The sequence below is a fragment of the Ranitomeya imitator genome, chromosome 5, assembly GCF_032444005.1.
Source record: "Ranitomeya imitator isolate aRanImi1 chromosome 5, aRanImi1.pri, whole genome shotgun sequence".
Lineage (NCBI taxonomy): Eukaryota > Metazoa > Chordata > Amphibia > Anura > Dendrobatidae > Ranitomeya > Ranitomeya imitator.
Window position 1 is genome coordinate 698,776,261 of NC_091286.1, and position 72,089 is coordinate 698,848,349.

Here is a 72,089-nt window from a genome sequence, read left to right on the forward strand (position 1 = left end):
AGAGGCCTAGACAGAAAGACACAGAGCTGTGCCTGCCCCACTGCCCTACGGGGGCGATCCAATTTTTGGCGTCACGAACAGGATCCACTTTAGCCTGAAAAATCGGGTCATGTGCGCCTAAGAACTGTGCCAGAATTGTGCTTGAACTGTGATTTATTAAAGGACTGTGCATTGCAAAAATTCCCACCAAAAACGCCGCCATTACAGCATCACGAGGAGCGCAGGAGAAGAAGAAAGGCGTATCGTTGTGGGCATGAACGAACTGAGAAAATAATAACTGCCCAGTCTAAATATCTCTGTACTTTGAGGACGTGTCCATCAGCAGCCGAGATCTGCCTCCTGATCCTAAATGGTGGGCGGAGACAAAGAAACAGAAACAGCCCCCGGAGAAGAGAGCGGGAAAAGGAAGAAGCAGACATGGCGACACCCGGGCACCTTAGAGGAAATGATCCAACCCAGCACAGACTTCCGTCACCAGAGGAGTACCCAGGCCTGTCGCCGTTGGAGAGTGTGGTTTTCTCGGAGCTGTCGATGGAGGAGTCGCAGTCTATGCCGCCGCTTATTCTAGCGCCCTCCTTGGAGGAGTGGAACGACATCGGTGGAGTCGCCTCCCGCGGAGGTACCAGAGACGACCACATCCCAGGGATCTGCTTGCCCCCAGTGACCGGTCCTTCCCCCGCTACTGCCGCTGGAACCTCAATGGTCCCTCTTCCAGGCTCAGGATCAAAGGGGCACGATGTCAGAGTCCTCCCCGGGGGGAATATCAATGGTACCTGATAGCACAGGGGAGGGAGGAGGAGGAACAGGAGGCCCGGGGTGACTTGCAGAACAGCCTTTCACTAAAATGGGGTGTCGTGGTGTTTTTCCATCTCCAGAAGGGGAAGAGTTTCATCCAGGAGATTGGATTGCCAGTGAGGGTCTATGTCACCAGGGATGAGGTGGAACCCTGCATTAGGGGGGCGTACCCCGAACCGGACCTTTACCCCGGGGATGCTGTTATCTATACCCGGCACCAGAAAGGAAACAGTTGGTGGGCTCGGGATGTCCAGAGATGCGCAACCCTTATAGCGTCACCTAGGGCCCAGGAAAATGAACTCATCACTGAGGCAGCAGCCACTACCTCTAGTGCAGTAAATGTCCATACCCAGGCTACACAGACCTCCATCGCTGCGCATGATATGACAATCCACGAGAGACAGACCAATGGAGTTTATCTGGCACTGGGTGTAACCTTGGATCCAACCCTTCCCAGGCCATGAAGGATTCTGTGCCAAGTGAAGCCCTGGAAGCCGTCCAATTAAACGTTGAACACTCATTGTGAATAGTTACTAAAACATTATTTTTGCTGCTGCTTTACAAGTTCTCAACCCGTCTAGGGTTAATTCTTAAAGGGGTCCCATGTTTAAAGGGATCCTCAGTTTGCACAAGTTTCATCATTGCCTTAAGAACATTTGAATCATGGATGGTGAATGATTCACAAACTGTCCTTGTAAATAGTTGGCACCTTCTTAAGGGTGCTTCCTTCTGGTTTTACAACGGAGACTTTTACAGAGACTGCCTATTAATCTTGTTTTAAGAACTGCTTTGCATTTCAGGCCTGAAGAAAAACCCGTTGGTGTGGCAGAATTCCGGGTCAGGATACACGTCTTGTAGCACACCCAAGCCCAATGTTGGGGGTTCGTCACGGGTCCCTCGCATCACGTCACCTTTGTTGCTAAACTGACTTGATTGATGATGTGATTGATGCTTTGCATTACCCCAGAAAAGACTTGACTCTGCCCTTAAAGGGAATGTCTATTTGTTGGACTTTGCCTAAAAGTGATAATGTTTGAAAGTATTGACTAGTTAGATAGAATTGTGGTTACATAGTCGATAGAATGTAGTTAACAGTATAGAGTTAAAAGTTAGATAGCCTAAAATGATGTACTTTGAGCCTGTGTGCCCGTGGGGGTTGATAGACTGTTCTGCATTTAAATAAAGAGAACCCATGGGGGTTAGTTAGTTGGTTAAAAACTTTGCACTTAGAAAGGAATAATTGTTTTGCACTTGAATAAAGATAAAATATTTGTATTTGCACTTGATAGATAGTATACCTGGAAAGGTAATTACATTTCATAGTTAGTTAATATATTGTTGCTAAAATGTTCCATCTATAGAAGTAGGTCGGCACTGTAAATATATTTTTGCTTGTAGCGTTCAAGTGTCCTCACCTCCCATAAAAGGAAGCTTAGTATATATTAATTTGTTTTATAGCATTTTAAAAATTGCATGTCTTTTTGCTAATGTATTGTTGTTTTCTTTTCCCAGTCCCGGAGTACTGGATTTAACGGGGGGAAAGGGCAGATTGAGTGCAGCGCCCTAGGGTCCTGTGTTGTGAATTCCGCTCTTGGGCTCCCTCCGGTGGTTGTAGGTGGCACTTTTGTGAGTTCTGCTCTTGGTCTCCCTCCGGTGGTTTTAAGTGGAATGGCTGCTCCTTGGATTTAGCAGTCAGCAGCTGCTTCCACTAATTGTCTTTCTGCTCGGCTATTTAGCCTGGCTCTTCCTTTCAGCTTGTGCCACTTGTCAATGGTTCCTGGTTGGATTCACATCTCTGCTTGGATTTCCCTGATATCCTGACCAGTTCAGCAAAGATAAGTCCTTGCTTTGCTCTTCTCTGTCCACATGTTGTGGACTTCATTGTTCGGTACATTCTATGTTTTTGTCCAGCTTGTCAGTATGGATTAATCCAGTTAAGCTGGAAGCTCTGGGAAGCAGATTTACCCTCCACACCTTTAGTCAGGTGTGGAGATTTTTGTAAACTCTGTGGTGGATTTTTCTAGTTTTTAATACTGACCGCACAGTATTCTGTCCTGTTCTATCTATCTAGCTAGACTGGCCTCCTTTGCTACATCCTGGTTTCATTCTACGTATGTCTTTTCCCTCTCCACTCACAGTCATTATTTGTGGGGGGCTATCTATTCTTTGGGGATTTTCTCTGAGGCAAGATAGCTTTGCTGTTTCAATCTTTAGGGGTAGTTAATTCTCAGGCTGTGACGAGGTGTCTAGGGAGTGACAGGAACATCCCACGGCTGCTTCTAGTGTGGTGTTGAGCTTAGGAACTGCGGTCAGTACAGGTACCACCTCCTTTAGAGCTTGTCCCATGTTGCTCCTAAACCACCAGTTCATAACAGCCCTGGTCATTGCAGTATTATCATTCTTCTCTAGGGGGGAGTGATGTTACTTTGGAGGCAAAGAATGGCAACAGAATCCAGGCAACACAAACACACAACACATTTCACACTTTTTACTTTCACTTTTTCCACCAGGGGGAGCTATGCTCCTATTTATTAGGACACTCTTCACAATTAGGTAAAACTGGTGGTCTGGATAGGAAGTGAGTCAGAAGCTGGCTGGGCTTCACCCAGTTAGCTGCTATCTGAGCTCTGCTCAGGTAGTTGGTCCCTGACAGGGGTGGGATCCTGTCAGAGGCCTAGACAGAAGGACACAGAGCTGCACCTGCCCCACGTGCGGCAGTTCCCAAGAAAGAGACATGAACAGAGAACTGTATTGTAAGGCGTGAGGAGAAGTCATAGCTAAAGGAGATGAAACCAGAAGGAGTTCTTCCCTGCACAGGCTGCCTCCTTCTGAGGCGCAGGATCCGGTAGCTGGAACATCGAGGGAGCAACAGTTCTCTAAGCCTTGCTCCAGAGACCAGCAGGACAGCTAATTTCAAGTTACTGATCCGCCCTACATCCAGGAGGCACGGTGGCAACTTGTGGGGGCTGGGGCATGCTAGAGTCCCTGTAAATAGCCTCAGGCCACCAGTCATATGGGTTTGTCCTATCCATCTGGGGGACAGAGAGGGACACAACATCTACAACATCTACAATAGTTGTGAGGACCTCATGAGAGGCTCAGCAAAAAGGTACTACAACACCCAGGTGCTAGAGGAAGGCTACTGATTTGGTGCGTTCCGCCAGTCCTAACATTACACTAGCGCCAGGGTCTGGCGTGTAATGGCGGACGAACAGCATCTACACCAGTACATCCAGCAGCTGGAGGGTAGGTTGGCGGCTCTTGAGCGTAGAACCTCAGCTGTGGATATTACCGCAGTTGCTGTTCAGGCTGCTAGCGTAGCTGCAGCCAGTTTGTCCACTGCCACCTCTTCTCCGACCTTATCCCGTGTCCCGCTACCTGATATGTTTACTGGTGACAGTAAGCTGTGTCAGGGATTTGTGAGTCAGTGTGCCATACTCCGTGAGCTCCTGGCTGCACGTTTTCCCACGGAGAGGGCAAAGTGGCAGTTATTGTAACCCTGTTGTCAGGCAGGGCGTTGGAGTGGGCAACGCCGCTGTGGGGGTGTGACAATCATGTGGTGCAGAGTGCTCCAAGGTTTCTGGACTCTTCGAGACAAGTCTTTTTGGGACCTCATGTCACCCATAATTCGGTGCTCCAACTGCTGGCTTTGACACAGGGCTCATCCATGGTCAGTAATTTTTCCATTCACTTCCGGACTTTGGCATCTGAGCTGGAGTAGCCGGATAAAGTCCTTATCCCTGTGTTCTGGAGAGGACTGGCTGACCATGTGAAGGACGCCTTGGCCACTAGGGAGATTCCCACCGAACTGGAAGAGCTGATAGCCATATCCACTTGCATTGACCTCCGTTTTCACGAGCGGGAGTTGGAGCGAGCCCAGTGTAGGCAGAGGTTTCGTCTGGCACCTACCATCACCAAGCCTCTGGAGTCCCCTGTTCAGGCGTCTAAGCCTTATGAGGCCATGGAGGTTTCTCGAGCGGGTGCTAAGTTTCGGGCAGCTTGAATACTCATGGTCTGTAATGCCTGCCAGCAGTCAGGACATTATACCAAGAAATGTCCACAGCAGCAGGAAAAACGACCGTGTCTAGTAACTGTAGGAGGTTCACTAGATACAGCGGTGTTTTCCTCCAAATTGTCCTTCAAGGGGACAATTACCTTTGGCCCTTCCACTTTTACGGTTGAGCTTTGTGTGGATTCAGGGGTGGAGGGAAATTTCATGTCCTCAGCCTTTGCCCAATGCCACGCAATACCCCTGGTTATGCTAGCCAAACCAGTGACCGTAAGAGTGGTGACTGGTTCAACACTGCCCTCACAAATTACACACCCGTTTACATTATCCATGTCTCCAACCCATCAGGAGATCATTTCCCTTCTTGTCATTCCTGAGGGAATTGTCTTCTGCCTCACCGCCCCTATGACTGTCCTATTGATCTCTTGCCTGGGTCAGAGCCTCCCTGGGGACGAGCCTATCCCGTCTCTCCCGGAGAATGAGACAATGTCACTATACTTCAAGGAAAATCTGGCAAGAAGATTCATTAGGAAGTGGGTGTCACCTGCGGGGCGGGGTTCTTCTTTGTGCAAAAGAAGAACGGAGAATTGCGTCCATGTGTTGACTACCGGGGTCTTAACGCCATCACCGTTAAGAATAAGTACCCTCTGCCTTTGATATCTGAGCTCTTTGACAGACTACGAGCAGCGAGGGTATTTACTAAGTTATATCTGCGGGGTGCTTACAATCTGATTCGCATCCGTGAGGGGGACGAATGGAAGATGGCTTTTAATACAAGGGATGGGCATTATGAGTGTCTGGTGATGCCCTTTGGGCTCTGGAATGCCCCAGCCATCTTCCAATATTTTGTGAATGACATCTTCTGGGATATGCTCTCCACCTCGGTGGTAGTCTATCTGGATGATATTCTCATCTTCTCTCCAGATATAGATTCCCACCGGAGGGATGTTTGCAGAGTCTTCAACCTCCTACGGGCAAACTCCCTCTATGCCAAGTTGGAGAAGTGTCTGTTTGAGCAGGAGTCCTTGCCTTTCCTGGGCTATATCATCTCAGCCCGGGGATTAGCTATGGATCCTGCCAAGCTACAGGCTGTGATGGACTGGCAGGAACCTCATTCTCTCAAAGCGGTGCAGCTCTTTATGGGGTTCATTAATTATTATCGCCAGTTCATTCCCCACTTCTCCACTTTGGTAGCTCCCTTGGTAGCCCTCACCAAGAAGGGTGCAAATCCCAAATTGTGGTCGGAGGAGGTCTCCAAGGCCTTCTTATCTATTAAGTCCCATTTTGCTAGCGCTCCCATTCTGCATTGTCCCAATGTAGATAAGCCCTTCATTATTGACGTGGATGCCTCATCGGCGTACCATCCCGAGGTGAATGGGTTTGTAGAGAGGGCCAACCAGACCCTGGTTACATACCTACGACATTTTGTCTCAGCCAGGCAGGATGACTGGGCATCCCGCTACCGTGGGCAGAGTTTGCCTTGAACAACGCCGTAGCCGACTCCACTGGGCAAACCCCACTTCTCCTTAATTACAGCCAGCATCCGCGGGTTCCTGTGCCCATGCCTGTGTCTTCCGCTGACTCTAGGGTGGCAGACTGGGCAGTGGAAGCACGTGACATTTGGGACCGCACACAGGATGCCATCCGGGTCTCCAAGGAGAGAATGAGGGTCTCTGTCGATGTCGATGCACTTTTTACCGGTAGTAAAAAGGTTACCACTGGTCACAGGGTTTTTCCAATGAGAGTGCTACTATCATCATCACACGTCAGGTCTCGCTGATAGCGACTAGAGCAGGTGTACGATGATAAGCTATTCATCATTTGCTGCCTGTGCAATAAATAAAATTAAAAAATGCCATGAGGTCCCCTCTATTTTTGCTAACCAGTGCAGACAAAACTGACAGCTGTGGGCTGCAGCCCTCAGCTGTCAGCATTATCTTGACTAGTTATCAAAAATAGAAGGGTCCTGAAGCTGTTTTTTTAAAATGATTTAAAGAAATAATTTTATAAAACGGCGTGGGGTCCCCCACTTTTTTGAAAAACAGCCAAGCTAAGGTGTATGGCTCTGGGCTGGTGTTCTCAGACTGGGAAGGGTCCATTGATATTAGCCCTCTCTAGCCTAAAAATAGCAGACTGCAGCCATCCCAGAAAAGTCACATCTATCCAATTCTGGCATTTTGCCCGGCTCTTCCCACTTGCCCTGGTGCGGTGGCAAGTGGGGTAATATTTATGGGGTTGATGTCAGCTTTGTAATTTCAGCTCACATCAAGCCCACAGGTTAGTAATATAGAGGCATTTATAAGGCACCCCCATTACTAACCCTGTAGTCAAATGTAATAAAAAACACAGACACTTAGGGTATGTTCACACGTTCAGGATTTCCATCCTTTTTTTTTCAGGACAGTTTTTTTAAAAAACTGCAGCTCTTGGCAGAAAACGCAGGTCCTTTTTTTGTCCTTTTTTGATGCGTTTTTGATGCGTTTTTTGATGCGTTTTTTGATGCGTTTTTTTATCCTTTTTTTACTGTGTGTTTCCTAGGAAGCTTTTTAGGGCTAAAATGGCTGAAAATACCCTAACCCTACCCCTAACCCTAACCCTACCCCTACCCCTACCCCTAACCCTACCCCTAACCCTACCCCTAACCCTACCCCTACCCCTAACCCTACCCCTAACCCTACCCCTAACCCTAACCCTAACCCTACCCCTACCCCTAACCCTACCCCTAACCCTAACCCTAACCCTACCCCTAACCCTACCCCTAACCCTAACCCTAACCCTACCCCTAACCCTACCCCTAACCCTACCCCTAACCCTACCCCTAACCCTAACCCTATTCTAACCTTAGTGAAAAAAAAAAAAAAAATTCTTAATTTTTTTATTGTCCCTACCAATGGGGGTGACAAAGTGGGGGGGTGTCATTTACTATTTTTTTATTTTGATCACTGAGATAGGTTATATCTCAGTGATCAAAATGCACTTTGGAGCGAATCTGCCGGCCGGCAGATTCGGCGGGCGCACTGCGCATGCGCCCGCCATTTTGCAAGATGGCGGCGCCCAGGGAGAAGACGGCCGGACGGACACCGGGACGCCGGGTAAGTATAAGGGAGGGAGATTAGGGCACGGGGGGGCATCGGAGCACTGGGGGGGGGCATCGGAGCACGGGGGGGGGCATCGGAGCACGGGGGGGCGGGATCGGAGCACGGGGGGGCAGCCACACTCCGCCCACGCACTTCCGCCCGCTCCCCCGCACTTCCTGCTGCAGCGGTTCTGCACATCAAATCGCAGTAAAACCCGCAGATATATTTTTGATCTGCGGGTTTTACTGCGATTTTGACCTCACAATGGAGGTCTATGGGTGCAGAACCGCTGCGGTTCAGGAAGAAGAATTGACATGCTCCTTCTTTTTTCCGGGAGCTATTCAGCGCGGCTTTTTTTTTACAATTTCCGGACCATGTGCACAGTGTGTCCTGTTTTCCATAGGGTACAGTGTACTGTACCCTGCATGGAAAACAGCTGCGGAACCGCAGCGGCAAAACCGCCGCGGTTCCGCGGTAAAAAACGCACTGTGTGAACATGGCCATAGAAAAGTATTTTATTTGAAATAAAAACAAAGACTCCTTTATTTGAACTAAACACTCCCCACTAGGGTTGAGCGACTTTTACTTTTTTAGGATCAAGTCGGGTTTCGCGAAACCCGACTTTGTCAAAAGTCAGATCGGGCGAAATTGTCCGATTGCAAAAAAGTCGTAGATCCACCAAAACACGAAACCCAATGTAAGTCAATGGGGAATCAAAGTCGGCAGTGAGTGGAGGACAGGAAAACACCTACAGTGCCCATTGTAATGTCAAAAGCATCAATTCTTGTCATTTAAGCTTGTGAATCTTAATTTACCTTATAATAATAGTTAACCATTGAAAATTGGGGGTCATTTGGCTAAAGTTGTGGGGGGTAGGGCTGGTTCAAGTTTTTCGTGGGCCTAGGAAACACAGATCACCTCCTCCTCCTGTACAATGGCTGATAACACCTCTATATACAGTAGATAACACAGGATCCACCGTTCACAATAGGGGATATCACAGCTCACCTCCTCCTCCTGTACAATGAGTGATAACTAGTGTTGAGCGCAGAGGCGTAGCTAGAGCTTTTGCCGCCCGGGGCTGTTCCCGAATTTGGCGCCCCCCCCCCCGGCTCAATACACACAAAGGTTACCAAAAATGGTTTTCCTGTTTTGTAGAACTTAAACTGGGCCTAATGGTGTCACCCCCACATGCCACACCTGTGACTTAATACCACCACACCATGACCAGGCCACATAGTGACCGAATAATACTACATACAAGGGACAAATACCACCGCACCATTTCCAGACCACATATTACCACCACATAGTGACTGAATACTACAATACTGATCAGTAATAAAAAAAAACCACCATACTATCACCATAAGTGCCAGTATTCACAGGAGATCTGTACTTAGTATGCAGTGTCTGTGTAGAGGTAATACAGAGATCACTGGTGACATTATACACAGGACCTCTATATAGTATACAGTGTATAGTGTCAGTGTATAGGTAACACTGACTCACCAGTGACGTCTCTAGGTGAAGTCCTTCATCTTTCATCCAGCACAGACCGCCATCATTCCTTCCAGCCAGGACTCGTTTCTGCAGGAAATAACACAGTTATCTCGAGCTCCGCTTGCAGAACACATTACTTAATTTTTCACAACTTCTACATTACATCACATGAAGAAAAAAAGGTGATATAGTGTCACTCTGCACAGTAACAGGACCGCCCCCCATTTAGAACAGTATACTCAAAAAATAAAATAAATACATCACTGCAGTAATAATATCCCTTAATTATCCCCTATGGTAACACTATTCCCCACCCTGGCCCCGTTTATCTCATTCCTGGCTCCAGCCATATGTTCTCGCATCCTGCACTCATGAGTATCCATTCTACACCATATGATCTCCCCATCCTACCCCATCTGTCTCCATCGTATCCATCCTGCCCCATGATACAATCCTGCCCCGTGTCTCCAATCATGCCTAGTATCTACATTCTGCCCATGCCTCCAGTCCTGCCCCCAGTGTGTCCAGCATATTACCCCCATGTTGTCCAGCAATCTGCCCCAGTGTGTCCAGCATATTACCCCCAGTGTGTCCAGCAATCTGCCCCAGTGTGTCCAGCATATTACCCCCATGTTGTCCAGCAATCTGCCCCAGTATGTCCAGCACTGCCCCCAGTGTGTCCAGCAATCTGCCCCAGTGTCCAGCATTGCCCCAGTGTGTCCAGAAGTCTGCCCCAGGGTCTCCAGCATTGCCTCAATGTGTCCAGAAATCTGCCCCAGGGTCTCCAGTATTGCCCCAGTGTGTCCAGCAATCTGCCCCATGGTCTCCTGTATTGCCCCAGTGTGTCCAGCATTCTGCCCCATGGTCTCCAGTGTTGCCCCGGTGTGTCCAGCAATCTGCCCCATGGTCTCCTGTATTGCCCCAGTGTGTCCAGCATTCTGCCCCATGGTCTCCAGTATTGCCCCAGTGTGTCCAGCAATCTGCCCCATGGTCTCCTGTATTGCCCCAGTATGTCCAGAAGTCTACCCCAGGGTCTCCAGCATTGCCTCAATGTGTCCTGAAATCTGCCCCATGGTCTCCAGTATTCAGTGTGTCCAGCAATCTGCCCCATAGTCTCCTGTATTGCCCCAGTGTGTCCAGCATTCTGCCCCATGGTCTCCAGTATTGCCCCAGTGTGTCCAGAAGTCTGCCCCAGGGTCTCCAGCATTGCCTCAATGTGTCCAGAAATCTGCCCCAGGGTCTCCAGTATTGCCCCAGTGTGTCCAGCAATCTGCCCCATGGTCTCCTGTATTGCCCCAGTGTGTCCAGCATTCTGCCCCATGGTCTCCAGTATTGCCCCGGTGTGTCCAGCAATCTGCCCCATGGTCTCCTGTATTGCCCCAGTGTGTCCAGCATTCTGCCCCATGGTCTCCAGTATTGCCCCAGTGTGTCCAGCAATCTGCCCCATGGTCTCCTGTATTGCCCCAGTATGTCCAGAAGTCTGCCCCAGGGTCTCCAGCATTGCCTCAATGTGTCCTGAAATCTGCCCCATGGTCTCCAGTATTCAGTGTGTCCAGCAATCTGCCCCATAGTCTCCTGTATTGCCCCAGTGTGTCCAGCATTCTGCCCCATGGTCTCCAGTATTGCCCCAGTGTGTCCAGCATTCTGCCCCATGGTCTCCAGTATTGCCCCAGTGTGTCCAGCATTCTGCCCCATGGTCTCCAGTATTGCCCCAGTGTGTCCAGCAATCTGCCCCATAGTCTCCTGTATTGCCCCAGTGTGTCCAGCATTCTGCCCCATGGTCTCCAGTATTGCCCCAGTGTGTCCAGCATTCTGCCCCATGGTCTCCAGTATTGCCCCAGTGTGTCCAGCAATCTGCCCCATAGTCTCCTGTATTGCCCCAGTGTGTCCAGCAATCTGCCCCATGGTCTCCTGTATTGCCCCAGTGTGTCCAGCAATCTGCCCCATGGTCTCATGTATTGCCCCAGTGTGTCCAGCAATCTGCCCCATGGTCTCCAGTATTGCCCCAGTGTGTCCAGCATTGCCCCAGCCCCAGTCAGACATAAAGAAAAAAAAAAAAAGTAAAATCCTCACCTCTCCCGTTCCTAGCGTAGGTCCGGTGCAGTAGTCAGCGTCTCTCCGGCTCTGCGATGCTCAGGACAGAGAGGCTGAGCGGCGCGCACAGTAGTGACGTCATCGCGCCCTCTGCTCTGAGACGTCGCAGAGTCAGAGGACGCTGAAGCCGCAGGAACCAGGAGAGGTGAGTATTAGAGCGGGGGGCGGGGTCCGGCGGTGGGGGGAGCTGGCCCTGGTCGTGGCGGCGGACGGCGCCGCCCGAAGATTTAAAGGGGCGTCTTTTTTTTTTTTTCTTCTTCTTCTCCTGCAGCGCCGGCCGCCCCCCGCATTGTGCCGCCCGGGGCGGACCGCCCCCCCCGCACCCCCCTTCCTACGCCACTGGTTGAGCGATACCTTCCGATACCCAGAAGTATCGGTATCGGATTGGAGCGGCCGATATCCAAAAAATATTGGATATCGCCGATACTGATACCGGATACCAATGCAAGTCAATGGGACACAAATATCGGAATGTAAATAAGCCCTTTCTGTCCTTAAACATCCTGTTCCGGAGGGGGGAAGAGTGTGGGCGGTGCATGGGTGTTGCGTGGGCGGACACTGTGAGTGTCTGTGCGGGCGGGGTCTGTGCGGGCCTGCCAGGGTTGTGTACCTGCCTACCGGGGCTCTCTGGGCTCTTTGTGGTGGGCGGGGTGTATCTGCGGCGGGCGGGGTCTCTGTACGGCGGACGGGGTCTCTGCGGGGCGTGCGGGTCTCTGCGGGGCATGCGAAGTCTCTGCGGTGGGCGGGGTCTCTGTGCGGCGGGCTTGGTTTCTGTGTGGTGGGTGGGGTCTCTGCGGGATGTGCGGGGGTTTCTGCGGGGCGTGCAGGGGTCTCTGCGGGGCATGTGGGGTGTCTGTGCGGGGTCTCTGCGGCGTGCGGCATGTCTCTGCGGGGTGTCTCAGTGTGGGCATCGTCCGATGGGACTACAAGTACCATTGGACGATGCCTACTACACTGACAGTGATTGACACATTAGCCAATGATGGGACAGTAGTAGTCCCATCATCCGGCTAATGTGTTGAATGGAAAAAAAAATACTCCATACATACATGCTACATACATACTCCATACAGTACATTCATACATTACATACATGGCATACAGTACATTAAACATAGAGTTCATACTCACCATTACTTGTCATTTTGATCCCCCAAAGCCAGTGTCATCTGTAAAAAAGGTGAAAAAAACAAACAACCAATATACTCCCTGTCCGCAGAATTCCACGAGTGTCCCACGACGATCTCCCGTGGAGAACGGCAGCAACAGCTGATGCGACCGCTCTCCAGGGGCCCCAGAAACACAATGACGGGAGGAAGGGATTCCTCCGCCGCTGTAAAAAAAATAGTCCCTAGCCTCACTTATGGCATTGCTGCATGAGAAATTTTCCCACGCAGCAATTGCCATAAAGTAAGACTTTGAACTTTAGTAACCTCAGTGATGCACTGCAGGAGCCATTGTCTCCTGCCAGTGTGTCACTGAGGGTCCTATAGAGCAGTGACATCACCCGATGTCACTGTTCTATAGGGGAGATCATCGTGGGACACTCATTATTAATTGGACTACGGCGGACAGGTAGTATACGGTTTATTATTTTACTTTTTTGCAGGTGCTGAAGTATGGTAAGTATGGTGAAATGAAGAATATTAAAATACTTTTTTCCGAATGTGTGCGTGTTTTATCAACCCTTTCTTACTATTGGATTAATGGATAGGCGTCTTATTGACCCGGCTTAATGTAAACTTACAATGGCAAGGTGACATTAACCCCTTATTGCCCCATATCCCACCGCTACACGGGAGTGCGAAGAGAGGGGCTAAGTGCCGGAATTTCTGAGGCGGCTGCGGACTGGTATTTGTAGCCGGAGGGGGGGGGGGGGGGCAATATCCATGGCCCCTCTCTAAGCTATGAATTTCAGCCTGCAGCTGTCTAGGTAGCCTTTCTGGCTATAAAATATAGGGGGACCCCACATCATTTTTTTTGGGGGTCCCCCTATTTTAATAGCCAGTAAAGGCTACGCAGACAGCTGCGGGCTGATATTCATAACAGGCTACAAATATTGGCCCCCGGTCATCGGCTTTCCCCCTCTGGCGCAGAAAATTGCGCAGGAGCCTATGCCGTTTTTTCCGCTTTTTTTTAATTCAATGCTCATTAAGGCCTCTTTCACTCTTGCGTCGGTATGGGTCCGTTGCTATGTTTTGGGCCGACGTACCGACACACGTTGTGAAATTTGTGCATGATGTGGGCAGCGGATGCAGTTTTTTAACACATCTGCTGCCCATTCTGAAGTGCGGGGAGGAGGAGGCGGAGTTTCTGCCACGCATGCGCGGTAGAAAATGGTGGGCGCGACGGACAAAAAAACCTTCACTTGAACGTTTTTTCATGCCGACGGTCCGCGAAAACACGACGGATCCGTTGCACGACGGACGCAACGTGTGGCCATCCGTTGCGATCTATCGCTAATACAAGTCTATGGGTAGAACGCATCCTTCGAGCACATTTGCAGGATCCATTTTTTTCCACCAGATCGTTTTTTTCCACCGGATCCGTTTTTTTCTGCAGGATCCGTTTTTTTCCACCAGATCGTTTTTTTCCGCCAGATCCGTTTTTTCTCATAGAGTTGTATTAGCGCCGGATTGCGCCTGATGGCCAAATGTTTCATCCATTTTTTACAGGATCCGTCAAAAAAGCTGTTTCCCCCGGACAGAAAACACATACAGAGGAACGGTTTTTCTGTCCGTCGAAAAAACGCACAGTGACGGATCTAGCAAAAAAATGGTTGAAACGTGTGGCCATAAGGTGCACTCCGGCGCTAATACAAGTCTATGAGAAAAAAAACGGATCCTGCAAATGTCCTCGCAGGATGCGTTTTGCACCCATAGACTTGTATTAGCGACGGATCGCGATGGATTGCCACACGTCACACGTCGTGCAATGGATCTGTCGTGTTTTGGCGGACCGTCGGCACGAATAAACGTTCAAGTGAATGTTTTTTTGTCCGTCGCGCCCGCCATTTTCTACCACGCATGCACGGCAGAAACTCTGCCCCCTTCTCTCCACACAGAATTGGCAGCGGATGCGTTGAAAAACTGCATCCGCTGCCCACTCGTGCACAAATTTCACAACGTGCGTTGGTACGTCGGCCCGACGCATAGCGACAGACCCGTACCGACGCAAGAGTGAAAGAGGCCTTAATGAGCGTTGAATTAAAAAAAACGTAGAAAAAAAGGCGTGAAGTGCTATGAATATCAGCCCGCAGCTGTCTGCGTAGCCTTTACTGGCTATTAAAATAGGGGGACCCCCCAAAAAAATGACGTGGGGTCCCCCTATATTTTATAGGCAGAAAGGCTACGCAGACAGCTGCGGGGTGATATTCATAGCCTAGAGAGGGGCATGGATATTGGCCCCCCGGCTTCAAATACCAGTCGGCAGCCGCCCCAGAAATGGCGCATCTGTAATATGCGCCAATTCTGACACTTAGCCCCTCTCTTCCCACTCCCGTGTAGCGGTGGGATATGGGGTAATAAGGGGTTAATGTCACCTTGCTATTGTCAATAAGATGCCTATCCATTATTAATCCAATAGTAAGAAAGGGTTAATAAAACACGAACACATTTGGAAAAAAGTATTTTAACATTCTTCATTTCACCATACTTACCATACTTCAGCACCTGCAAAAAACGTAAAATAATAAACCGTATACTACCTGTCCGCCGTAGTCCAATTAATAACGAGTGTCCCACGACGATCTCCCCTATAGAACAGTGACAGCGGGTGATGTCACTGCTCTATAGGACCCTCAGTGACACACTGACAGGAGACAATGGCTCCTGCAGTGCATCACTGAGGTTACTAAAGTTCAAAGTCTTACTTTATGGCAATTGCTGCGTGGGAAAATTTCTCATGCAGCAATGCCATAAGTGAGGCTAGGGACAATTTTTTTTACAGCGGCGGAGGAATCCCTTCCTCCCGTCATTGTGTTTCTGGGGCCCCTGGAGAGCGGATGCAACAGCTGTTGCTGCCTTTCTCCACGGGAGATCGTCATGGGACACTCGTGGATTTCTGTGGACAGGGAGTATATTGGTTGTTTGCTTTTTTCACCTTTTTTACAGATAACACTGGCTTTGGGGATCAAAATGACAAGTAATGGTGAGTATGAACTCTATGTTTAATGTACTGTATGTCATGTATGTAATGTATGAATGTACTGTATGGAGTATGTATGGAGTATTTTTATTTTTTTTCTCATTCAACACATTAGCCGGATGATGGGACTACTACATCGTCCAATGGGACTTGTAGGCATCGTCCAATGGGACTTGTAGTCCCATCGGACGTTGCCCGCACTGAGACACCCCGCACAGAGACACGCCACGCGCCGCAGAGACCCCGCACAGACACCCCGCAGAGACCCCCGCACGACCCGCAGAGACCGCCGCACGCCCCACAGAGACACCGGCCACCGCACAAAGACCCCGCCCACCGCAGAGACCCCCGCATGCCCCACAGAGACCCCCGCATGCCCCGCAGAGACCCCGCCCACCGCACAGAGACCACGCCCGCCACACAGAGACCCCGCCACAGAGACACCCCACCCCGCAGAGACCCCCGCACGCCCCGAAGAGACCCCACCCACCACACAGAGACCCCGCCCACCGCAGAGACCCCGCCCATCGCACAGAGACCCCACATGCTGCAGAGACCCCGAATGCCGCATAGAGCCCCAGCACACACGCAGAGAGCCCCACGGTCACACACAGACACCGCCCGCACACACACACCCTGTCTCTGTCCACGCACCGCCCACGCACTGCCCAAACTTCCTTATACTGCATAATTGCACTATAGGAACTTCCGATTCCGATTTCCGATATCGCAAAAAAATCGGAACTCGGTATCGGAATTCCAATACAGCGAATATCGGCCGATACCCGATTTTTGCAGTATCGGAATGCTCAACACTAGTGATAACACCTCTATATACAGTAGATAACACAGGATCCACCATTTACAATAGGTGATGTCACAGCTCACCTCCTCCTCCTGTACAATGACTGATAACACCTCTATATACAGTAGATAACACAGGATCCACCATTTACAATAGGTGATGTCACAGCTCACCTCCTCCTCCTGTACAATGACTGATAACACCTCTATATACAGTAGATACCACAGGATCCACCATTTACAATAGGTGATGTCACAGCTCACCTCCTCGTGTACAATGACAGATAACACCTCTATATACAGTAGATAACACAGGATCCACCATTCACAATAGGTGATATCACAGCTCACCTCCTCCTCCTGTACAATGACTGATAGCACCTCTATATACAGTAGATAAAACAGGATCCACCATTCACAACAGGTTATGTCACAGCTCACCTCCTCCTCCTGTACAATGACTGATAACACCTCTATATACAGTAGATTACACAGGATCCACCATTCACAATAGGTGATGTCACAGCTCACCTCCTCCTCCTGTACAATGACTGATAACACCTCTATATACAGTAAATAACACAGGATCCACCATTCACAATATGTGATGTCACAGCTCACCTCCTCCTCCTGTACAATGACTGATAACACCTCTATATACAGTAGATAACACAGGATCCACCATTCACAATAGGTGATATCACAGCTCACCTCCTCCTCCTGTACAATGACTGATAACTAGTGTTGAGCATTCCGATACCGCAAGTATCGGGTATCGGCCGATATTTGCGGTATCGGAATTCCGATACCGAATTCCGATATTTCCCGCGTATCGGATACCGGAATCGGAAGTTCCCAGAGTTCAAAACTGCACGCAGCAGCCAATGAGGAATGAATGGAAGTGTGGGCACATCCTGTTTAGCATGGTGGGCATGTAACTACTGGCAAGGCTGTGATTGGCTGCTGAAATGATGTCACTATGCACTATAAAAAACGCTGCCGCCATTTTGCGCTCACTCTGCTGTGATTTCAGTTAGGGACAGGACGCTGTGTTCTAACTGAGGGCCAGTTGAGATAGCGAATTGCTTCATTGCGCTTTTCCCAGGCTAATTTAGCAAATGCTGTGTGTTCACCTTGCTCTTGCCTTGCAGCGCTGTTTTAACAGCGTTCTGCAAGGTCTCTGTGTGTGTGTGTGTGTGCAGCTCACTCTGTAGTCTGTGTGCAGCCATATACCCAGTTGTATTCAGCTCAGGGGGGTTCACACAGCCTCATACTGTTCTATCCATTGTCCTTTTTTGCTCATAGTGCAGCCTTCTGCACATTTTTTCTAAAATTTCCTATTAGTGTTTTTCCACCCGTCTCTAGCTAAATTGTGGAAAAACACTACATAGGATAACCTATAGGAGGGTTTTTGGGCCTTGCAGCGCCGTTTACGGCTGTCTGCACGGTCACCGTGTGAGCGCAGCTCGCCCTGTAGTCTGTGTGCAGCCACAGCCGGTTGTATTCAGCTCAGGGTGCGTCACTGCCTCATACCGTTAAATAACTTTTCCTTTTTTGCAAATAGTGCAGCCTGCTGCAAATTTTTTCTAAAATTTCCTATTAGTGTCTTTCCACCCGTCTCCAGCTAAATTGTGGAAAAACACTACATAGGATAACCTAGAGGAGGGTTTTTGGGCCTTGCAGCGCCGTTTACGGCTGTCTGCACGGTCTCCGTGTGAGCGCAGCTCGCCCTGTAGTCTGTGTGCAGGCACAGCCGGTTGTATTCAGCTCAGGGTGCGTCACTGCCTCATACCGTTAAATAACTTGTCCTTTTTTTGCAAATAGTGCAGCCTGCTGCAAATTTTTTCTAAAATTTCCTATTAGTGTCTTTCCACCCGTCTCCAGCTAAATTGTGGAAAAACACTACATAGGATAACCTAGAGGAGGGTTTTTGGGCCTTGCAGCGCCGTTTACGGCTGTCTGCACGGTCCCCGTGTGAGTTAAACTCGCTCTGTAGCCCGATCTGCAGAAAAAAAAGTAAAGTTCACCAAACACCACTTAACACTTGTGTAGGCCACATTTTATCAATAATAAAGTCTAGTCCACACTTTACAAAATTAGTGTTTCTTACACCTGTTAGGAGGAGCATTTCAGGAATAAGCACACTAAGGCCTTAGTACTTTTCTGCTTATCTTTATCTGTCAACCAAGATGAAGAGGGCAGGGAGTAAGGCACGTGGGTGTGGGCGCGGAGCAGGGAGAGGAGCAGGGAGAGGACGTGGTGATTCTGTGCCTGCTGCGGGCACCGGTGACTCATCATCACTCAGTTTCAGCAGGGAACAGTCCTTCATGCGCAGCTTTGTCGGAGAGCGCCGTGCACCGCTGCTGCGTGAAGATCAAATTGAAGCCGTTGTCGGATGGATGGCAGCTAACGCATCGGCATCGACTTCAATTAGTGCCACATCCTCTCAGGCACAGAGCACTGGAGAGCAGCCATCTGTCTCTTCACCACCTGCCAAATTGGCCAGGCAGTCAGAGAGCCCAGGACAGGAGCCGTCTCTACTTCTGTTCTCTGAATCTCTTGGCTTGGAAACAGGGGGCCAGCCAAGCAGCATTGGAGAAATGGAAGAAGAGGCAGTGTGCAGTGATGCCCAACAGCTTTGTCTCTCTGACTCTGAAGAGGCAGGTGGGCCAGTGCCTCCGGTGACCACAGCACAGTACGCATCTGATGATGAAACTCAGGTGCCGCTTTCTGGTGCGTACTGTGCTGCTGAGACTACCCAGGAGGAGCAGTTGGTGGCAGAGGGTAGTGGAGATGATGAGGTCCTTGACCCATCGTGGCATGAGGAACAGGAAGGTGGTGGGAGCAGCTCTGAGGAAGAGATTTCCCTAACGGGCCAAAGAGGGAGAGGGAGGGGGAAGACTGCGGAGCCTGTAGCCTCCACTTTGGCACCCGTTAGGAGCCTGTCTCTTCCAAAAGCCAAAAAGGGCACTCCCAAGACTTGCAGTGCCTGGTCCTTTTTTGACACAGTTGCAGATGACATTTGTTTTGTCAAATGCAAGCTGTGTCATCAGAAAGTCAAAAGAGGTAAAAGTGTCAGCAACCTCAATACCACAAATATGTGGAAACATGTGCGGACCAGGCACGCGGTGGAGTTACAAAAACACACTGAAGACCTAGGCCAACCAACAGCGGCAGCTACCACCTCTTCAGCTCATGTTGCCTCTTCCTCCAGCTCTTACACAGCTGGTTCGGCTTCCTCCCAGGATCGCCATGGAAGAACCTCTGCCACTGTTGTCCAGAGACCTAGTGTAATTCCACCCACAGCACCACGTTCCCAGTCATCCTCACACTCCCAGCCTAGTCTACAGCCATCGGTAGTACAGGCATGGGAGAAAAGGCGGGCATTCTCGGCCAACCACCCCCGAGCACCGGCTCTGAATGCAGGCATTGCCAAACTTCTGTCACTGGAAATGCTCTCGTTCAGGCTGGTGGAGACTGACAGCTTCCGTGACTTGATGGCATTGGCAGTCCCACAGTACAAGGTGCCCAGCCACTTTTACTTCAGCAGGCAAGCTGTCCCTGCCCTGCACAAGCATGTGGAGGGACACATAAAACACGCGCTACTGAACACCGTCAGTAGCAAGGTCCACCTCACCACCGATGCGTGGACCAGTCAACATGGACAGGGGCGATACCTTTCCCTCACTGCCCATTGGGTTAATGTTGTTGAGCCAGGTACAGATCGTGCGAGTGGCACAGGACGTGTCCTGCCCACTCCAAGGATTGCAGGAATCCAGTCTGTACGCTTTGACTCCTCCTCATACACAAGTTCCTCAGAATCATCGCTGCAGGACCCGTCACAGTCCACCTCCACATGGACCCGTGAACGTTTACCTGTTACGACCGACATGAGCTCAGCCGTGGCCAAACGTCAACAGGCTGTCTTGAAACTAGTTTCTTTGGGGAATCTGAGCCACACAGCGCAGGAGCTCTGGAATGCCATCAAGCAGGAGAGCGATGTGTGGTTTGTGCCAGCGAATCTCCAGCCAGGCATGGTAGTGTGTGACAATGGCCGAAATCTGGTGGCAGCTTTGGCCATTGGCAACCTCACTCACATCCCATGTCTGGCACATGTGCTCAATTTGGTTGTGCAGAGTTTTCTGAGGGACTATCCGGATCTTGATGCACTGCTGCACAAGGTCCGCCTAGAGTGTGCTCACTTGCGGCGTTCCAGCTTGGCAAGATCCCGCATTGCTGCTCTGCAGCGCCGATTCCGCCTTCCGGAACACCGCATCATATGTGACCTACCTACCAGGTGGAATTCCACGTTACATATGTTGGAGCGGTTGTGTGAGCAGCAGCAAGCAGTAATGGAGTACCAGCTGCATCAGGCGCTAAAAAGTCGCAGTCAGCGCTGATCAGACTTCACAACCACAGAGTGGACCACTATGAAGGACGTCTGCCAGGTTTTGCGTCCTTTTGACTATTCCACGCGGATGGCAAGTGCAGATGATGCACTAGTCAGCATGACTGTCCCCCTTATCTGCCTGCTTCAACAAACACTGCAAGCATTAAGGGATGATGTTGTGGAAGAGGTGGAGGATGAGGAGTGACCTTTTCCATTAGCTTCTGGAGAGTCAGCGCCACGTGGTTCCTCACAAAGGGGTAGGCAGGGGCCACTTTGTCAGGAGGATGAGGAGGAGTCAATGGAGGAGGAAGAGCTCCGTCCAGAGGAGGGAGTTACACAATTGTCCAGTGGTCAGTGTGTACAGCGAGGGTGGGGTGATGACGAGCGGGCAGAGATCATGTCTCAAGCAGGGGACAGCGTTTCTGGGCCAGTTGGCAGTCTGCAGCACATGGTTGATTTCATGCTGCAGTGCCTGAGAAACGACCGCCGCATCGACCACATTCTCAACATGCCTGATTATTGGGTGTTCACCCTCCTCGATCCTCGCTACCGGGACAACGTCCAAAACCTCATCCCAGCGTTGACCCGGGAGCGTAAAATGCGGGAGTACCACGACACACTGGTGAATTCCATCATCTTCTCCAGTCCAACTGAGAGGAGTGCTGCTAGTGCTTTACAAAGCAGCTCAGTGCGTCGAGGCAGTGGAGGAGGCTCTGCACAAAGAGGGAGCAGAAGCAGTGCCTCTGCCCAAGGCAAGACCAGTATGGCACAACTGTGGCAAACTTTTGTGTGCCCGCCCCAAATGTCTACACCATCACCGGCGGCTCCAGTCAACAGGAGGCAATGGTTCCGTCAGATGGTGACAGACTACATGGCTTGCCCTCTTACTGTACTCCCAGACGGCTCTTCCCCTTTCAAGTTTTGGGTCTCTAAGCTGGATACATGGCCAGAGCTAAGCCAGTATGCATTGGAGGTGCTGGCTTGCCCTGCGGCTAGTGTCTTATCGGAACGTGCCTTTAGTGCCGCAGGTGGTGTACTAACAGACCGTCGCATGCGACTATCCTCCGATAATGTTGACCGGCTTACTTTTCTGAAAATGAACCAGGCCTGGATCTCGCAGGAATTTGCCACTCCTCTGCCTGATTAAGTAATTGGGTGTCATCCAGGTCTCCTGATGTGTTCATCTTTCTACCACCTGAACTGCTATTCCTGGGCTCCAACACCGCCAGTTGCGGCTCAGAAGTGCAGGCTGCACAGTAAAAACATACGACCCAGTGTTATTGGGTTTCAGTAACGTCAGCTGATCCCCAGCTGTGTAGCCGGCAATGTGTCCTGCGACCGCCACGCTGGCACAACAACCTAAATGTAAGGGAACCTGTCCCCCCCCCCGTCGTTTGTTACTGAAAGAGCCATCTTGTGCAGCAGTAATGCTGCACAAGGAAAAGGTAGCTCTTTTAGTTTAGCTCCTTGCACATGCAGAACTTAACACTTATCAAATGTGTTCACTGATACCATTATACCGTCCCGGAGCTGGGACTTTCCTTCGTAATGTGATGCAGCACAGCCGTCATTCCTCCCCCCTTGGTGCCGTGCGCTGCCTCCTCAGCGTTGTTTTAAGCTGTCACGGACCCTGCGCTGTTCTGTTATCCCTTGGCCATGCCCAATTTGCGCTGCCTGTCTTCTGACATAATTTGGTGTCAGGCTGGCTGCGCCTGTGCGGCCGCGCCGCCTGAGATCCCGCCTCGCAGTGTCTTCTGATTGAATCACACTGCGGGCCTGGGATCCATGGGCATGCGCAGTGCATATCTTCCCCTCAGGCTCTCGCTTATCTCCCTCCGCCTTCTTCAGACTGTGCGCCGTCAGCTGATCCCTAATAGCATGCCACGGCCGTGACGCCGCACAGTCTGAAGAAGAGGGAAGGAGGGGAGTGAGAGTCGAGGATATGCACTGTGCATGCCCATGGATTCAAGGCCCGCAGTGGGATTACATTAGACGACACTGCGAGGTGGGATCTCGGGCAGCGTGGACGCACTGGCACTGACAGCCTGACACCTAAATGATGTCAGAAGACGGGCACCGCTAAGTGTGCATGGCCAAGGGATAACATAGCAGCGCAGGCTCCGTGACAGCTTAAAACAACGCTGATGAAGCAGCGCACGGCACCAAGGGGATAGGAATGACAGCTGTGCTGCGGCCCATTACGAAGGAAATTCCCACCTCCAGGACGGTTTTACGGTATCGGGGGCCACATTTTAAGTGTTTACTTCTGTGTTTGCAAGGAGCATAATTAAAAGAGCAACCTTTTCCTTTTGCATCCTTAGTGCTGCACAAGATGGCTCATTCAGCTACAAACGTCTTGGGGGGGGGGAAAAGGTTCCCTTTCAACTTGCTTCAATCAGGCTTCGGCCTACACTCTGTTCCTCTGCTACTCGTGCTGTCCCTGGGCTCTAACACCTCCAGTTGGTGCCTGGAAGTGCTGTCCGCACAGTCAACAGTCGCTCCTCTGTTATTGGGGTTCAGTAACGTCAGCTGATCCCCAGCTGTGTGTGCGGCAATACCTCCAATCTGCTCCTCCTGCTGTCCCTGGGCTCTAACACCGCCAGTTGGTGCCTGGAAGTGCTGTCTGCACAGTCAACAGTCGCTCCTCTGTTATTGGGGTTCAGTAACGTCAGCTGATCCCCAGCTGTGTGTGCGGCAATACCTCCAATCTGCTCCTCCTGCTGTCCCTGGGCTCTAACACTGCCAGTTGGTGCCTGGAAGTGCTGTCCGCACAGTCAACAGTCGCTCCTCTGTTATTGGGGTTCAGTAACATCAGCTGATCCCCAGCTGTGTGTGCGGCAATACCTCCAATCTGCTCCTCCTGCTGTCCCTAGGCTCTAACACCGCCAGTTGGTGCCTGGAAGTGCTGTCTGCACAGTCAACAGTCGCTCCTCTGTTATTGGGGTTCAGTAACGTCAGCTGATCCCCAGCTGTGTGTGCGGCAATACCTCCAATCTGCTCCTCCTGCTGTCCCTGGGCTCTAACACCGCCAGTTGGTGCCTGGAAGTGCTGTCTGCACAGTCAACAGTCGCTCCTCTGTTATTGGGGTTCAGTAATGTCAGCTGATCCCCAGCTGTGTATCCGGCAACGTGTCATGCGACCGCCATGCTGGCACAACTAAAATGTAAGGGAACCTGTCCCCCCCCCCTAGGCGTTTGTTGCTGAAAGAGCTACCTTGTGCAGCACTAATACTGCACAAGGAAAAGGTCACTCTTTAAATTATGCTCCTTGGAAACGCTGAACTACACACTCATGTAATGTGTCCCCTCACACCGTCAAACCGTCCCGGAGGTGGGACTTTCCTTTGTAATGTGACGCAGCACAGCCTTCATTCCTACCCCCTTGGCTCCGTGCGCTGCCTCCTTAGCGTTGTTTGATTCTGTCACAGACCCTGCGCTGTTATGTTATCCCTTGGCCATGCACAGTTTGCGCTGCCCGTCCTCTGACATCATTTGTTGTCGTCCTGGCTGCGCCTGTGCGTCCACGCTGCCCGAAATCCCACCTCGCAGTGTCGTCTAATGTGATCCCACAGTGGGCCTGGTATCCATGGCCATGCGCAGTGCATATACTAGCCTCTCACTCCCCTTCTTCACGCTTCTTCAGACTAGGCGGCGTCAGCTGATCCCTAATAGCATGCCACGGCCGTTACGCCGCACAGTCTGAAGAAGCAGGAAGGAGAGGAGTGAGAGGCGATGATATGCACTACCCATGCCCATGGATCCCAGGCCCGCAGTGGGATTACATTAGATGACACTGCGAGGTTGGATCTCGGGCAGCTTGGATGCACAGGCACTGCCAGCCTGATACCTAAATGATGTCAGAAGACGAGCACCGCTAAGTGTGCATGGCCAAGGGATAACATTACAGCGCGGGCTCCGTGACAGAATCAAACAACATTGAGGAGGTGGTGCACGGCACCAAGGGGGTTGGAATGACGGCTGTGCTGTGTCACATTACACAGGAAAGTCCCACCTCCGGGATGGTTTAACAGTGTGAGGGGACACATTATATGAGTGTGTACTTCAGCGTTTGCAAGGAGCATAATTTAAAGAGCCACCATTTTCCATGTGCAGTATTACTGCTGTACAAGATGGCTCTTTCAGCAACAAATGCCTGGGGGGGGGGTTAAAGGTTCCCTTTCAACTTGCTCCACTGCAGGCTTCGGCTTACACTCTGCTCCTACTGCAGACCCTGGGCTCTAACACCGCCAGTTGTTGCCCGGAAGTGCTAGCTGCACAGAGAAAAACTCCCACCAATGTGTCAGTGGGGTTCAGCAACGCCAGCTGTTCCTCTGCTGTGGAGCTGGCAACGTGTCCAGCACAAGCCACGCTGGCACAATAACAGACTTTTTCCTGCCTCCAGTGCAGGCTTCGGCCTACACTTTGCTCCTCTTTGATTCCCTGGGTTTCAACACTGTCAGTTGTCACCTGGAAGTGTTGTCTACACAGAAAAAACACTCGCTGATGTGTCAGTGGGGTTCCGCAACGCCAGCTGTTCCCCTGCTGTGTAGCCGGCAACGTGTCCTGCAAATGCCACGCAGACACAACAGACCTAAAGCTGCCACCAGTGCAGGCTTCGGCCTACACTCTGCTCCTCTCCCCCTCCTGCTGACCCTGGGCTCTAACACCGCCAGTTTTTGCCCGGAAGTGCTAGCTGCACAGAGAAAAACACCCGCCAATGTGTCAGTGGGGTTCAGCAACGCCAGCTGTTCCCCTGCTGTGTAGCCGGCAACATGTCCTGCAAACGCCATGCAGGCACCTGAACTGAAATTAACCCCTTTACCCCCAAGGGTGGTTTGCACGTTAATGACCGGGCCAATTTTTACAATTCTGACCACTGTCCCTTTATGAGGTTATAACTCTGGAACGGATCTTGGCGATTCTGAGATTGTTTTCTTGTAACATATCTTACTTCATGATAGTAGTAAAATTTCTTCGATATAACTTGCGTTTATTTGTGAAAAAAACGGAAATTTGCCGAAAATTTTGAAAATTTCGCAATTTTCCAACTTTGAATTTTTATTCTGTTAAACCAGAGAGTTAAGTGACACAATATAGTTAATAAAAAACATTACCCACATGTCTACTTTACATCAGCACAATTTTGGAAACAAAATTTTTTTTTTCTAGGAAGTTACAAGGGTTAAAATTTGACCAGCAATTTCTCATTTTTACAACAAAATTTACAAAACCATTTTTTTAGGGACCACCTCACATTTGAAGTCATTTTGAGGGGTCTATATGGCAGAAAATACCCAAAAGTGACACCATTCTAAAAACTGCACCCCTCAAGCTGCTCAAAACCACATTCAAGAAGTTTATTAACCCTTCAGGTGTTTCACAGCAGCAGAAGCAACATGGAAGGAAAAAATTAACATTTTACTTTTTAGTCACAAAAATGTTCTTTCAGCAATAATTTTTTTAATTTCCCAAGGGTAAAAAGAGAAAATGGACCTCAAGAGTTGTTGTCCAATTTGTCCTGAATACGCTGATACCCCACATGTGAGGGGGAACCACTTTTTGGGCGCATGGCAGGGCTTAGAAGGAAAGGAGCGCCGTTTGACATTTTCAAGCTAAAATTGGCTGGAATTGAGATCGGACGCCATGTCGCGTTTGGACAGCCCCTGATGTGCCTAAACAGTGGAAACCCCCCACAAGTGACCCCATTTTGGAAACTAGACCCCCTAAGGAACTTATCTAGTTGTGTCGTGAGCACTTTTATCCCCCAAGTGCTTCACTAAAGTTTATAACGCCCGGGCGTGAAAATAAAAAATCCTATTTTTTCCACAAACATGATGGTTTAGTCCCCAATTTTTTATTTTCTCAAAGGTAAAAGGAGAAATTGGACCCCAAAAGTTGTTGTCCAATTTGTCCTGAGTACGCTGATACCCCATATGTGGGGGGAACCACTGTTTGGGCGCATGGCAGGGCTCAGAAGGAAAGGAGCGCCGTTTGACATTTTCAAGCTAAAATTGGCTGGAATTGAGATCGGACGCCATGTCACGTTTGGACAGCCCCTGATGTGCCTAAACAGTGGAAACCCCCCATAAGTGACCCCATTTTGGAAACTAGACCCCCTAAGGAACTTATCTAGTTGTGTCGTGAGCACTTTTATCCCCCAATTGCTTCACGAAAGTTTATAACGCCCGGGCGTGAAAATAAAAAATCCTATTTTTTCCACAAACATGATGGTTTAGTCCCCAATTGTTTATTTTCTCAAAGGTAAAAGGAGAAATTGGACCCCAAAAGTTGTTGTCCAATTTGTCCTGAGTACGCTGATACCCCATATGTGGGGGGGAACCACTGTTTGGGCGCATGGCAGGGCTCAGAAGGAAAGGAGCGCCGTTTGACATTTTCAAGCTAAAATTGGCTGGAATTGAGATCAGACGCCATGTCGCGTTTGGACAGCCCCTGATGTGCCTAAACAGTGGAAACCCCCCACAAGTGACCCCATTTTGGAAACTAGACCCCCTAAGGAACTTATCTAGGTGTGTGGTGAGCACTTTTATCCCCCAAGTGCTTCACTAAAGTATGATGCCCGATTCTATTTTTTCCCCCACAAAAATGATATTTCAGCCCCCAATTTTTATTTTCCCAAGGGTAACAGGAGAAATTGAACCCCAAAAGTTGTTGTCGAATTTGTCCTGAGTACGCTGGTACCCCATATGTGGGAGAAAACTACTGTTTGGGCACACTTCGGGGCTCGGAAGGGAAGTAGTGACGTTTTGGAATGCAGACTTTGATGGAATTGTCTGCAGGCATCATGTGCCATTTGGTGAGCCCCTGATGTGCCTAAACAGTAGAAACTCCCCACAAGTGAGCCCATTTTGGAAACTTGACCCCCTAAGGAACTTATCTAGGTGTGTCGTGAGAATTTTGAACCTCCAAGTGCTTCACTAAAGTCTATGATGCCCGGCGTGAGAATAAAAAATTCTATTTTTTCCCCCACAAAAATGATCTTTCAGCCCCCAATTTTTTATTTTCCCAAGGGTAACAGGAGAAATTGGACCCCAAAAGTTGTTGTCGAATTTGTCCTGAGTACGCTGGTACCCCATATGTGGGAGAAAACTACTGTTTGGGCACACTTCGGAGCTCGGAAGGGAAGTAGTGACGTTTTGGAATGCAGACTTTGATGGAATTGTCTGCCGGCATCATGTGCCATTTGGTGAACCCCTGATGTGCCTAAACAGTGGAAACTCCCCACAAGTGACCCCATTTTGGAAACTTGACCCCCTAAGGAACTTATCTAGGTGTGTCGTGAGAATTTTGAACCTCCAAGTGCTTCACTAAAGTCTATGATGCCCGACGTGAAAATAAAAAATTCTATTTTTCCCCCCACAAAAATGATCTTTCAGCCCCCAATTTTTTCTTTTCCCAAGGGTAAGAGGAGAAATTGGACCCCAAAAGTTGTTGTCCAATTTGTTCTGAGTACGCTGGTACTCCATATGTGGGAAAAAACTGTTTGGGCACTTCGGGACTCAGAAGGGAAGCAGTGACGATTTGGAATGCAGACTTTGATGGACTAGTTCTGAGGGCGTCATGTTCCGTTTGCAGAGCCCCTGATGTGCCTAAACAGTAAAAAAAACCACAAGTGACATCATTTTGGAACCTAGACCCCCAAGGAACTTACTTAGATGTGCCCCCTCTTTGGAACTAATTTACTGGTTCCTGTTAAGTAAATTAGTAGTGCATGGAGGTGTGGTACAATTTGAAGCAGTCCTTCATACACAGGCCAGGTTTGTCGGGGCAGGTGTCGCATTGATAGATGGTGTCCTTGCGTACTCCTCTTTTGTAGCACACTCGGCACCTTTTTTGCGGCTTACTTTTTCTATCAGTTGGCGGGACCACCCCCGGAAAATGCTGAGCTGGTATGATACGAGCACCCTCAGTTCCAGAAGTACTGGGGCCCGCTCCTTCCCTCGTGCCAAATATCAGGGCCTTAACCACTACCTCCTGGAACTGAAGGTACGACGTATCGCTGTGGCGTGCACATCGTGACAGCAGGAAAGCGTTGAGCATTGCCATTTGTACGATGTACACGGACAGCTTTTTGTACCACACCTTGGCCTTCCTCAAAGCACTGTACGGTTGGAAAAGTTGATCGGAGAGATCAACGCCCCCCATGTTTTTGTTGTACCCCAGTACACAGTCCGGTTTGCAGACCTGTGTTGAGGTACCCCGTACACTGCTGAGGGCACTGCCATCACCGTGTATGGTGGTCAAGAGAAGGACATCCCTCTTGTCCTTGTACTTGACCACCAGCAGGTGGTCGCTACATTGGGCTTTGCTCTCACCTTTTCTGAGCATCTGCCCAAGTAGCGTCTTCGGGAGGCCTCTCTGATTTTTGCGGACAGTACCGCAGGCTGCGGTACCTCGCGCAGAGAGGGATTTGTAGAGTGGGATGCTGGAATAAAAGTTATCGGTGTAGAGGTGATAACCTTTATCCAGCAGTGGGTGCACCAAATCCCACACAATTTTCCCACTCACTCCCAGGATGGAAGGACACTCAGGCGGTTCAATCCTGCTGTCCTTCCCTTCGTACACTCTAAAGCTGTAGGTGTACCCTGAGGTACTCTCACACAGCTTGTAGAGTTTGATTCCGTACCTGGCCCTTTTGCTGGGCAGGTATTGACGGAATCTGAGCCGCCCCTTAAAATGAACCAAGGACTCATCCACACAGATGTCCCTTTTGGGCACGTACACTTCAGCAAACTTTTTGCTGAAGTGTTCGATGACCGGCCGAACTTTGTACAGACGGTCAAAATTGGGGTCATCTCGTGCGGGACACCGTGCATTATCGTTGTAATGCAAAAACTTATGGATGGCCTCAAAACGCGTCCGAACCATGACCATTCGGAACACTGGAGTGTTATATAAAATATCTACACTCCAATATTGCCGAATTTCTGGCTTCTTCACGATCCCCATATGGAGGACCAGGCCCCAAAACTGCATCATTTCAACTGCGTCCACAGGAGACCAGTTAGAAAATGATGAACGGGGGTTTTGCTCCAAAAATTGCCGAGCATACAAATTAAGTTGCTCCACCATGAGGTTAACGAAAGCCTCAGAGAAAAAGACTTTGAAAAAGTCTATTTCTGTGAGGCCGGTGGTGTCAAACTTGATTCCTGATTCTGCCACAAAATCAGGAATCAGTGGCTCGTAATTTTCAGGAGTGGGCGCTGCCTGATCTTCTCTCCTGGGGCGTCTGCGTGGCGGTTCCGCTGGACCCGAGGAGGAAGATGAGGAGGAGGAAGAGGATGAAGAATCTGAAGAGTAAAGGAATGTGGGATCCTCTCCCTCGCTATCAGTGTCGGAGGCAAGGAAAGCATATGCCTCCTCCAATGAATAGCGCTGCTGGGACGAACGGGACATTTTTTGTGTGATTATGGTGCTTGGGTGTAATATTTATTGATAACTGTGTACGTGTGGGGGGGGATAGTGTTTGGTGCAAACTATTCTGAAAGGAAAAAGCTAAAGGGAAAAAAAATACCTGTAAAAGGAAAAGTCTAAAACAGCAGGCCCTAGCTCTGATAAGTGAACTGCGTCACTTATCAAAGTTCAGAGCGGCTGCTGGGTGTGTGAACGGGGATGTGTAAAAAAAAAAAAAGAAATGAAAGGCACGGGTTCAGACGCAGCGGCGGGGTGCGTGGACGGGGATGTGGAAAAAAAAAAAAAAGAAATGAAAGGCACGGGTTCAGACGCAGCGGCGGGGTGCGTGGACGGGGATGTTGGAAAGAAAAAAAAGAAATGAAAGGCACGGGTTCAGACGCAGCGGCGGGGTGCGTGGACGGGGATGTGGAAAAAAAAAAAAAGAAATGAAAGGCACGGGTTCAGACGCAGCGGCGGGGTGCGTGGACGGGGATGTGGGAAAGAAAAAAAAGAAATGAAAGGCACGGGTTCAGACGCAGCGGCAGGGTGCGTGGACGGGGATGTGGGAAAGAAAAAAAAGAAATGAAAGGCACGGGTTCAGACGCAGCGGCGGGGTGCGTGGACGGGGATGTGGAAAAAAAAAAAAGAAATGAAAGGCACGGGTTCAGACGCAGCGGCGGGGTGCGTGGACGGGGATGTGGAAAAAAAAAAAAAGAAATGAAAGGCACGGGTTCAGACGCAGCGGCGGGGTGCGTGGACGGGGATGTGGGAAAGAAAAAAAAGAAATGAAAGGCATGGGTTCAGACGCAGCGGCGGGGTGCGTGGACGGGGATGTGGAAAAAAAAAAAAGAAATGAAAGGCACGGGTTCAGACGCAGCGGCGGAGTGCGTGGACGGGGATGTGGGAAAGAAAAAAAAGAAATGAAAGGCACGGGTTCAGACGCAGCGGCAGGGTGCGTGGACGGGGATGTGGGAAAGAAAAAAAAGAAATGAAAGGCACGGGTTCAGACGCAGCGGCGGGGTGCGTGGACGGAGATGTGGGAAAGAAAAAAAAGAAATGAAAGGCACGGGTTCAGACGCAGCGGCGGGGTGCGTGGACGGGGATGTGAAAAAAAAAAAAAAGAAATGAAAGGCACGGGTTCAGACGCAGCGGCGGGGTGCGTGGACGGGGATGTGGGAAAGAAAAAAAAGAAATGAAAGGCACGGGTTCAGACGCAGCGGCGGGATGCGTGGACGGGGATGTGGAAAAAAAAAAAAAGAAATGAAAGGCACGGGTTCAGACGCAGCGGCGGGGTGCGTGGACGGGGATGTGGGAAAGAAAAAAAAGAAATGAAAGGCACGGGTTCAGACGCAGCGGCGGGGTGCGTGGACGGGGATGTGGAAAAAAAAAAAAGAAATGAAAGGCACGGGTTCAGACGCAGCGGCGGGGTGCGTGGACGGGGATGTGGGAAAAAAAAAAAAGAAATGAAAGGCACGGGTTCATTCGCAGCGGCGGGGTGCGTGGACGGGGATTTGGAAAAAAAAAAAAAGAAATGAAAGGCACGGGTTCAGACGCAGCGGCGGGGTGCGTGGACGGGGATGTGGGAAAGAAAAAAAAGAAATGAAAGGCACGGGTTCAGACGCAGCGGCGGGGTGCGTGGACGGGGATGTGGAAAAAAAAAAAAGAAATGAAAGGCACGGGTTCAGACGCAGCGGCGGGGTGCGTGGACGGGGATGTGGGAAAAAAAAAGAAGAAATGAAAGGCACGGGTTCAGACGCAGCGGCGGGGTGCGTGGACGGGGATGTGGAAAAAAAAAAAGAAATGAAAGGCACGGGTTCAGACGCAGCGGCGGGGTGCGTGGACGGGGATGTGGGAAAAAAAAAAAGAGATGAAAGGCACGGGTTCAGACGCAGCGGCGGGGTGCGTGGACGGGGATGTGGAAAAAAAAAAAAGAAATGAAAGGCACGGGTTTAGACGCAGCGGCGGGGTGCGTGGACGGGGATGTGGGAAAAAAAAAAAGAAATGAAAGGCACGGGTTCAGACGCAGCGGCGGGGTGCGTGGACGGGGATGTGGGAAAAAAAAAAAAGAAATGAAAGGCACGGGTTCAGACGCAGCGGCGGGGTGCGTGGACGGGGATGTGGGAAAAAAAAAGAAGAAATGAAAGGCACGGGTTCAGACGCAGCGGCGGGGTGCGTGGACGGGGATGTGGAAAAAAAAAAAAAGAAATGAAAGGCACGGGTTCAGACGCAGCGGCGGGGTGCGTGGACGGGGATGTGGGAAAAAAAAAAAAGAAATGAAAGGCACGGGTTCAGACGCAGCGGCAGGGTGCGTGGACGGGGATGTGGAAAAAAAAAAAAATGAAAGGCACGGGTTCAGACGCAGCGGCGGGGTGCGTGGACGGGGATGTGGGAAAAAAAAAAAGAAATGAAAGGCACGGGTTCAGACGCAGCGGCGGGGTGCGTGGACGGGGATGTGGGAAAAAAAAAAAGAAATGAAAGGCACGGGTTCAGACGCAGCGGCGGGGTGCGTGGACGGGGATGTGGGAAAGAAAAGCGAGCACGAGTGTTGATCGGTGAACTGCGTCACCAATCAACGCTCGGCGGCGCTAAGGGGGGTGAAAAAGAAAAGCGAGTACGAGTGTTGATCGGTGAACTGCGTCACCAATCAACGCTCGGCGGCTGCTAAATTTGGGCACGGACGGACACGGCGCAAAGTGGGGGTGGAGGGGGAAGGAGAAGGGGGGGGAAGGGTAAGGGGGGGATGAAGTAAGATCGGGCCGGGATCGGGGATGAACACTTACAGTTGTAGTCTCTCTTCTTTCTTCTGTCTTCTTTCTTCTGTCTTCTTTCTTTAGCAAGAATTGTGGTGTCACAGGCTACTGTGGCACCACAAGTCTCAGCACAGGAGGGGATCTGTCAGCGTGACCGCTCTTCAGGAATCCTCACCAAGTGTGAGGATTCCTGAAGAGCAGTCAGACAGGTCAGGGACAGGTGAGACAGGTCACAGAGCGGTCACACCGCTGCTGTGACCTGTCATTGGTGGGATCGAATGATCACATCGATCCCACCAATCAGAGGTGGCCCTGGTGACGCCGGTGTCGCTAGGCACCAGCCTATGATCGGAGCTCACAGCTCCGATCATAGGCAGGTCACCGGCAGGTCACCAGCAAGTGACCGGCAGGTCACCATCAGGGCACAGTGCGGGCACACCGCTGCTGTGCCCTGATTGGCAGAGCTGCAGGAGGTGGTGGGGGAGGTGGCAGGCGCAGGCAGATGAGGCAGGCACATGGATTTCAAAAGCAGGGCACAGCGCGGTAACACCGCCGCTGTGCCCTGCGATCGGCGCGATCGATGTAATCGTCGATCGCGCCGATCCGGCGGGTCTGTTCCTGATTGGCGCGATCGACGATCACATCGATCGCGCCAATCACAGCTGCAGGATCCGGAGCCGCAGGGCAGCTGAGGAAGGCTCCGGATCAGGCAGGGCACAGCGCGGTAACACCGCCGCTATGCCCTGCGATTGGCGCGATCGATGTGATCGTCGATCGTGCCAATCCAGGGGGTTTTGGCCGGTGCCTGGGTTGCCAGGCACCGGCCCCAGGATCGAGTACATCGGTACTCGATCCTAGCCTGGGACCTCACTGTTTCAGCCAAGCTGATTGGCTGAAACAATGAGAAAGGCTGTGATTGGCTGTTCAGAATTGAACAGCCAATCACAGCGATCGGGAGGCGGGGGAGGGGACGCCATACCCCAGGATGCCGAGGCCATCTTCCCTGAGGTAAGATGGCATCGGAATTTTAATGCGATCACCGCGACTTAAGTCGCAGTGTCGCATTAAAGTGCATGACGTACTATCCCGTCCCTGGTCATGGGGGCCCACCCCACCTCGACGGGATAGTATGTCTGATGTCAGAAAGGGGTTAAAGGGAACCTGCCCCCCCAGGTGTTTCTATGTATAACAGCCACCTTGTACAGCAGTAATGCTGCATTTGTACAAGGTGGCTAACTTTTTCTCCTTGCCCACGTGGAACGCAACACTTACAAAATGTGTCTCATTACAGACCATTACATTGTCCCTGAGGTGTGACTTTCCTTTTTAATGACACGCAGCACCCCCCTTGGTAGCGCTGCCCGTCTTCTGACATCATTGGTTGGCTGCTACACAGCAGAGGAACAGCTGGCGTTGCTGAACCCCACTGACACATTGGCGGGTGTTTTTCTGTGTGCAGCTAGCACTTCCGGGCTAAGGGATCAGCGGAGGCCGCCCAGTCTGAAGCAGGTGTAAGGACATGTGCGAGCGGCGAACATATTTACTGCACAAGGCCATGAATCCCAGCCCTGCAGTGTGAGTTTTTTAAAAGACACTGTGGGTCTGGGATTCATGGGCATCGCTAACTGCAACGGTCAACATGAAATGAGGTCAGAAGACGGGTAGCGCTAACAGGGCATTGCCAAGGGATAACACAAGAGCGCAGACTCCTGTACAGCAAATAACGACGCTTATGAGTCTGCGCCAACCACCTAGGTGTAAACTTTGACACCTCTGCTGCGTCTCCTTAAAAAGGCAAGTCAGTCACGCCTCCAATACAGTTTGACTGTATAATGGGCTAAATTGTGTATGTGTTTCATTCAGCGTGTGCAAGTAGAAAAATTCATAGAGCAACCTTTGACTTGTGCAGCATTAATTCTGCACAAGGTGTGGCTCTTGTACTTTGCAACACCTGAGGGGGGGTTAAAGGTTACCTTTGAAATTGGTTCTACTAGGCTTCGGCCTACACTCTGCTCCCCCTGCTTACCCTTTGCTCCAACACCGCTAGTTGGGGCTCTAGGAAGACAATCTTGAATAGGCAACGCATCCGGGTTCCATCACCGTCAGCTGGTTCTCGGCAGTGTCTTTGTCACGGGTACTCCCTCGTGCCCAGCCTGGGTCCAGCACCGTCAGCTGGTTCCAGGTAGTGTCAAGGTCACTTAGACGCCTATGCGTTGCCCCGTCGTGTTGCGGTCGGGTTAGCCAACTCCTTGGTGCCTCCAGTTTAGGAGCTTCCTATGTGGGCTGCGGGAATTGGCAATCAAGGCTGGTTCTGTAGTGCCAGTAGGCCAAGCTCCCCCTGTAGGACTGTTGTTGTTCGGTAACTGCGGCAGCCTCGCGGCCTAGCTGTTCTCTCCTCTCCTGTGGACCTTCTGGTCCACATCCTGGTTCCAGCACCGTCAGCTGGTTCCGGGCCGAGCCTTTGGCTTAGGTGCCTCCTTCTGGGTATCCGAGTTCCGCCAACGCCAGGCGGTCCTTGGTAGTGCTTTTAAGCGCGGGTACCTACAGCTTTGTAACCAGGTTCCAGCACTGTCAGCTGGTCCTCGGTCGTGCCATTGGCTCTTGCACACTTGGACAACGCATCCGGGTTCTAGTACCGTCAGCTGGTTCTTGGCAGTGTCTTTGTCACGGGTACTCCCTCGTGCCCAGCCTGGTTCCAGCACCGTCAGCTGGTTCCGGGTAGTGTCAAGGTCACTTAGACGCCTATGCATTGCCCCGTCGTGTTGCGGTCGGGTTAGCCAACGCCATGGTGCCTCCAGTTTAGGAGTCTCCTATGTGGGCTGCGGGAATTGGCAATCAAGGCTGGTTCTGTAGTGCCAGTAGGCCAAGCTCCTCCTGTAGGACTGTTGTTGTTCGGTAACTGCGGCAGCCTCGCGGCCTAGCTGTTCTCTCCTCTCCTGTGGACCTTCTGGTCCACATCCTGGTTCCAGCACCGTCAGCTGGTTCCGGGCAGAGCCTTTGGCTTAGGTGCCTCCTTCTGGGTATTCGAGTTCCGCCAACGCCAGGCGGTCCTTGGTAGTGCTTTTAAGCGCGGGTACCTACAGCTTAGTAACTGGGTTCCAGCACTGTCAGCTGGTCCTCGGTCATGCCATTGGCTCTTGCACAGTTGGCCAACGCATCCGGGTTCCGGTACCATCAGCTGGTTCTCGGCAGTGTCTTTTGCTCTTGTACCTTCTGCTCCCCATCCTGGTTCCAGTAACGTCAGCTGATTCCGGGCAGAGCCTTTGGCTTAGGTGCCTCCTTCTGGGTATCCGAGTTCCACCAACGTCAGGTGGTCCTTGGTAGTGCTTTCAGGCACGGGTACCTCCTGCTTAGTAACCGGGTTCCAGTAACGTCAGCTGGTCCTCGGTAGTTCCATTGGCTCTTGGACCTTCGGCTACCCATCCGGGTTCCAGTACCGTCAGCTGGTTCTCGGCAGTGTCTTTTGCTCTTGTACCTTCTGCTCCCCATCCTGGTTCCAGTAACGTCAGCTGGTTCTGGGCAGAGCCTTTGGCTTAGGTGCCTCCTTCTGGGTATCCGAGTTCCGCCAACGTCAGGCGGTCCTTGGTAGTGCTTTTTAGAATGGGTACCTCCTGCTTAGTAACCAGGTTCCAGTAACGTCAGCTGGTCCTCGGTAGTTCCATTGGCTCTTTGACCTTCGGGTAGCCATCCGAGTTCCAGTTCCATCAGCTGGTTCTCGGCATTTTCTCAGCCTTCTTGTACCTTCTGCTACATTTCCAAGTTCAAGACCCTAAAGACGACGACCCGGAAGACCACCCCTAAGATGACGACAACACCAGAGACGACAACCACTGAGATGACGACGACCCTGGAGATGACGACCCTGAAGACCACCCCGATGACGACGACGACGACAACGGTGGAGACGACAACGGCTGAGATGACGACTCTGGAGACGACGACCCTGGAGACGACGACATGGAAGACTGAGAAGCAGAAGAACAAGAGGCTGCAGAACAAAGAGCAGAAGAACATTAAGCATAACACTTAATATCAGAGCAAAAGATATTATCTAAATTATATGCAGAAGAAGACTAAGCAGTGTATGGGGGTGAGTCCGTTCCTCCTCGTGGTGCCCCTGGATAAAGCCTGATGCTACAGGCCAAACTGAACGCGGACAAATGTAACTTTTGTGACAGGCAGAACGGAAGGTGTAATCTTCAAACTTTTATAGATAACAACTATGGGAATGCCTGTCACAAATGAGAATATGATGAAGAAGTAGAATAGGAAGAATAATAATAGTTGAAGAAAATGAATATGAAGAATGTAATAAAAAAAAATGTAGAAGATGAAGAAGATGAATAAGGTGAAGAAGAAGTTGATGTCAAATATGCTGATGATGATGAAGATGAAAGTGTGGGAAAAGTAAAAAAAAAGAAGGGGAAGGGCGTGGAATAGTGAAACATCAATATCTGACAAAAAAAAAAAAAATTTACATAGTCAATATCTTTGTAACTCCGAACGTCTTTAAAAAAAAAAAAAATTCCTGCTATTCTATTTGATTGGGCTAAACCTCTATGCCTTTAATGTCTCCGCCACCTCCCCAAATACATCCTGCATTATTCTTAGTTGTTTTCCTTCATGTAGAATGAACCTACAAGGAAAGAAAGGGTTTATTTTAATTCCGATATTTTGGTCCCATTGACTTGTATTGGGATCGGGTATCGGTATCGGCGATATCCGATATTTCTTGAATATCGGCCGATCCAATCCGATATCGAAACTTTCCGATATCGGAAGGTATCGCTCAACACTACTGATAACACCTCTATATACAGTAGATAACACAGGATCCACCATTCACAATAGGTGATGTCACAGCTCACCTCCTCCTCCTCCTGTACAATGACTCAATGATGCATTATAATAGTTTCCATCCTACGTATATGCAGCGCCCCAGAGATCTGGTCGTTGCAGTATGACACTCTGCCGCTAAGGGGAGTGATGGTACGTCTGATGGCACTAAAGGAGTTCTACTGACCAGGTATCACCAGCACACATTACACTTCACACTCCGGCCACTAGGGGGAGAAAAAGGCTTTATTTATTGGGCCACTCCTCACACTGGCAAAACTAGGGGTTGGGTAGGAAGTTAGTCAGAAGCTGACTGGGTTGGATCCAGGCAACATCCCGTGGCAGGGGGTGTTGCAGGGAGAAGACACAGGGGGGTCCCTGTTGGGCGTGGGAACCTGGCAGGTACCTAGCGAACAGAGCAGAACGTTACGGAACCGCACCTGCACTACCTTGCAGCGGAATCCTAAGGAAGAGATACAAAGCGAAGGGTATTGTGGAACAGTGAGAAACGAGATCAAGCACAAATGAAAGCCAGTAGGAGTCATGCCATGAGACCGAGGCAACATCCTACTGAGGCGCGTAGACGGTGGCCGGAACACCGCAGAAGTAACTGACTCTATGCCTTACTTCGAACTCCGCAGGACAGTTAATTATAGGTTGGCTGTCTACCTTAAATTTCCTACGAAGACATAGGGGGCAACACGTGGAGAGGGGCGTCTCTAGGGTCCTGGAAGAGCTCATACGGGTGCATCCTAGCCATAATATATCTGGGGGACGAGAAACTAGTAACATCTGGAACAAGAGAGAGAGAAAGAATTAGAAAGAACTAGAAAGAAAGAACGAACGAGAACAGAAGTTGTGAGGACTATTCTGAATCCTCAGCAGGGTAGCACTACAACACACAGGCGCTAGTGGTAGGCAATGATTTCCACCTGCAAAGGGAACTCTGGATGTGCCCATCGGACCGGCCAGTCTCAGAAAGCCCTGTTAACCGTGCTCTGGATTGCGGATCCTGAAGTCTTCAGTAAAGAGGTAAAGAGACTGCAACCTTGGGTCCTCGTTATTGTCTGCACCTCACACCATCGCCATCTGCATCACTGGGAAGCCCTGGGGACATACTTCACCTGTGGGAAGGTATACCATCTAGCTGCCATTCCATCACCCCAGCGGACCCCAAGCAGCGTCGGTCATCCTGACCGAACACCACAGGTGGCGTCACGAAATCTTGACAGACTCCTACCACCTTTTATTGGACGCCCCTTAGCAGGGTCACGGACCGGGTCCAGCCACCGTGACAACCCCAGAACTGTGACAGAAAGGACCGGTACCGAGTGACCTGTGGCCCTGTGTCTGGGGGCGATCCAACTTGGCGTCACGAACAGGATCTGCTTAAGCCTGAGGAATCAGGTCATGTGTGCCTTGGAACTGTGATTGAAACGTGTTTGGACTGTGATTTATTGCAAAGACTGTGTATTGCTACCTGCCGCAAGATTCCCGCCAAAACCGCCGCCATTACAGCGCCACGAGGAGCGCAGGAGAAGAAGAAGGGCGTGGCAGTGGGCGTGAGTAAGCTGAAGAGCGCGAAAGATAATGGCCGCCCAGTCTAAATATTTCTGTACCGTGAGGACGTGTCCGTCAGCAGCCGAGATCCGCCTCCTGATCCTCAATGGAGGGCTGAGAAACAAGAAACGAAACCGCCCACGAAGGAGAGAGCGGGAAAGAGACCAGGAAGTGACCCACGTGGAGGACGCCATGGCTGGTTACTCAGACCCAGACTGCGGGGTTGAAGCAGAGGGTGTCCCCAGCTACCCGGACGAGCACAGCAGCCAGAGCCCCACATCCAGGACAGGTCTCCTGCAGGATGAGATGGAGGATCTCGTGGAGCAGCTTCTCCAGTGGCGGCTGGAGACCAAGGCGTCGTGCCAGGAGGCAGCGGCGGAGGAACCCCCGACCCCGGATCCTTTACCAGCATCGGAGTCGGCTGCAACGGAGGAAGTCGCATCGGCCGGTGAGTCTGCTGACCCTGTCCCACAGGCGGAGAACCTGCTGGTAGGCCTCGTTGCGGCACCCCCTTTCCCTGGGTTCCATACTCGCAGGCCCCTTCCACATTGGGACCAGGCCACTGGTATGGAGCATTTCCACAAGGCCCCGATCTCGCCGATCACCATGCCAGGTGAGGTCTATGCCGAGCGCACCATTTGCCGCTGGGTGAACCCGGGATCGAACATCATGGGGTTCCCCGGGGTGAAGACGCAGGAAGGGGAGATGGTGGAGGCCCTTAGCTGGGAAGAATACCAGGCCCACCTGGAATGGCAGTGGGAGGAGCAGGAGAGGCAGCACCAGGCCCTGCGAGAAGCCCACTACCGGCGGGACCTCGCGGTAAAGGACCGGGCCCGCAAGGACCGCACCACCCACCAGGCCCCACGCAGGCAGGGCACCTTTGTGGATTTCAAGCTCCGTGGGGGATGGCGTTATGAACTGGTGATTTAGAACCACAATGGACCTGGTGGTTAAGAGCACTGAAAATGACCTGATAGTTACTTATAACATAGGACGAGCTCTGAGACGTGGGAACTCTGCTGACCGCAATCCCTAATCCTATCACACCACACTAGAGGTAGCCGTGGAGCGCTCCTGACCAGACCTAGGCACCTCGGGCACAGCCTGAGAAACTAGCTAGCCCTGAAGATAGAAAAATAAGCCTACCTTGCCTCAGAGAAATTCCCCAAAGGAAAAGGCAGCCCCCCACATATAATGACTGTGAGTAAAGATGAAAATACAAACACAGAGATTAAATAGATTTTAGCAAAGTGAGGCCCGACTTACTGAATAGACCGAGGATAGGAAAGATAGCTTTGCGGTCAGCACAAAAACCTACAAACAACCACGCAGAGGGCGCAAAAAGACCCTCCGCACCGACTAACGGTACGGAGGTGCTCCCTCTGCGTCCCAGAGCTTCCAGCAAGCAAGACAAACCAAAAAAGCAAGCTGGACAGAAAAAATAGCAAACAAAAGTAACACAAGCAGAACTTAGCTTATGCAGGACAGACAGGCCACAAGAACGATCCAGGAGAGAGCAAGACCAATACTGGAACATTGACTGGAGGCCAGGAACAAAGAACTAGGTGGAGTTAAATAGAGCAGCACCTAACGACTTAACCTAGTCACCTGAGGAAGGAAACTCAGAAGCCGCAGCCCCACTCACATCCACCAAAGGAAGCTCATGGACAGAACCAGCCGAAGTACCACTCATGACCACAGGAGGGAGCCAGACCACAGAATTCACAACAGTACCCCCCCCTTGAGGAGGGGTCACCGAACCCTCACAAGAGCCCCCAGGCCGACCAGGATGAGCCAAATGAAAGGCACGAACCAGATCGGCAGCATGAACATCAGAGGCAAAGACCCAGGAATTATCTTCCTGACCATAACCCTTCCACTTAACCAGGTACTGGAGTTTCCGTCTTGAAATACGAGAATCCAAAATCTTCTCCACTATATACTCCAACTCCCCCTCAACCAAAACCGGGGCAGGAGGATCAACGGATGGAACCACAGGTGCCACGTATCTCCGCAACAATGACCTATGGAATACATTATGGATGGAAAAAGAAGCTGGGAGGGTCAAACGAAAAGACACAGGATTAAGAACCTCAGAAATCCTATACGGACCAATGAAACGAGGTTTAAACTTAGGAGAGGAAACTTTCATAGGAATATAACGAGACGACAACCAAACCAAATCCCCAACACGAAGTCGGGGACCCACACAGCGCCTGCGGTTAGCGAAACGTTGAGCCTTCTCCTGGGACAATGTCAAATTGTCCACTACATGAGTCCAAATCTGCTGCAACCTATCCACCACAGTATTCACACCAGGACAGTCCGAAGACTCAACCTGCCCTGAAGAGAAACGAGGATGGAAACCAGAATTGCAGAAAAACGGCGAAACCAAAGTAGCCGAGCTGGCCCGATTATTAAGGGCGAACTCAGCCAAAGGCAAAAAGGACACCCAATCATCCTGATCAGCAGAAACAAAACATCTCAGATATGTTTCCAAGGTCTGATTGGTTCGTTCAGTTTGGCCATTTGTCTGAGGATGGAAAGCCGAGGAAAAAGACAAATCAATGCCCATCCTAGCACAAAAGACTCGCCAAAACCTCGAAACAAACTGGGAACCACTGTCAGAAACGATGTTCTCCGGAATGCCATGTAAACGAACCACATGCTGGAAAAACAATGGCACCAAATCGAGGAGGAAGGCAATTTAGACAAGGGTACCAAATGGACCATCTTAGAGAAGCGATCACAAACCACCCAAATGACCGACATCTTTTGAGAGACGGGGAGATCCGAAATAAAATCCATAGAGATATGTGTCCAGGGCCTCTTCGGGACCGGCAAGGGCAAAAGCAACCCACTGGCACGACAACAGCAGGGCTTAGCCCGAGCACAAATCCCACAGGACTGCACAAACGAACGCACATCCCGCGACAGAGATGGCCATCAAAAGGATCTAGCCACCAAATCTCTGGTACCAAAGATTCCAGGATGACCAGCCAACACCGAACAATGAACCTCAGAGATAACTCTACTCGTCCATTTATCAGGGACAAACAGTTTCTCCGCTGGACAACGGTCAGGTCTATCAGCCTGAAATTTTTGCAGCACCCGCCGTAAATCAGGGGAGATGGCAGACAAAATTACCCCCTCTTTGAGAATACCCGCCGGCTCAGGCAAACCCGGAGAGTCAGGCACAAAACTCCTAGACAGGGCATCCGCCTTCACATTCTTAGAGCCCGGAAGGTACGAAACCACAAAGTCAAAACGGGAGAAAAACAGTGACCAACGAGCCTGTCTAGGATTCAACCGTTTGGCAGACTCGAGATAAGTCAAGTTCTTGTGATCAGTCAAGACCACCACGCGATGCTTAGCTCCTTCAAGCCAATGACGCCACTTCTCGAATGCCCACTTCATGGCCAGCAACTCTCGATTGCCAACATCATAATTACGCTCAGCAGGCGAAAACTTCCTGGAAAAGAAGGCACATGGTTTCATCACTGAGCCATCAGAACTTCTTTGTGACAAAACAGCCCCTGCTCCAATCTCAGAAGCATCAACCTCGACCTGGAACGGGAGCGAAACATCTGGCTAGCACAACACAGGGGCAGAAGAAAAACGACGCTTCAACTCCTGAAAAGCTTCCACAGCAGCAGAAGACCAATTGACCACATCAGCACCCTTCTTGGTTAAATCAGTCAACGGTTTAGCAATACTAGAAAAATTATTGATGAAGCGACAATAAAAATTAGCAAAGCCCAGGAACTTTTGCAGACTCTTCAGAGATGTCGGCTGAGTCCAATCATAAATGGCCTGAACTTTAACAGGGTCCATTTCGATAGTAGAAGGGGAAAAAAGGAAACCCAAAAATGAAACCTTCTGAACACCAAAGAGACACTTTGACCCCTTCACAAACAAAGAATTCGCACGCAGGACCTGGAACACCATTCTGACCTGCTTCACGTGAGACTCCCAATCATCCGAGAAGACCAAAATATCATCCAAGTATACAATCAGGAATTTATCCAGGTACTCTCGGAAGATGTCATGCATAAAGGACTGAAATACTGATGGAGCATTGGAAAGCCCGAATGGCATAACCAGGTACTCAAAATAGCCCTCGGGCGTATTAAATGCTGTTTTCCATTCATCGCCCTGTTTAATACGCACAAGATTATACGCACCACGAAGATCTATCTTGGTGAACCAACTAGCCCCCTTAATCCTAGCAAACAAATCAGACAGCAGCGGCAAGGGGTACTGAAATTTGACTGTGATTTTATTTAGAAGGCGGCAATCAATACAAGGTCTCAACGAACCATCCTTCTTGGCCACAAAAAAGAACCCTGCTCCCAATGGCGACGACGACGGGCGAATATGACCCTTCTCCAAGGATTCCTTTACGTAACTCCGCATAGCGGCGTGCTCAGGCACAGACAAGTTAAACAGTCGACCTTTAGGAAACTTACTACCAGGAATCAAATCGATAGCACAATCGCAATCCCTATGCGGAGGTAGGGCACTGGACTTGAGCTCATCAAATACATCCCGGTAATCTGACAAGAACTCTGGGACCTCAGAAGGGGTGGATGATGAAATAGACAGAAATGGAACATCACCATGTACCCCCTGATAACCCCAGCTGGACACAGACATAGATTTCCAATCCAATACTGGGTTATGGACTTGTAGCCATGGCAACCCCAACACGACCACATCATGCAGATTATGCAACACCAAAAAGCGAATATCCTCCTGATGCGCAGGAGCCATGCACATGGTCAGTTGGGTCCAGTACTGAGGCTTATTCTTGGCGAAAGGCGTAGCATCAATTCCCCTCAATGGAATAGGACACTGCAAAGGCTCCAAGAAAAACCCACAGCGCCTAGCATACTCCAAGTCCATCAAATTCAGGGCAGCGCCTGAATCCACAAATGCCATGACAGAATAGGATGACAAAGAGCAGATCAAAGTAACGGACAAAAGAAATTTCGACTGTACCGTACCAATGGTGGCAGACCTAGCGAACCGCTTAGTGCGCTTAGAACAATCGGAGATAGCATGAGTGGAATCACCACAGTAAAAACACAGCCCATTCCGACGTCTGTGTTCCTGCCGTTCAGCTCTGGTCAAAGTCCTATCACATTGCATAGGCTCAGGTTTATGCTCAGATAATACCGCCAAATGGTGCACAGTTTTATGCTCACGTAAGCGTCAATCGATCTGAATGGCCAAAGACATAGACTCATTCAGACCAGCAGGCATAGGAAATCCCACCATGACATCCTTAAGGGCTTCAGAGAGACCCTTTCTGAAAATTGCTGCCAGGGCACATTCATTCCATTGAGTGAGCACAGACCACTTCCTAAACTTCTGACAATATATCTCTACCTCATCCTGACCCTGACACAGAGCCAGCAAATTTTTCTCTGCCTGATCCACTGAATTAGGTTCATCATACAGCAATCCGAGCGCCAGAAAAAACGCATCAATATCACATAATGCAGGATCTCCTGGCGCAAGGGAAAATGCCCAGTCTTGAGGGTCGCCACGTAATAAAGAAATAATGATCTTAACTTGTTGAGGAGCGGGGTTTCAAAGCCAGAAATAGTTTACAATTATTTTTAAAACTCAGAAACTTAGCTCTATCTCCAGAAAACAAATCAGGAATAGGAATTCTAGGTTCTAACATAGAATTCTGAACCACAAAGTCTTGAATATTTTGTACTCTTGCAGTGAGATGATCCACACAAGAAGACAGGCCTTTAATGTCCATCACTACACCTGTGTCCTGAACCACCCAAATGTCTAGGGGAAAAGAAAGACAAAACACAGTGCAGAGAAAAAAAAAAGGTCTCAGAACTTCTCTTTTCCCTCTATTGAGAAGCATTAGTACTTTGGGCCTCCAGTACTGTTATGAACTGGTGATTTAGAACCACAATGGACCTGGTGGTTAAGAGCACTGAAAATGACCTGATAGTTACTTATAACATAGGACGAGCTCTGAGACGTGGGAACTCTGCTGACCGCAATCCCTAATCCTATCACACCACACAAGAGGTAGCCGTGGAGCGCTCCTGACCAGACCTAGGCGCCTCGGGCACAGCCTGAGAAACTAGCTAGCCCTGAAGATAGAAAAATAAGCCTACCTTGCCTCAGAGAAATTCCCCAAAGGAAAAGGCAGCCCCCACATATAATGACTGTGAGTAAAGATGAAAATACAAACACAGAGATGAAATAGATTTTAGCAAAGTGAGGCCCGACTTACTGAATAGACCGAGGATAGGAAAGATAGCTTTGCAGTCAGCACAAAAACCTACAAACAACCACGCAGAGGGCACAAAAAGACCCTCCGCACCGACTAACGGTACGGAGGTGCTCCCTCTGCGTCCCAGAGCTTCCAACAAGCAAGACAAACCAATAAAGCAAGCTGGACAGAAAAAATAGCAAACAAAAGTAACACAAGCAGAACTTAGCTTATGCAGGACAGACAGGCCACAAGAACGATCCAGGAGAGAGCAAGACCAATACTGGAACATTGACTGGAGGCCAGGAACAAAGAACTAGGTGGAGTTAAATAGAGCAGCACCTAACGACTTAACCTCGTCACCTGAGGAAGGAAACTCAGAAGCCGCAGCCCCACTCACATCCACCAAAGGAAGCTCATGGACAGAACCAGCCGAAGTACCACTCATGACCACAGGAGGGAGCCTGACCACAGAATTCACAACGGGATGGGGCTTCATCAAGTAGCCAGACCTGTATTCCGAGGTTTTCATTAACCGGAGGGATGTGGAGTCCCATCTCAGAGAGGGACACCCAGACCGGGACCTCTACTCAGGGGACGAGGTAATCTACATGTGACAATTTGGGGAAAGGGGGTCGTTCGCCCTGAATGTACACAAACGGCCAGTCCCCATGACATCGACAGACAAAGCGTCGGAAAAGCCGTCTCCCGTAGCGAGGGTGCTCCCTTGTGACTGGACCACGACCATCACTAAGACTACAGTAGTGACCCCCACATGCACCATCGTGAAAACCACTACTTGTACCGTAGACACCACCACTACGGTGGTGGCAGAAAGCTCAGCCTCAGGAGTGGTTGGCACCTCGGCCGCTAGGAGGTTCAGAACAATTGCCACACAGACCCCTGACTGGAGTCCGGGATCTCCTGTGACCACGCCGAGTGCCTGTGAGTGCCCGGCGGGGTCGCCCCGTCTACTGCTGACGGTGGAGTTGTCACAGCCGCCAATGTCAAAGCACTAAACCTCGAAGAACCTGAAAATGTACATAGTTAACTCTTTATCTTCAAACTGCTACTTTAAACCCGTCCAGGGTTATTTCTAAAAGGGATCCCTTTGTTGACCCGGGATCCCTATTGTTTTACATTTCTTTGTTTCTACTTTGACCAAGTTATCATTGTTTCCAAAGACTGCCGGATCATGAACAGTGAATGATTCCAAAACTGTTTTGTACATAGTTCGCACCTTCTTAAAGTTGCCCCCTACTGGTTTTACATCGAAAGAAGACTTTGTGAAGATACTGTTTTTTGGACGTAACGCAGAGGGTCTTGCTTTCGTTGGACTTGCAGATGGAGAGAATCTGCGCTACATCAGAGAGCATTGGTTCCCTCCTAAAGGGAATGTTCGCATGTTGCCTTAAGAAAAATTAAAATGTTAATAATGTTGTGATTCAGAAAAGTTTGATAATGTTGCTAGAGATTTAGGACAGGAAAGGTCGAAAGTGAACCCATGGGGGTTAGAGAGAGAGTCCTCCTGAGAACTGTAGAATGATAGTTGGTTACTGAAAGAGAGACAATGACAGTAGGCCCAGCCAAGGAGCTAGGCGGTCCTGCATTGGTGACACTAGAAAGAAGAGAAAGAAAAAAGTTGAGTTATTTTATAGTATTTTATAGTAGGCCTTTAGTGGGTTTAGCTTATACGCCCTTAAAGGGAAAGTTAAATTATTGTTCAGAGTTTGCACTTGGTAGAATACCCGGCAGGGTACTAGAAGTTATTTATAGTCAGAATGTTATTTAAAAATATTTAACCTTGCTTTTGTTTGTAACGTTCAAGTGTCTTCACCTCCCAAAAAGGGAAGCTTTGTTATATTTACTTGTTTCAAGCATTTCAAAACTTTGTATGTCTTTTGCTGATATGTATTGTTGTTCTTCTTCCCAGTCCAGGAGTACTGGATTTAACCGGGGGGGAGTGCAGGGCCCCAGAGATCTGGTCATTGCAGTATGACACTCTGCCGCTAAGGGGAGTGATGATACGTCTGATGGCACTAAAGGAGTTCTACTGACCAGGTATCACCAGCACACATTACACTTCACACTCCGGCCACTAGGGGGAGAAAAAGGCTTTATTTATTGGGCCACTCCTCACACTGGTAAAACTAGGGGTTGGGTAGGAAGTTAGTCAGAAGCTGACTGGGTTGGATCCAGGCAACATCCCGTGGCAGGGGGTGTTGCAGGGAGAAGACACAGGGGGGTCCCTGTCGGGCGTGGGAACCTGGCAGGTGCCTAGCGAACAGAGCAGAATGTTACGGAACCGTGCCTGCACTACCTTGCGGCGGTATCCTAAGGAAGAGATACGAAGCGAAGGGTATTGTGGAACAGTGAGAAACGAGATCAAGCACAAAGGTGAGCCAGTAGGAGTCGTGCCGTGAGACCGAGGCAACATCCTACGGAGGCGCGTAGCCGGTGGCCGGAACACAGCGGAAGTAACTGACTCTATGCCTTACTTCGAACTCCGCAGGACAGTTAATTATAGGTTGGCTGTCTACCTTAAATTTCCTACGAAGACATAGGGGGCAATGCGTGGAGAGGGGCGTCTCTAGGGTCCCGGAAGAGCTCCGAGCCTTCCCATCATACGGGTGCATCCTAGCCATAATATATCTGGGGGACGAGAAAGTAGTAACATCTGGAACAAGAGAGAGAGAAAGAATTAGAAAGAACTAGAAAGAACGAACGAACGAGAACAGAAGTTGTGAGGACTATTCCGAATGCTCAGCAGGGTAGCACTACAACACACAGGCGCTAGTGGTAGGCAACGATTTCCACCTGCAAAGGGAACTCTGGATGTGCCCATTGGACCGGCCGGTCTCAGAAAGCCCTGTTAACCATGCTCTGGATTGCGGATCCTGAAGTCTTCAGTAAAGAGGTAAAGAGACTGCAACCTTGTGTCCTCGTTATTGTCTGCACCTCACACCATCGCCATCTACATCACTGGGAAGCCCTGGGGACATACTTCACCTGTGGGAAGGTATACCATCTAGCTGCCATTCCATCACCCCAGCGGACACAAAGCAGCGTCTGTCATCCTGACCGAACACCACAGGTTGCGTCACAAAAACTTGACAGACTCCTACCACCTTTTATTGCACGCCCCTTAGCAGGGTCACGGACCGGGTCCAGCCACCGTGACAACCCCAGAACTGAGACAGAAAGGACCGGTACCGAGTGACCTGTGGCCCTGTGTCTGGGGGCGATCCAACTACTAAACAATCCTTGCCTTTCAGTCAGTTTTTGAGAGTTCAAAGGGTTAACAACACACAGAAGGCAGCAATCGACTGATTTGTTTAATAGGTTAAAGCAAAGAGGGTATCCGGATACTCTGTTAAAAATAGCCATGTACAAAGTGGAGGAGGGACTATGAATCGGGAGAAGACCGCAAGGAAGGATAGCGCCCCAGTTAGGAAAAAAGAAAAGAGGTTGACGTTTTGTGTTCAATACAGTTCTATGGACCAGTATATACATTCCTCTATTAGGAAGAAATGGCACATTTTTGGGAAGAGAAAAAGAATTAGCGGAAATTGTAGCAAGAGGACCACTCATCTCTTGCAAACATAGCACCAGACTTAGAGATATATTAGTCCGAAACCGTATAGAAAAACCGCAGGCCAACTGGCTGAATGAGGGAATTCCGAAGGGAAACCACAAATGTGGACATTCTGTACATTTCATGTTATGGATCGGGGAATCCACATGGGAGCAGTTAGTTATATGGTTTCTCAGTTTATTTTTTGTAAGATGGATTTTGTTATGTATGTAGTCTTTTGTCCGTGCAAATTGTTCTATATAGGTAAGACAACACGTCCCCTATATGTGAGATTTAGGGAACACCATAAATCCATTACATCGGGCAAAGGAGTACCACGGTTGATCAGCCATATTAAAGAGAAACATAGAGTGGATCCAGACATCCTGACATTTGCAGGCATAGAAAAAGTTGCTTTACCCCCTCGGGGAGGCAATTTGCATAAATTATTGTTACGGCAGGAAGCGAAGTGGATTATGCGTACAGGTGCGATGCGCCCGGTGGGATTTAACGATATAGTGGATATGTCCATTTTTTTGTGAAAGAGGTTTGGATAAAACTTTCTGATGGAAACGTGTCAATCTTAGGCAAAAGAAACCACTATAAAGATTTAGGGATTATGTTAGAGGGAAGCCCCTGAAGGTAGTGCATTTATATTTGAGCTTTTTGTTATGAGTATTATTAAGATCTTTTTTGCTATGAATATATTCTCTCATATGTTGTGGAGAATCCAGTTCTAGTAATGTTGAAGTGATTTTAATGTTTTTTATTTATTTCATTGCATGGTGGGAGATGAATTTGGAGGGAGGAGTTTACCTGAGCCAGGGTATTTCTTCCTCCGTCATATCCTTTGACACATTGACCCGTGGAAATGCCGTTTTGCGCGAAACGGCTGTCGTTAGCGCTGGGTCACACATCCATTTACCCATTCTCCTGGCCATGATGTTTTAATCATCTAAATAAAGCTTTGAATTTTAATAGGGTTGATGAGTGCTATCCATTTTCTCAGCTTTCAATAGTTACAATAGATATACCCTCATGTGTCCAACCAAACTAATAAAATGACCCCAGATTAATGTACATTCATCTACTGTCTACATGATGTTGTTATTTCCCATATTCCCTGGAGGATACACTATTTTATTTCACATCTATTTTCTCACATATGTAATTGAAAGTAATTAATTAAAATCTCGCCTCTGTTCTCAGGGGTCACATCGTCTTTATAAATAGGGATTTTATTGCTTAAAGAATCTAATGAACCTTTAATAAAATGGGAAAGGTGTACAAGGCTTTGTATTTATTTTATATAATTTGCTTTATTTTCTGTTTATTTCTTTATAGGTTCACGAGTCTTTGTTTTTACATATCTTACAACCTGCTACTCGGCTGCTGCTCCCTCCCTGATCTTCTGCTCCTGCTGTTTATCCTGGAGGCAATACATTAAGGTGAAGCTTAGGGAAAAAGGTTTTATCCCATCATCCCGGTGGTGGCAACTAGATGGGAGGAAATTTCTACAACTTTGTGTTAGAATTATTTTCTTTCCACTCAGAGGCAGTAACCCCGTATACAGCTAGTCCTGATCTCTGTCTATAGGTGGAAGCATTGTATCCAGTGTTGACAATGCTCTGTGAGCTGCACAGGTCTTTCTGTTAGTTTGCTACATTGTATCCAGTGTTGATAATGCTCTGTGAGCTGCAAGGGTCTTTCTATTAGTTTGTTACATTGTATCCAGTGTTGACAATGCTCTGTGAGCTGCACAGGTCTTTCTGTTAGTTTGTTACATTGTATCCAGTGTTGACAATGCTCTGTGAGCTGCACAGGTCTTTCTGTTAGTTTGTTACATTGTATCCAGTGTTGACAATGCTCTGTGAGCTGCACAGGTCTTTCTGTTAGTTTGTTACATTGTATCCAGTGTTGACAATGCTCTGTGAGCTGCACAGGTCTTTCTGTTGGTTTGTTACATTGTATCCAGTGTTGACAATGCTCTGTGAGCTGCACAGGTCTTTCTGTTAGTTTGTTACATTGTATCCAGTGTTGACAATGCTCTGTGAGCTGCACAGGTGTTTCTGTTAGTTTATTACATTGTATCCAATGTTGACAATGCTCTGTGAGCTGCACAGGTCTTTCTGTTAGTTTGTTACATTGTATCCAGTGTTAATAATGCTCTGTGAGCTGCACAGGTCTTTCTGCTAGTTTGTTACATTGTATCCAGTGTTGACAATGCTCTGTGAGCTGCACAGGTCTTTCTGTTAGTTTGTTACATTGTATCCAGTGTTAATAATGCTCTGTGAGCTGCACAGGTCTTTCTGTTAGTTTATTACATTGTATCCAATGTTGACAATTTCTCTGTGAGCTGCACAGGTCTTTCTGTTAGTTTATTACATTGTATCCAATGTTCACAATGCTCTGTGAGCTGCACAGGTCTTTCTGTTAGTTTGTTACATTGTATCCAGTGTTAATAATGCTCTGTGAGCTGCACAGATCTTTCTGCTAGTTTGTTACATTGTATCCAGTGTTGACAATGCTCTGTGAGCTGCACAGGTCTTTCTGCTAGTTTGTTACATTGTATCCAGTGTTGGTAATGCTCTGTGAGCTGCACAGGTCTTTCTGTTAGTTTGTTACATTGTATCCAGTGTTGACAATGCTCTGTGAGCTGCACAGGTCTTTCTGTTAGTTTGTTACATTGTATCCAGTGTTGACAATGCTCTGTGAGCTGCACAGGTCTTTCTGTTAGTTTGTTACATTGTATCCAGTGTTGATAATGCTCTGTGAGCTGCACAGGTCTTTCTGCTAGTTTGTTACATTGTATCCAGTGTTGACAATGCTCTGTGAGCTGCACAGGTCTTTCTGTTAGTTTGTTACATTGTATCCAGTGTTGACAATACTCTGTGAGCTGCACGGGTCTTTCTGTTAGTTTGCTACATTGTATCCAGTGTTGATAATGCTCTGTGAGCTGCACGGGTCTTTCTGTTAGTTTGTTACATTGTATCCAGTGTTGACAATGCTCTGTGAGCTGCAAAGGTCTTTCTGTTAGTTTGTTACATTGTATCCAGTGTTGACAATGCTCTGTGAGCTGCACAGGTCTTTCTGTAAGTTTGCTACATTGTATCCAGTGTTGATAATGCTCTGTGAGCTGCACGGGTCTTTCTGTTAGTTTGTTACATTGTATCCAGTGTTGACAATGCTCTGTGAGCTGCACAGGTCTTTCTGTTAGTTTGTTACATTGTATCCAGTGTTGACAATGCTCTGTGAGCTGCAAAGGTCTTTCTGTTAGTTTGGTACATTGTATCCAGTGTTGACAATGCTCTGTGAGCTGCACAGGTCTTTCTGTTAGTTTGTTACATTGTATCCAGTGTTGACAATGCTCTGTGAGCTGCACAGGTCTTTCTGTTAGTTTGTTACATTGTATCCAGTGTTGACAATGCTCTGTGAGCTGCACAGGTCTTTCTGTTAGTTTGTTACATTGTTTCCAGTGTTGATAATGCTCTGTGAGCTGCACAGGTCTTTCTGCTAGTTTGTTACATTGTATCCAGTGTTGACAATGCTCTGTGAGCTGCACATGTCTTTCTGTTAGTTTGTTACATTGTATCCAGTGTTGACAATGCTCTGTGAGCTGCACAGGTCTTTCTGTTAGTTTGTTACATTGTATCCAGTGTTGACAATGCTCTGTGAGCTGCACAGGTCTTTCTGTTAGTTTGTTACAATGTATCCAGTGTTGACAATGCTCTGTGAGCTGCACAGGTCTTTCTGTTAGTTTGTTACATTGTATCCAGTGTTGACAATGCTCTGTGAGCTGCACAGGTCTTTCTGTTAGTTTGCTACATTGTATCCAGTGTTGATAATGCTCTGTGAGCTGCACAGGTCTTTCTGTTAGTTTGTTACATTGTATCCAGTGTTGACAATGCTCTGTGAGCTGCACAGGTCTTTCTGTTAGTTTGTTACATTGTATCCAGTGTTGACAATGCTCTGTGAGCTGCACAGGTCTTTCTGTTAGTTTGCTACATTGTATCCAGTGTTGATAATGCTCTGTGAGCTGCACGGGTCTTTCTGTTAGTTTGTTACATTGTATCCAGTGTTGACAATGCTCTGTGAGCTGCACAGGTCTTTCTGTTAGTTTGTTACATTCTATCCAGTGTTGACAATGCTCTGTGAGCTGCGCAGGTCTTTCTGTTAGTTTGTTACATTGTATCCAGTGTTGACAATGCTCTGTGAGCTGCAGAGGTCTTTCTGTTAGTTTGTTACATTGTATCCAGTGTTGATAATGCTCTGTGAGCTGCACAGGTCTTTCTGCTAGTTTGTTACATTTTATCCAGTGTTGACAATGCTCTGTGAGCTGCACAGGTCTTTCTGTTAGTTTGTTACATTGTATCCAGTGCTGATAATGCTCTGTGAGCTGCACAGGTCTTTCTGCTAGTTTGTTACATTGTATCCAGTGTTGACAATGCTCTGTGAGCTGCACAGGTCTTTCTGCTAGTTTGTTACATTGTATCCAGTGTTGACAATGCTCTGTGAGCTGCACAGGTCTTTCTGTTAGTTTGTTACATTGTATCCAGTGTTGACAATGCTCTGTGAGCTGCACAGGTCTTTCTGCTAGTTTGTTACATTATATCCAGTGTTGACAATGCTCTGTGAGCTACACAGGTCTTTCTGTTAGTTTGTTACATTGTATCCAGTGTTGATAATGCTCTGTGAGCTGCACAGGTCTTTCTGCTAGTTTGTTACATTGTATCCAGTGTTGACAATGCTCTGTGAGCTGCACAGGTCTTTCTGTTAGTTTGTTACATTGTATCCAGTGTTGACAATACTCTGTGAGCTGCACGGGTCTTTCTGTTAGTTTGCTACATTGTATCCAGTGTTGATAATGCTCTGTGAGCTGCACGGGTCTTTCTGTTAGTTTGTTACATTGTATCCAGTGTTGACAATGCTCTGTGAGCTGCACAGGTCTTTCTTTTAGTTTGTTACATTGTATCCAGTGTTGACAATGCTCTGTGAGCTGCACAGGTCTTTTTGTTAGTTTGCTACATTGTATCCAGTGTTGATAATGCTCTGTGAGCTGCACGGGTCTTTCTGTTAGTTTGTTACATTGTATCCAGTGTTGACAATGCTCTGTGAGCTGCACAGGTCTTTCTGTTAGTTTGTTACATTGTATCCAGTGTTGACAATGCTCTGTGAGCTGCACAGGTCTTTCTGTTAGTTTGGTACATTGTATCCAGTGTTGACAATGCTCTGTGAGCTGCACAGGTCTTTCTGTTAGTTTGTTACATTGTATCCAGTGTTGATAATGCTCTGTGAGCTGCACAGGTCTTTCTGCTAGTTTGTTACATTGTATCCAGTGTTGACAATGCTCTATGAGCTGCACAGGTCTTTCTGTTAGTTTGTTACATTGTATCCAGTGTTGTCAATGCTCTGTGAGCTGCACAGGTTTTTTATGTTAGTTTGTTACATTGTTTCCAGTGTTGATAATGCTCTGTGAGCTGCACAGGTCTTTCTGCTAGTTTGTTACATTGTATCCAGTGTTGACAATGCTCTGTGAGCTGCACATGTCTTTCTGTTAGTTTGTTACATTGTATCCAGTGTTGACAATGCTCTGTGAGCTGCACAGGTCTTTCTGTTAGTTTGTTACATTGTATCCAGTGTTGACAATGCTCTGTGAGCTGTACAGGTCTTTCTGTTAGTTTGTTACATTGTATCCAGTGTTGACAATGCTCTGTGAGCTGCACAGGTCTTTCTGTTAGTTTGTTACATTGTATCCAGTGTTGACAATGCTCTGTGAGCTGCACAGGTCTTTCTGTTAGTTTGCTACATTGTATCCAGTGTTGATAATGCTCTGTGAGCTGCACAGGTCTTTCTGTTAGTTTGTTACATTGTATCCAGTGTTGACAATGCTCTGTGAGCTGCACAGGTCTTTCTGTTAGTTTGTTACATTGTATCCAGTGTTGACAATGCTCTGTGAGCTGCACAGGTCTTTCTGTTAGTTTGTTACATTCTATCCAGTGTTGACAATGCTCTGTGAGCTGCGCAGGTCTTTCTGTTAGTTTGTTACATTGTATCCAGTGTTGACAATGCTCTGTGAGCTGCACAGGTCTTTCTGTTAGTTTGTTACATTGTATCCAGTGTTGATAATGCTCTGTGAGCTGCACAGGTCTTTCTGCTAGTTTGTTACATTGTATCCAGTGTTGACAATGCTCTGTGAGCTGCACAGGTCTTTCTGTTAGTTTGTTACATTGTATCCAGTGCTGATAATGCTCTGTGAGCTGCACAGGTCTTTCTGCTAGTTTGTTACATTGTATCCAGTGTTGACAATGCTCTGTGAGCTGCACAGGTCTTTCTGCTAGTTTGTTACATTGTATCCAGTGCTGATAATGCTCTGTGAGCTGCACAGGTCTTTCTGCTAGTTTGTTACATTGTATCCAGTGTTGACAATGCTCTGTGAGCTGCACAGGTCTTTCTGCTAGTTTGTTACATTGTATCCAGTGTTGACAATGCTCTGTGAGCTGCACAGGTCTTTCTGCTAGTTTGTTACATTGTATCCAGTGTTGACAATGCTCTGTGAGCTGCACAGGTCTTTCTGCTAATTTGTTACATTGTATCCAGTGTTGACAATGCTCTGTGAGCTACACAGGTCTTTCTGTTAGTTTGTTACATTGTATCCAGTGTTGATAATGCTCTGTGAGCTGCACAGGTCTTTCTGCTAGTTTGTTACATTGTATCCAGTGTTGACAATGCTCTGTGAGCTGCACAGGTCTTTCTGTTAGTTTGTTACATTGTATCCAGTGTTGACAATACTCTGTGAGCTGCACGGGTCTTTCTGTTAGTTTGCTACATTGTATCCAGTGTTGATAATGCTCTGTGAGCTGCACGGGTCTTTCTGTTAGTTTGTTACATTGTATCCAGTGTTGACAATGCTCTGTGAGCTGCACAGGTCTTTCTTTTAGTTTGTTACATTGTATCCAGTGTTGACAATGCTCTGTGAGCTGCACAGGTCTTTCTGTTAGTTTGCTACATTGTATCCAGTGTTGATAATGCTCTGTGAGCTGCACGGGTCTTTCTGTTAGTTTGTTACATTGTATCCAGTGTTGACAATGCTCTGTGAGCTGCACAGGTCTTTCTGTTAGTTTGTTACATTGTATCCAGTGTTGACAATGCTCTGTGAGCTGCACAGGTCTTTCTGTTAGTTTGTTACATTGTATCCAGTGTTGACAATGCTCTGTGAGCTGCACAGGTCTTTCTGTTAGTTTGTTACATTGTATCCAGTGTTGATAATGCTCTGTGAGCTGCACAGGTCTTTCTGCTAGTTTGTTACATTGTATCCAGTGTTGACAATGCTCTGTGAGCTGCACAGGTCTTTCTGTTAGTTTGTTACATTGTATCCAGTGTTGTCAATGCTCTGTGAGCTGCACAGGTTTTTTATGTTAGTTTGTTACATTGTTTCCAGTGTTGATAATGCTCTGTGAGCTGCACAGGTCTTTCTGCTAGTTTGTTACATTGTATCCAGTGTTGACAATGCTCTGTGAGCTGCACATGTCTTTCTGTTAGTTTGTTACATTGTATCCAGTGTTGACAATGCTCTGTGAGCTGCACAGGTCTTTCTGTTAGTTTGTTACATTGTATCCAGTGTTGACAATGCTCTGTGAGCTGCACAGGTCTTTCTGTTAGTTTGTTACATTGTATCCAGTGTTGACAATGCTCTGTGAGCTGCACAGGTCTTTCTGTTAGTTTGTTACATTGTATCCAGTGTTGACAATGCTCTGTGAGCTGCACAGGTCTTTCTGTTAGTTTGCTACATTGTATCCAGTGTTGATAATGCTCTGTGAGCTGCACAGGTCTTTCTGTTAGTTTGTTACATTGTATCCAGTGTTGACAATGCTCTGTGAGCTGCACAGGTCTTTCTGTTAGTTTGTTACATTGTATCCAGTGTTGACAATGCTCTGTGAGCTGCACAGGTCTTTCTGTTAGTTTGCTACATTGTATCCAGTGTTGATAATGCTCTGTGAGCTGCACGGGTCTTTCTGTTAGTTTGTTACATTGTATCCAGTGTTGACAATGCTCTGTGAGCTGCACAGGTCTTTCTGTTAGTTTGTTACATTCTATCCAGTGTTGACAATGCTCTGTGAGCTGCACAGGTCTTTCTGTTAGTTTGTTACATTGTATCCAGTGTTGACAATGCTCTGTGAGCTGCACAGGTCTTTCTGTTAGTTTGTTACATTGTATCCAGTGTTGATAATGCTCTGTGAGCTGCACAGGTCTTTCTGCTAGTTTGTTACATTGTATCCAGTGTTGACAATGCTCTGTGAGCTGCACAGGTCTTTCTGTTAGTTTGTTACATTGTATCCAGTGTTGATAATGCTCTGTGAGCTGCACAGGTCTTTCTGCTAGTTTGTTACATTGTATCCAGTGTTGACAATGCTCTGTGAGCTGCACAGGTCTTTCTGCTAGTTTGTTACATTGTATCCAGTGTTGACAATGCTCTTTGAGCTGCACAGGTCTTTCTGTTAGTTTGTTACATTGTATCCAGTGTTGACAATGCTCTGTGAGCTGCACAGGTCTTTCTATTAGTTTGTTACATTGTATCCAGTGTTGACAATGCTCTGTGAGCTGCACAGATCTTTCTGTAAGTTTGTTACATTCTATCAATGCTCTGTGCTCTCGGTGTTCATCATTGTCTACACTGGATACGATTTATGATCTGATATCAGGAATTCGCTATGTACAGAATTACTGGCACTGAATGGAAGTAACAGTCCTCTATCAGCAAACAGAGATCTTCAAAATGGCAACTGAAGCAGAAAGAAATTCCAAGAATTTCCAACAATGGTTAGTCTATACTTGCATGAAACATCTATGAATGTAACTGTACGTCCGCGTTAGGGTCTGCATGTGTGAACTGTTCTACAGCCGGCATCTGCCTGTAATGGAAGCTGTGTTTAACCATTCTCATGTCCCCGTCAATCACTGACTGAGGCATCTAAACGGTTTGGATGCTGGTGAGTGTGTGCAGCGGCACCCATCGTGATCACTGGGAGCTGATGGGCAGCCATGGCAGTCAGAGGCCTGCAGAAGACCCCCATCACTGCCTCCTTGGCTCAAGATCAATACTGGGTCTAAATAAATGAAATGTTGAAGAAAAAGTTACCAAAAAAGGAAAAAATTACGAATCAGCCTCTCATTTCATTACAGAAACAAATATGTATTTTGTTTTTTGCCAAGAAAAGTCTGAGCAATAAATGTATGCAGTTTTCTTAAAACAGGTATGGCAAGTGTTGTAAAGCACAAAGAAAAGCAATCAAAATACCAGAATATTTTTTTTAGGACTCTGTACACCCCACAAACATTGGGAGCGAAACATAATATGTAATATGTAATATGTATGCGATCTAATAACCATGTATAAGTATATAAGGGGACAATACAAATATCTCGCTGAGGATCTGTTTATACCAAGGAAGGTGACGGGCACAAGGGGCATTCTTTGCGTCTGGAGGAGAGAAGGTTTTTCCACCAACATAGAAGAGGATTCTTTACTGTTAGGGCAGTGAGAATCTGGAATTGCTTGCCTGAGGAGGTGGTGATGGCGAACTCAGTCGAGGGGTTCAAGAGAGGCCTGGATGTCTTCCTGGAGCAGAACAATATTGTATCATACAATTATTAGGTTCTGTAGAAGGACGTAGATCTGGGTATTTATTATGATGGAATATAGGCTGAACTGGATGGACAAATGTCTTTTTTCGGCCTTACTAACTATGTTACTATGTTACTATGTAACCCAATATGGCGCCAGTAAAAACTGCAACTGTTCCACCTCGCAGACATCCAGTGAAAATTAAAAAAGCCATAGACATCTCAGAATACAAAGACACAACCCAATGTTTTTAACACATTTTTTTATTTTTTATCAGGTAAATAAAAAAAAATAAAAATATAGAAAATTAGTCATCGTAATTATTTGGAGAATAACCAGATTGTATTTACCAAAAATGAACAAAACCCCCCAAAACAATGGTAGATTTGCATTTGTTTTCATAATTTCATCCCTATTGGATAGTTGTTTCCATTTTTTCACATTATGTTGTAAAATGAAAAACGTCTTTCACAAATACAACTTGTCCTGCAAAGAATCAAACCTCATATGGCCGTAAGCATGGAAAAAAAGTGGAAAAAAAAGTAAAAAAATATAAAAGTTATAACAAACAAAAGTTTTAAGTTATGGCTCTAGGAAACGAAAGTGGGGTTACTTCTAGTTTCTATGTGTAAAGCGACATTTTAGTTACATTTTCTTGTGAAAATGTAAGAATATATCCGTGTTCTCTTTGCATATATGAAATGAATATTTGAAGGAACAAAATATGGAGTAAAAATGTAACAAATGTAGCAGATGTGACCACAGCGTTGGCTCTTTTCATTGGCTGTGGTGAATTTTTTTTTTTTGTTGCTTGAGCTTTCCGAAATCGCTACCAAATCGACCAAACTTATAGTGGTTGCCTGATATTAGGTCTCGTAAATCAGCACATTTTGCCTATTTCGCACTGGTCAGGGTGAACTAATGTCCATTCATTTTTGGGGCTCATTCATTATATTTACAATTTTAGAAAGGACTTGTCATGATCCAGTTCTGAGTTTGTGTTCAGCTGTCTTGTCTCTGGACTGGTCATGTGGGGGTTAATCCCCTCCGCCTCACTTTGAAGCTGGCTGAGCTATTTAAGTCCTCTGCAGCCTGTGGGTCAGTGTCAGCTATAGTTCATGCTGCACGGTTTGAGCACCTGACCTGGATACTTGTACTAGTGTTCCTTTTGCCTCTGACTGCCTGCACCCGTTTATGACTTGTTCTGACCTCTGGCTTGTACCCCGACTCCATCTTACGTCTCATGTTTTGGTTACCACGTTTCCGGCAGGCTCTGATTTCTTGTTTGTCCCCGACTATTCCTCTGACTCCCCCTGTGTACTGCGTTGATCTCTCTGTGTATGACCTTGGCTTGTCTGACTTCTCTTTCATTACCTGTGACACCTGTGTTGTTCAGTGTTGCTGCGTTGTGTATACAGCCTCTTTTCCTTAACCAGCACACCCTGGTGGAGGTTGCACTATAGGGCACTGCAGCAGCACATGACAGGACTGTCAGCAACTTATTTTGAAATCTGGTTCATGAAGCTCCTAGATGAGACAAGGTTTGCTTTCATTCATCATTCTACAATATCAAATTCTACCATTCTGACTCAGAAGAAGACCTTTAGAAGTTGTTTTCATGCCCATATATGAATTTAATAAGAATGTTCCAAAAACTATTTACAATCTCTTAGTTTGCCCCAAGCAGATCAACATTTGCAAAGCAAAATTACTCTTTATTTGTAGTGAATATTTAATGTTTTGCACATACTAATATCATTACATATCTATTTATATAGGACGTGATTTACATTGTATCGGTGTATTTTATTTTTAATCATTTAATCAATTTCTTTGCTCTTTTTTAAATTCTTGTTCGAGTTTATTTTGGAAACCTAATCACTCAGAATTGGAAGATGTAAAATAGTCAAGAAATCATCCTCAACCCTTTTAGAATATTTTAGAATATAACTTTCTTTACCAATTAAGGTTAAAAACGCCTGAAAACATGTCATGTAAAGTCACTAGTGTTTGTGTCTGTTTCTACTTTTGTCTTTAATGCCATGTAGAAAATGAGAATATATCAATTTCATTACATGCAAGACTGAAAGACAATGATTTACCTACCTTCCTCGGTAGAAGAATGATTATTTTTTTGGTTCTCTGATTTCTGACAATCATACATTAATTTTTACATTAATATGTAGACATCGGTAAATTTTTATTAATGTATATCATAAAACATTCAGATGTTTTTAAATTTGTCACTTACATTTGAAGATTTTAAGTTTTTTAAGGTTAGCTAAGTTTTAAGCTTTTTAAGTTTAGTTACTTTTGTTAGTTTTTAAGTTTAGTTAAGTTTTACATTTTCAAGTTTAGCTATGTTTTTAAATTTTTTTAAGTTTACATTTTACGTTTTTAAGTATTTTAAGCTTAGATATGTTTTAAGTTTAGTTACATTTTGTTTTTTAAGTATTTTAAGTTTAGTTAAGTTTTTTAAGTTTAGTTACATTTTACGTTTTTCACATTTTTAAAGTTTTTAAGACTAGTTAAGTTTTACGTTAAGTTTTTTAAGTTTTACCTTTTTTAAGTTTAGTTACGTTTACATTTTTTAAGTATTTTAAGTTTAGTTAAGTTTAAGGTTTTTTAAATTTAGCTACATTTTATGTTTTTTAAGCTTAGTTTTTTAAGTCTTATGGTTTTTAAGTTTTACGTTTTTCAAGTTTTCTAAGTGTAGTTACATTGTACATTTTTTAAGTTTTACGTTTTTTAAGTTTAGTTCAGTTTTACCTTTTTAAGTTTTGGTTTTTTTAAGTGTTACATTTTTTTGTATGAGTTTTTGGGGTCATGTGATACTTATTTGTTAAATTTAACTAATAAAAAGCTATAATTTTCATTTCTAATTGCCACGGTTCTAACTTTTTAGATGCATGTACATTTTCAATTTTAACTTTGTCATCTTTCCATAAACCAGTAGAAGAAGAAAATGAAAAATATATTATATTTTGCTAAATTATCAAACATTTTGATATAGCGCAGACCTATTTTTTTAAAAAAGGCTATAAGTTTCTGGATAGAGTAAGAGTATGTTCACACTGCATCTTTTTCTGCATTTTATTTGTTTGAAAAATGTCTCAAAAGTTCAAATGATTGTCCTATTCATTTCTATGTAACAAAGTCTTACTGTTCGTATGTTTGGGAGCTCTTTTTATATTCTTCAGGCTTTAAAATAATGGAAATCATTTAAAAGAAGTGATGTCTGTATTCTTCAGGCATTTTCTGTTAGGAAGACACTCATTATGTTTTGTTTGAATTCAATAGAATGGCTTAAAAATACCCACTTTTTTTTAACCTCTTCACCCATTGGACATTTTCCAATTTTTCATTTTTCGCTCCCCTTCTTCTAGGAGCCATAATTTTTTTTATTTTTCCATCAATATGGCAGTGTGAGGACTTGTTTTTTGGGGAACAAGTGGTACTTTTCAATTACACCATTTATTTTACCGTATAATTTACTGGCAAACTGGAAAAAAAAATCAAGTGCTATAAAATTGCAAAAAAAGCAGAATTTCACAAGTGTTTTTTAAAATTTTTGCCTTTTTACCATATTCACTAAATGCTAAAACTGATCTGCGATTATGATTCTCCAGGTCATTGAGTTCTCAGATACCAAACATGTCTAGGTTCTTTTTTATTTAAGTAGTGAAAAAAAAATCTAAATGTTTGTTAAAAAATAAAAGTTGCCATTTTCCGAGACCTATAACGTCTCCATTTTTGGGATTTGGGGCTGTCTGACTGCTTCCATATTGTGCACCAAACTGATGTTTTTATCGAAAATGGGAAAAAATTCCAAGTGCGGTGAAATTACGGTGACACCCCCCCCCCCAATTTTTTTTTTATTTTAGCGTTTTAAATTTTTTCTCTTTACGGTGTTTACCAATTGTGTATTTTTTTTATTTTTGTATTATTTTTATTCTCAATGGCGAGAAAGGAGGGCGATTTGAACTTTTAGTTTTATTTTATTCTTTTCATATTTTTTATTTTTTTAAAATCTTTTTTACTCTTTACTGTTCTTGTTAGCCCCCTTATTGGACTTGAAGATACGATCATCCGATTTCTTTAGCTATTTACAGCGATACCTGAAATGGAAAGAAATGCTGAAAAGACTGAACATATCACAAGCAAAGGGGTTTTACAATAGAAATAAACACGATTTTTCAGTTGTTTTTATTTCTGTGTGGAACCCCTCAAAAAAATTCCAAAAACTCCAAAACTCTTAGGCCATGTGCACACGTTGTGGATTTACTGCGGATCCGCAGCGTTTTTTCTGTGCAGAAACGCTGCAGAACCGCAAGTGATTTACAGTACAATGTAAATCAATGGGAAAATAAAAATGCTGTGCTAATGGTGCGGAACATTCCGCATGGAATCCCCTGTGGATTAAAAAAAAGGACCATGTCAATTCTTTGTGCATTTCTGCAGCATTTCTGCACCCATTCCATTATAGGAAAACGTAGGGGTAAAAACGCATGAAATCTGCACAGAATCCACAGTAAGTTAAGTACATCCTGATAAAGACAGATATATACAGTACAGACCAAAAGTTTGGACACACCTTCTCATTTAAAGATTTTCTGTATTTTCATGACTATGAAAATTGTACATTCACACCGAAGGCATCAAAACTATGAATTAATGCATGTGGAATTATATACTTAACAAAAAAGTGTGAAACAACTGAAAATATGTCTTATATTCTAGGCTCTTCAAAGTAGCCACCTTTTGCGTTGATGACTGCTTTGCACACTCTTGGCATTCTCTTGATGAGCTTCAAGATATAGTCACCGGGAATGGTCTTCCAACAATCTTGAAGGAGTTCCCAGAGATGCTTAGCACTTGTTGGCCCTTTTGCCTTCACTCTGCATCCAGCTCACCCCAAACCATCTCGATTGGGTTCAGGTCTGGTGACGGTGGAGGCCAGGTCATCTGGCGTAGCACCCATCACTCTCCTTCTGGGTCAAATAGCCCTTACACAGCCTGGAGGTGTGTTTGAGGTCATTGTCCTGTTGAAAAATAAACGATGGTCCAACTAAACGCAAACCGGATGGAATAGCGTGCTACTGCAAGATGCTGTGGTAGCCATGCTGGTTCAGTATGCCTTCAATTCTGAAAAAAAAACAACAGTGTCACCAGCAAAGCACCCCCACACCATCACACCTCCTCCTCCATGCTTCACGGTGGGAACCAGGCATGTAGAGTCCATCCGTTCACCTTTTCTGCGTTGCACAAAGTCACGGTGGTTGGAACCAAAGATCTCAAATTTGGACACATCAGACCAAAGCACAGATTTCCACTGGTCTAATGTCCATTCCTTGTGTTCTTTAGCCCAAACAAGTCTCTTCTGCTTGTTGCCTGTCCTTAGCAGTGGCTTCCTAGCAGCTATTTTACCATGAAGGCCTGCTGCACAAAGTCTCCTCTTAACAGTTGTTGTAGAGATGTGTCTGCTGCTAGAACTCTGTGTGGCATTGACCTGGTCTCTAATCTGAGCTGCTGTTAACCTGCGATTTCTGAGGCTGGTGACTCGGATAAACTTATCCTCAGAAGCAGAGGTGACTCTTGGTCTTCCTTTCCTGGGGAGGTCCTCATGTGACCCAGTTTCTTTGTAGCGCTTGATGGTTTTTGCCACTGCACTTGGGGACACTTTCAAAGATTTCCCTATTTTTTGGACTGACTGACCTTCATTTTTTAAAGTAATGATGGCCACTCATTTTTCTTTACTTAGCTGCTTTTTTCTTGCCATAATATAAATTCTAACACTCTATTCAGTAGGACTATCAGCTGTATATCCACCAGACTTCAGCACAACACAACTGATGGTCCCAACCCCATTTATAAGGCAAAAAATCCCACTTATTAACCCTGACAGGGCACACCTGTGAAGTGAAAACCATTCCCAGTGACTACCTCTTGAAGCTCATCAAGAGAATGCCAAGAGTGTGCAAAGCAGTCATCAAAGCAAAAAGTGGCTACTTTGAAGAACCTAGAATATAAGACATAATTTCAGTTGTTTCACACTTTTTTGTTAAATATATAATTCCACATGTGTTAGTTCATAGTTTTGATGCCTTCAGTGTGAATGTAGAATTTTCATAGTCATGAAAACACAGAAAAATCTTTAAATGAAAAGGTGTGTCCAAACTTTTGGTCTGTACTGTATATATATATATATATATATATATATATATACATATATATATATATTTACATTTACACTTTTAATGTTTGGTCCTTCCATATTTCTAAACTGCTATTTAGGGTTCCATTGTATCTGCCTGATACAAAGTAAAAAGTGATTTTCGTCTTACCGTTCCGCTACAGGTTCATCACTTCTTGGACTCCCGTCTGTTCTTAACTTCTTGGTTCTTCCTGACAGAAAGGAAATTAATGCTTGACAGCTACAGCAGTGTCTCACCTGAGACAGCGATTGGCTGCAGCTCGTCACATATCTCTATATTGAGGAGTCATGACGACATCATAGGCCTCAGGAAACTCCCAGTTTTGGAATAGGCCAACAGAGGATCCGGTGAGTATTACTTATTACTTATGTTTTATACTTTTCTGACCAGTTTCAACATTTTTTAAGTGAACAATTCATTTAAGGGTTAATACACACATAGTGGCCACAGTGGTCATTGGTCACTATGTTGTGGTTAGTGGACATGACCAGAATTGTAAAATTCCTATGATAGCCATAGTAATCGAGCACGGTTACTGGAAGACTGACAGCTCTTAATGGGGCTTCCACAAACAGGCTTTGTACTAACCCCTCCATCTATCACATCCCAAGAGGCGTCCTGGCCTTCACATTTTTACCCCTCTCTAGGAAACTGGACTTGCACTATTAGCCTGGGTTGGGTCCATGGAGTGGCTGCTGGCCGGTGTAGCAAGCTAGCAGAGGGTAGTCAGACAGCAGCATCAATACCAGATAGTCAGGGACGGGAATAAAATAATCAGTCAGAAAGATAATGTAAACATGGGCCTTGGTTTGAAAAGAGAATCAAACAGGCTGAACAAGACCTCAATAACTGGAGTGAACCAGGGAAAGTATAAACTATAACTGGCGTATGATTGTGGTGCTTTCCCACTGGCTACAGCAGGGAGCTGATTACTCCTGCTTGACCACACACACACATACTACCTGACTGGTCAGCAATGCAGATCCCAGTCACATTGCTATGTCTGGCTGGTCACAACATGTGTGACATGCCCTCAGCCCATTCTCCACTGTGCATGGAGACCGGCACCTATGACGCAGCTCCACTGGTACTACTCATCCTGTCCATGGCTCCAGACAATCAGCGGCTCCTTTCTCTGCTAAGAACCTGCATCCTCTTGGCAGGCCTAATGGAAATGCCCTGCTTCATGCACATACTTAAAAAAGGAGGGCACCTGTTCTCTATTAGGGCTGTCTTTGCTGTGATGCTCTGTGCATAAAAGGCATCCTCCCCTTACGGTAGGTGCCTGGGCAACATGTTCATTCTCTGGGATTGTTGCCTCAGCTTCAGGCCACGCTTTGCTGTGCTCTGCACTATGCTGACTTCTCTGTTTTCACAGAATCCTCTTCTAGTGATTCCTAAACTGGATCCCTCTGGTCACTCCAGTTCCTACTCCAAGATGATTTAGCCTCTCCTCACGGAGCCCTCCAGATACTGCTACCGGCGGGATCAGCCTTTCAGGGATTTCATGAAGCTTCAGGGATTCTCTCCACCAGCAGAGCCGAGTATTCCATAGTGTTTCTAGTCAGTCAATAAGGGTTGTCCTCTGGTCCAGGATTCTTGGCATTTAGGCCACCTGATGTTGTGACGGGTAATCCCTGTATAGGGGTACACCATGCCCGGTGCTCCACTACATGGTACTGTGCCGTGATCCAGAGGTTCCTTCCAGGGCCGGACTGGGACTAAAATTCATCCCTGGCATTTGAAGTTACACAGGCCCACTTGTCACATGGTGAGAAGTGAGGGGGGTGTAACACGACTATATAACATATAATTACAGCTGTATCCAGCATTACAGCTCAGTCCTATTTATTGCTTTTAGTTGCGTTACCAAGAAAAGCCGCTACTTTACCTACATAACTGGATCTCGTAGATAATGAAGGGATGAGACGACCAAAGGCTGTGCAACCTCATTCTGATGCTCCATAAACGTTGCCTACAGCCACTTTTGGTTCCGCTGTGCAACACGAGACCCGGTGACTCTGAAGTGCGGTGACATCAGTAACGTCATCGCTCTTTAGATATTCCGGGTCTTGCGCTGAGCTCGGCAACTGTGAAGAGCGGTATTGTTACTACCATCACCGCTCTTCAGAGTCGCTGGGTCTCGCCAGGTCTGGGCTAGTAGTGGTGGTGTCTGATAGACACCTCTCCATTACTTACCCCAGGGATTGATAGCAGCTGATATTACGCAGCTGACATCAACCCTAAAAATCATTGCACATACCAGAATTAAATGTTCTGGCGGCTGGGAAAAGCAGTAGAATTAGCGCTATTCCCAGGCGTCATAGATGCCGGTATAGTTGAATGCGGCGGCGCTGGTGGGGAGAGTCAGCGGCGGGGGGGAAGTCGGCGCTAGCGAGCGGCCCACGACTGTCACCGACCCTTTTGGCATTTGCCAGAAATGCCCGATGGCCAGTCTGGCCCTGGTTCCTTCCCTCTTATAGCTTTTCCCTTTTTGTTTAACCTTGTTAATAAATGTCTTTTGGTTTATGAGATCCACTCTACTGTCTCTTGAGTATCGAGTATACAGTCACCACTGCACCATCAGTGGTCTAGTGAGTCCACTATACTTTATCAAGCCCTGTGGGCGTAACAATGCGCTGCCCACAGCTTATGGTCATGACGTCTTCTCTTTCACCAGCGCTTTACAGAGAATGAATATTTTGGTGACAGATGCAGATGTCGCAGGAGCAGGTCCAGATGGAGATGTGACAAATTCCTCCTCAAGCTCTTGGATTCTTTATTGCTTGTTCTCTGTATAAGCTTAACCCCCATTGTGTTTTCTTATTTTAGGGTTAGACTTTCACCTTGGCAATATGATGCCCATTAACCAGACCCATGTGACAGAATTTATTCTCACTGGTTTTTCACAAAGTTTACAGATTAGAATTTTACTTTTTATTTTGTTCTTTATTTTTTATGTCTTGACTATTTTGGGAAACGTTTTTTTGATCTTTATCGTTGTGGTCAGCTCTCAGATGCACACGCCGATGTATTATTTCCTATGTCATTTATCCTTTATAGATGTCTGCTATTCATCTAATTCTCTTCCAAAAATGATGATTGATGTATTTTCTAAGAAGAAGACAATTTCCATTGTTGGGTGTCTGGCACAGATCAACACCGGAATTTTCCTTGGAGAGACTGAGTGCTTGCTACTGGCCGTGATGGCGTATGACCGGTATGTAGCGATCCGCCTTCCATTGCATTACACTGTCATTATGAACCGGAAGGTTTGCACCAACATCACTTTCATTTTGTGGTTTGGAAATTTTTTCATATCAACGATTCCCATGATTTTAAAACCTCTTGTGTTCTGTGGAGAAAATAAGGTTGACCATTTTGTGTGTGAGTTGATCGCCATTCTGAGCCTGGCATGTGGAGACATCTCCTTTCATAAAATGACCATCTTTGTTTTAGGGTTATTCACACTTTTACTTCCTCTTGTCTTTATCGTGGGATCTTACGTTTGTATTATCTACTCAGTATTAAAAATTCGTTCTGGGAAGTCTCGAGCTTTTTCTACTTGTGTTTCCCATTTGACTGTTGTGTTCATGTACTATGGAACCACCATTACGATGTACATGGCACCAGCCAATACTTACTCATCGAAACAGAAGTATATCGCCCTTTTATATGGAGCAGCGACGCCCGCTCTAAACCCTTTGATATACAGTTTAAGAAACAGTGATGTCAATGAAGCATATAAGAAATTTTTGAACAATTTTTTAAAAATGGTATCATAAACTTTTCTCACACAAACTCTATATCGTTCTGATCTTCTGCTTCCTGGCCCTTTGGACCGTGTTCTGACTATCCCCTTTGTCTTGTCTTTTGGCTTTTGATCCGCTATCTCTAGTTATTGATCCTGGACTGTGACCTGACTTACGTCTTCGTCTTTTCCTTTGGTTATCTTTGTACTCTCTTGATATTGACCCCGGAACATCTAACTTTTCTGCCTCATGGCCTGTCCGTGAGTAGTGACTAGCGTCACACTGGCATTGTTGTTAGTCAATTATCTTTTTCAGGACAAAAGAAATGAAAAAATACCAAAATAATGTAAATATTATGTTCAATCAGATGGTGGAGAAATTCTCTGCAGACTCACCCATCTGTGTTTCCCCACAGTCAGTTGGGCAGTTGGAGAGTTGTGACGTGGGGGGAAACAAGGGTAATTGGGATGCCATCTCTGAGGACTGTACTGTGTGTGATGTTAAGGTGGAGAAAGAGGAGGAGCGGCCACTTGATGCAGCGCTTGCCATCCATTGGAGCACATGCTCTTTCTGGCCCTCATTTACAAGGCGAAAATTAGGGCATCCCGCAAGCTTGCTGCCTCGGGGTAACTGTGAACTCTGATCTCTCCTTCAAAACACATATCTATTCCCTATCTACTTTCTGCCGACCACAATTCAAAAATATTTTCTGGATCTGTACATTCCTTAATCAAAAATCTACAAAACCCTAGTTCATGCATTCATCATCTCCTGCCTCGACTATGGCAACCTCCTGCTTTTTTGCCCCCCTTCTAACACTCTCACTCCCCTCCAATCCATCGTAAACTCTGCTGCATGTCTAATCCACCTATCCCCCTTATGCTTCGGCCTCTCCTCTCTGTCAGTCCTTTCACTGGCTCCCCATTGCCCAGAGACTCCAGTTCAAAGCCCAGATTATGCAATTCCAATTCATCCACAACCTGTCTCCTCCATACATTTGTGACCAAGTCTCGTGATACTAACCTTCATGCAACCTCCGATCCTCATAAGATCTCCTTCTCTACTCCCCTCTTATCTCCTCTTCCCACAATCGCATACAAGATTTCTCCCATGTATCCCCTGTATTTTGGAACTCACTACCCCAACATCTCAGACTCTTGCCTACCATGGAAACCTTCAAAAGGAACCCAAAGAACCACCTCTTCTGAGAAGTTTACAACCTGCAGTGACCATTGTTCCACCATACCGCTGCACAACCAGCTCTACCCTCACCTAATATATCAAGAATAGAAACAAAGGAATGCTTAGCATGGTAGTGAAAGGATAGTCGTGCCAAATAAATATTAAGTAAATTAATATATAGTGTCTACTGCCAAGAAGCTGGACCGCTGTAAAAATATGAGGGCAGTCGGGAAATTAGACCATAAACAACAAAAAGCACCACAAACCGACCAAGCAGTCCAATATCACATAATTTTATTTTATCTACTATATAAAGCTGAATGTTTGTATGTATGTATGTGTGTATGTGTGTGTGTGTGTGTATGTCCGGGATTGGCATCTGCACCGTCGCAGCTACAGCCACAAAATTTTGCACAGTCACACGTCTGGACCCCGAGAGCGTCATAGGCTATGTTGTGAGGTGAAATTTTAACCCCGCGCTTAACAATTCACCAAACAATTTTGCTCCTATCTACACAATGCGAAAAATTGAAAGGAAAAGTGTTGGAGGCAAATTGACAGCTGCCAGATGTGAACAAGGGGGACTTAAAGAATGAGAGCGATGGCGCCAAAGAGTATATACCGTACAGTTGCTAAGGTGGGGCCCCGACATGGGATACTCACCACACACGGGGATATAAACACACACACAAAATGCGCCACACACTACCACGTGCTTGAACACATATACCACCCTCAGCACACATTTCACCACACATACACCAACCTCGCCACATAAAAGTCGAAACACAAAAGTCGCCGCTCAAAACTCACCGCGCGCAAAACTCGCCACATGCAAAAACTAGGCTCACGCAAAACTCGCCACAAGTGCAAAACTCACCTCATGGAAAACTCACCACACGCAAAACTTGCACACGCGGAAAAATTGCCACATGCACAAAATTTGCAACACATGCAAAAGTTGCCTCACACAAAACTTGCACATACTCAAAAGGCACCAGACATAAAACTCACCACGTGGAAAACTCGCCATGCGCAAAACTTGCTGCACACAACTTGCTACACTAACCTGTCACATGCAACTCGACACACAAAAAGTTGCTACACGCATGTTGCCAAACAAAACTCATCTCACAAAAGTCGCTACATGCATGTCGCCACACACAACTCAACACACACAACTTAACAGACGAAACTCGCCCTAAAACACACACAAGTCTGGTATTAGCCTTCAAAAATAAAAATCTGATTAATAAGCAGACAAACTACAAGAGCAACAAATGTACCATATAGGAAATACAGCAGCGGTCAGTCACATGACCTGTAACATAGTAACATAGTTAGTAAGGCCGAAAAAAGACATTTGTCCATCCAGTTCAGCCTATATTCCATCATAATAAATCCCCAGATCTACGTCCTTCTACAGAACCTAATTGTATGATACAATATTGTTCTGCTCCAGGAAGACATCCAGGCCTCTCTTGAACCCCTCGACTGAGTTCGCCATCACCACCTCCTCAGGCAAGCAATTCCAGATTCTCACTGCCCTAAGAGTAAAGAATCCTCTTCTATGTTGGTGGAAAAACCTTCTCTCCTCCAGACGCAAAGAATGCCCCCTTGTGCCCGTCACCTTCCTTGGTATAAACAGATCCTCAGCGAGATATTTGTATTGTCCCCTTATATACTTATACATGGTTATTAGATCGCCCCTCAGTCGTCTTTTTTCTAGACTAAATAATCCTAATTTCGCTAATCTATCTGGGTATTGTAGTTCTCCCATCCCCTTTATTAATTTTGTTGCCCTCCTTTGTACTCTCTCTAGTTCCAAAACTGGACACAGTACTCCATGTGCGGTCTAACTAGGGATTTGTACAGAGGCAGTATAATGCTCTCATCATGTGTATCCAGACCTCTTTTAATGCACCCCATGATCCTGTTTGCCTTGGCAGCTGCTGCCTGGCACTGGCTGGTCCAGGTAAGTTTATCATTAACTAGGATCCCCAAGTCCTTCTCCCTGTCAGATTTACCCAGTGGTTTCCCATTCAGTGTGTAATGGTGACATTGATTCCTTCTTCCCATGTGTATAACCTTACATTTATCATTGTTAAACCTCATCTGCCACC